This window comes from Pristis pectinata, chromosome 17, assembly GCF_009764475.1.
Source record: "Pristis pectinata isolate sPriPec2 chromosome 17, sPriPec2.1.pri, whole genome shotgun sequence".
Classification (NCBI taxonomy): domain Eukaryota; kingdom Metazoa; phylum Chordata; class Chondrichthyes; order Rhinopristiformes; family Pristidae; genus Pristis; species Pristis pectinata.
The window spans coordinates 571,674-643,762 of NC_067421.1; the positions used below are offsets into that span (position 1 = coordinate 571,674).

At 46.9% G+C, this 72,089-nt stretch overlaps 1 long non-coding RNA gene and 2 other non-coding genes across 3 annotated transcripts; all 3 read left to right on the forward strand.

Moving 5' to 3' along the window:
• The first annotated feature begins 9,448 nt into the window (after window positions 1-9,448).
• LOC127579507 (uncharacterized) lies at window positions 9,449-47,226 on the forward strand. Its single transcript, XR_007957677.1, has 5 exons — window positions 9,449-9,595; window positions 10,279-10,620; window positions 11,514-11,706; window positions 31,159-31,268; window positions 46,781-47,226. It is a non-coding gene; the product is annotated as an uncharacterized LOC127579507 (long non-coding RNA).
• Window positions 47,227-61,460: 14,234 nt separating this feature from the next.
• On the forward strand, window positions 61,461-61,534 carry trnan-guu (transfer RNA asparagine (anticodon GUU)). The gene has a single exon. It is a non-coding gene; the product is annotated as a tRNA-Asn (tRNA).
• A 456-nt stretch (window positions 61,535-61,990) lies between these two features.
• Window positions 61,991-62,062, forward strand: trnaa-ugc (transfer RNA alanine (anticodon UGC)). The gene has a single exon. It is a non-coding gene; the product is annotated as a tRNA-Ala (tRNA).
• Window positions 62,063-72,089: the final 10,027 nt, after the last annotated feature.

Below are 72,089 nucleotides of genomic sequence, written 5' to 3' on the forward strand. Positions count from 1 at the left end.
TGAGAACACAGCTCTGAACAGCTGCTGTAGCCCACAGTAAGGGCACTGCTCTTTACACACACTGAACTTCACTGTAAAGACACAGTTCTAGACATAAATAGTCTGCCTCTGTACACAGCATGACACATTTTAAGCAAACAGCAACACACCCCTGCAGTAATGCAGTGGAAGGATCCAGCTTTATACACCCACCATAACTCGCCATGAAGTGAAGAGTCGATATGTCCACATTAGCTCACTGTATGGACACAGACCTAAACACCCACAGTAGCTCACCATCTGGACACGCCTCCATACACACTGACTACCGCACTGTAAAGAGACAACTCTGTACGCAATGGTCCTCACTGTAAGGACACTGTTCATTACATACTGCACCTCAATGTTAAGAGAAGGCCTTGGACACACTGACCATCACCGTAAGGACACAGTTCTGTACACACTGATCCTCACTGTAAGGACAGTTCTGTACACACTGATCCTCACTGTAAGGACACAGCTGTGTATGCACTGATCCTCACTGGAAGGACACAGCTCTGTACACACTGATCCTCACTGTGTGGACACAGGTCTGCACACACTGCTCCTCACTGGAAGGACACAGCTCTGTACACACTGACCCTCACTGTGCGGACACAGCTTGATAAAATTGAATTAACTCACTACAAGAACATTCCTCTATGCACCCACAGTAAATCTCTACAATGGTACATCACCATATCACTTTATGGTGACAACTCTATACACCAGCAGTAACTCAATGGACACACGTCTGTATATCAGCAGAAAGTTACTTTTAGGATACAACTCTATAAACTCACAGTTCGGCACGGTAAAGATCCGGCTCTGTAAACCACACTACATCACGCCTGTCATCCTGCTGTAACTCAATGTAAGTTACAGATCTATGCACCCAGAGTAAGTCCGTCAGCACAAAGCTCAATACACCCACTGTTACACATGGTAAAATACAGCTCTGTACCCCACACTACATCACTGTATGGATAGAGCTTTATCCAACCACAGTAACTCACTGGCAGACACACTTCTATACACACATTAACACACTGGAAGGAAACAGCTCTGTACACCTGCAGTAACTCACTGCAAGGAAGCAGCTTTAAACACCTGCAGTAACTCACTGGAAGGAAACACTGTGGGTGCGTACAACTCTATACAGCTGCATTAACTCACTGCAAAGATGCAACTCTATGAATGCAGAATGATGCACTGGAATGATACTGCTCCAAACACCACATGACATCACTGGAAGGACACAGCTCGATGCACCCACAATAGCTCACTGTAAGGACAAAGCTGTAAACACACTGATCACCTCACTACAAGGACACATCCCTTGACACCCACAGCACCTCAGTGCAAGGACACTGCTGTGACTGTGACAAAGTCCCTGGAGAAACTGGTGGACTTTCTGCATCACAACAGCAGACATTCTCTTGGAGACCCTCATGGCATCGTCTCTCAAACTCAAAATCCATCAAGGTTTTTCCACCAATAAGAACTCTGCTAACAGCAGGTGATTAATACAATATCAATAACTACACTGACATTGTTCACTTCGATATTTACTGTCTGACAAATATTTCAATTGAAGTACATATTTACAGTGGGAACACACTGTAACTGATAAGACACCTCTGAATGTTCACACACCATTGTTGGGACAAACCACTTCACACATAAGGTGTAAAAGCATCATGGGACAGAGAACCAGACTCGCCAGGATGAATGCTGTGAGGGCTGGCACTCTGAGTGCACAAATATCCCAGGTAATGAAAGATCAAAGATGACCATGACACGTTTGATGTGCTCAGTGACAACACTTAGTCTGGTCTGGCAGCCTTCCTTGACCTCTGAAAGAAGGGCCCAAAATAACTGAGCTGTCCGTGCCTGGATTGATGCAGCCAATTAACATTGCTCATTGTCTTCTGTTTGGCCAATGCAGACGGGAACGTCTCATGACCACAGAAATGTACAAAGCACACATTGAACAGCCACCCCTGCTGTGGCCAGGCAGCCTCTGCTCTGCAGGTACCTTCCCATTTTAGAACTGATCACTGCTTTTACTTTACATTTAAACAGGTTGTTTGAACACTGGTTAGTTCTTGCTTGTTTTAATACCTGCCATCCCAATACTGTCACCCCTAAAAGATGGTCCATGACCGACAATTCCCTGAAGAGACAAATCCCACTACACCCACAGTACCTCACTGTAAGGACACATCCCCAGACACACACAGTACATCACTGTTAAGTACACATCCCCAGACACCCACAGTACCTCACTGTAAGGGCACATCCCAGACACCTACAATACCTCACTGTAAGGGCACATTCCAGACACCCACAGTACCTCACTGAAAGGACACATCCCCAGACACCCACAGTACCTCACTGTAAGGGCACATCCCCAGACACCCACAGTACCTCACTGTAAGGACACATCCCCAGAAACCCACAGTACCTCACTGTAAGGACACATCCCCAGACACCCACAGTACCTCACTGTAAGGACACATCCCCAGACACCCACGGTACCTCACTGTAAGGACACATCCACAGACACCCACGGTACCTCACTGTAAGGGCACATCCCCAGACACCCACAGTACCTCACTGTAAGGGCACATCCCCAGACACCAACAGTACCTCACTGTAAGGGCACATCCCTCAACACACAGAGTACCTCACTGTAAGGGCTGATCCCTCAACACACACAATACCTCACTGTAAGGACACATCCCCAGACACCCAAGTACGTCACTGTAAGGACACATCCCCAGACACCCACAGTGCCTCACTGTAAGGGCACATCCCCAGACACCCACAGTAACTCACTGTAAGGACACATCCCTCAACACACACAATACCTCACTGTAAGGACACATCCCCAGAAATCCACAGTACCTCACTGTAAGGACACATCCCCAGACACCCACAGTACCTCACTGTAAGGACACATCCCTCAACACACATAATACCTCACTGTAAGGACACATCCCCAGAAATCCACAGTACCTCACTGTAAGGACACATCCCCAGACACCCACAGTAACTCACTGTAAGGACACATCCCCAGACACCCACAGTACCTCACTGTAAGGGCTCATCCCTCAACACACACAATACCTCACTGTAAGGAAACATCCCCAGACACCCAAGTACCTCACTGTAAGGACACATCCCCAGACACCCACAGTGCCTCACTGTCAGAACACAACCCCAGACACCCACAGTGCCTCACTGTAAGGGCACATCCCCAGACACCCACAGTACCTCACTGTAAGGGCACAACCCCAGACACCCACAGTACCTCACTGTAAGGACACATCCCCAGACACCCACAGTACCTCACTGTAAGGACACATCCCCAGACACCCACAGTACCTCACTGTAAGGACACATCCCCAGACACCCACGGTACCTCACTGTAAGGAAACATCCACAGACACCCACATTACCTCACTGTAAGGGCACATCCCCAGACACCCACAGTACCTCACTGTAAGGGCACATCCCCAGACACCCACAGTACCTCACTGTAAGGGCACATCCCTCAACACACAGAGTACCTCACTGTAAGGGCTGATCCCTCAACACACACAATACCTCACTGTAAGGACACATCCCCAGACACCCAAGTACGTCACTGTAAGGACACATCCCCAGACACCCACAGTGCCTCACTGTAAGGGCACATCCCCAGACACCCACATTACCTCACTGTAAGGACACATCCCTCAACACACACAATACCTCACTGTAAGGACACATCCCCAGAAATCCACAGTGCCTCACTGTAAGGACACATCCCCAGACACCCACAGTACCTCACTGTAAGGACACATCCCTCAACACACACAATACCTCACTGTAAGGACACATCCCTCAACACACACAATACCTCACTGTAAGGACACATCCCCAGAAATCCACAGTACCTCACTGTAAGGACACATCCCCAGACACCCACAGTACCTCACTGTAAGGACACCTCCCCAGACACCCACGGTACCTCACTGTAAGGACACATCCCCAGATACACATGGTACCTCACTGTAAGGGCACATCCCCAGACACCCACAGTACCTCACTGTAAGGACACAGCCCCAGACACCCACAGTATCTCACTGTAAGGGCACATCCCCAGACACCCATGGTACCTCACTGTAAGGGCACATCCCCAGACACCCACAGTACCTCACTGTAAGGACACATCCCCAGACACCCACAGTACCTCACTGTACTTGCACATCCCTCAACACACAGAGTACCTCACTGTAAGGGCTCATCCCTCAACACACACAATACCTCACTGTAAGGACACATCCCCAGACACCCAAGTACCTCACTGTAAGGACACATCCCCAGACACCAACAGTATCTAACTCAAAGGACAGATCTCTTTTCACCACAATACCTCCTCAAAAGGAAAGAGCTCTAGTCACCCTCAGGTTTTCAGTGAACAAAATAATTCACTGTAAAAACAAATCTATATTCCTCCAGAATACCTCACTCTAACAACACAATCTCACAGACACGTAAAGCTTCACTGCAAATCAGTTAACATAGATCGTCACACTCATAGGACATAGCTGTATACAGATTATTCACCTCACTGCAAGGACACATTTCTGTGCACACTGATCCTCACTGTCAGGACACCCCTCTATACATACTGATCATGTCAGTGCCATGACAACCCTCTTGCACACTGCTCCTTGCTGTAAGGACACAGCTCGATACACCAGCAGTAACTCACTGAAAGGACACAGCTCTGTACACCAGCAGTAATTCAGGGTAAGAACACAGCTCTGTACACCAGCAGTAACTCAGTGTAAGGACACAGCTCTGTACACCAGCAGTAACTCAGTGTAAGGACACAGCTCTGTACACCAGCAGCAACTCAGTGTAAGGACACAGCTCTGTACACCAGCAGCATCTCACTGTAAGGACACAGCTCTGTACACCAGCAGTAGCTCACTGTGAGGACACAGCTCTGTACACCAGCAGTAGCTCATTGTGAGGACACAGCTCTGTACACCAGCAGTAGCTCACTGTGAGGACACAGCTCTGTACACCAGCAGTAGCTCACTGTGAGGACACACTCTATACACCCACACTACATCACTGTAAGGAAACACTCTATACACCCACACTACATCACTGTAAGGACACACTCTATACACCCACACTAAATCAGTCTAAGGACAAATTGTATACACCCACACTGCATCACTGTAAGGACACATTCTATACACCCACACTATATCAGTGTAAGGACATATTCTGTACACCCACACTGCATCACTGTAAGACCACATTCTGTACACCCACACTGCATTAATGTAAGGACACATTCTGTACACCCACACTACATCACTGTAAGGACACATTCTGTACATCCACACTACATCACTGTAAGGACACGTTCTGTACACCGACACTGCATCACTGTAAGGACACATTCTATACACCCACACTGCATCAGTATAAGGACACATTCTGTACACCCACACTGTATCAGTGTAAGGACACATTCTATACACCCACACTGCATCAGTGTACATTGTATAAACATTGGCGGGTAGTGGGGTAGGGAGTTTGGGAGGCAGATGGTGGGGGGAGCGGGAGTTAAATATGAGGGAGTGGCAATGGACAGGGAATGGAGTGGGAGTGAGGAAGGATGGAGGGGACAGAGGGAGGAAGGAGGGGGAGGAAGGCTGCAAGGTGTGGAGAGAGTGTGAGAGAGGATGGAGGGAGGGGAGGGAGGAAGAGAGGAGAGAGCGAGGGTGAGAGTGAGGGGAATGTGGAGGGAGTGTGACAGGGACTGGAGGGAGTGGGAGGGGAGAGTGGGAGGGGAGAGTGGGAGGAGCATGTGGGAAGGGCAAGTAGGGGAGGCAGGGAGTGTGGAGGTTGTAGGAGAAGAGGGGAGGGAAGGGAAGGGGAGTTGAAGGGTGGATGGAGTGGGAGGGGTTTGGGGGAAGGGGAGGGGAGCAGGTGTCGGGGAGTGGAGCAGTAGATGGGTGGAGGGGAGGGGGAGGGGAGAACAGGTGTTGGGAGGGTGGGAAAGAGGGGAGTGTGGGGAACAATGGCTGAAGGGGAGAGAATGTGGGATCTGGGAGGGGGTGTGGAGTGTGGTGTTCGGAAGTGGGAGGAGGCATTTGGGTGTGGGAGGTGTGAAGTGGGGTGTGGGAGGAGGTCGGGGTTTGGGAGGAGGGCAGAGGTTTGAAGTGGAGAGGAGGGGAGGGGGTGGAGGGTATGGTGTGAGGAGGGGAGGGTTGATGTGATGCTGGTGTCGGGGAGGGCATTTGGGGGAGGTGTGTGTTGGGGAGGATGATTTAAGGGGTTGGGGAGGGGTGTTGGGAAGGAGGGGATGTGTGGGGGAGTGGGAGGGTGTGAGTGAGTGGGCTTGGCAGTGGGCAGGAGGTGAGGGGGAGGGGAAGGAGTGATGGGGATTATGATGGGGATGGGCGGGGTAGGGAGTGAGGATGGGTTGGGGATGAAGATAGGGAGGGAGTGAGGATGGGTTGGGGATGAGGATAGGGAGGGAGTCGGGATGGGAGGTGTGATGGGGAATTAGGGTGGATTGGGGTGTGAGGGAGGGTGGAGGGAGGGTGGAGTTTGATGTTGTGGGTGAGGGGGAGTGGGTTGGGGAGGGAGGGAGGAGGAGTGGAATGGGGAGGAGGTGGATGGTGTTGGGGAGGGAGGGGAAGGGAGTGTGGGATGGGTGATGTGTGGGGGAGTCTGTCAAGAGGGGGTTTGGAGGAAGGGGAGGTAGGAGAAGGGATGGAGGTTAGAGGCAGGGGTGGGGAGGGGCTGGAGGGGAGGGGTGCAGGGAGGTGAGATGGTGGAGGGAGGGGAGAGGGTGGTGGGGTGGGAATGGGGAATGTGGGGGGAGTGGGGTGTGGGGGAGAGGGCGAGGTGGTATCAGGAAGTGGGGAATGAAGGGGTTTCAGGAGGGGAGGAGGGGGAAGTTGGGGAGGGGTGAAGGCAACGAGGAGGTAGGTGTTAGGGGAGGGGTGCAGGGGCGTGGGGGGTCGAGGGTGGGGGGGTGGACAGTGGAAAGGGGGAGCAGATGGAAAAGATGAGAGGGGAGGGGGAAATGAGAGCAGGGGTGGGTGAAGGCGTGAGGGGAAGAGGGGCAGAGTGGGCAGTGGGGAGGTGGAGGACGGGAGGGAGAGGAGGAGGTGGAAGAGAGGGAGTAGGAGAGGAAGGGGAGGGGGGAGTGGGAGGAGGTAGTGGAGGAGGAGCAGGCGGGTGGGGAGGCGAGAATGAATAGGACCGGTGTGGGACAGGGGAGGGAGGGGCTGAGCCCTCGCGGAGTTCGGAGAGGAACGGCGACACATTGCAAACCTGTTTATCCTGCAAACACTCGCCGGTTGGTAGGTTCAGGCCGCCGGGGTGGGAGTGCGGGGCGGCCTCGGTGAGGAACGGAGGTTCGGCGGCAGGTGAGCGCTGCACCGCAACCGGATCTGCAGACAAAGGAAACGGCAGCGAGGCTCTCAGGTTACACTTGGCTCTCTGACAACGACCTATCCCCAGGGGAGTGGGGGTGGGGCTGGGGGCAGGGGAGGGGGAGGGGTGCTGTGGGAGTGAGGATCAGAATGAACAGTCGATGCACAACCAGCAAATTTCGGCAGCAGAACCAGTTTAACAAAGAGGAAATGTGCAGAAACGATCCAAACAGCAACATCCCAACGAAGCGCGGGTCATCACCACAGAGAAACAACGTGTGTGATCGGGACACAGGGATCCGGTGCATCACATCCACCCCCCAGGCTGAGCGAAGTTCAGCTCTGATCGGTGTTAACCAGAGGAGAAGCACTGACCTGGAACATCCAGCTCCGGGCCATGAGAGTGAGACGGAGAACGGAGATTCGGGCAGTGGCGGGGAGAGAGACAACGAGAGGGGTGGACAGACCCCGAGGGACAACAGGTGAGAGCGGCAGTATCTGTGAGACAAGGGTTGACACGGGAGAAGTGGAGTCGGTCGAGCAGCGGGTGAGGTCAGTGTGACCAATGCCGCTGTTCCATTCGGCCAGGTGATCCTCACTGCCGGCCTGGCTCTGCCGGCTCAGTGTTTCTATTGAATTATATCCCACTGAGTAAATATAAAGATTCCTGCTCCCGCTCTGTCCCTTTTCTGTCTCCTCCTGATCACCCAGTTCCTCCTGCACCCACCCCAGCCCCATCACCCTGTTTCCCCTCCTCTACCCACTCCATCTCCCACACTCTGCCCACTGGGTCTCCTCTCCAAGCCCCCCCCCCCCAACACTGTTCCCATCTGTGCTCCCCGCCTCCCTTATTTGATTCCAAGCTCCACCTTCCTTTCCTTCCCACCATCTGCAGCCATTCGTTGTCTCCACCTGTCACCTCCCCGCCTCTGCCGCTATTTCCGCTCCTCCCTCCCCCACCTGCCCATCACCCCCTCACCTGGATCCACCTGACGCTTTCCAGCTCTTGCTCCAGCCCTTCCCCTCACCTCTTTGTGCTGGCTCTCTCCCCTCTATCTTTCAGTCGAGGTGAAGGGTCTCGACCCGAAACATCGAGTCCATTTCCCTCGACAGGTGCTGCCCGACCCGCTGAGTTCCTCCGGCACCTTGCTCTGTTCTCCAGATCCCAGCATCTGCAGTCTCTGTGTCTCCACAGTGATTCCTGCTGCTGTGCGCTCCGTCCGGTCCCTGTGTATCTTCTCACCCTGCGGGATGTTTTCAGCAAGGATGCCTGACACGCTGGCCATGCCCTTTTCTCTCTTCTACCGTCCGGGAGAAGATGCAGGAGATTGAACGCCCGGACGTTCGCACAAGCGCAGCTGCTTCCCCACCGCTGTCAGACTTCTGACCCAGTCACCTCTCTCACACCCCTTCCCGGTGGCACTGCCCCGTACTCTACACTCGATCTCTCTCCATTATTCCCTTGTGGTCACTTTAATATATTTTGATGCAGTACTTCAAACGGCAATCTCTGCCCCAGTCTGCGACTGTTGCGCTCGTCGTTGTATTTACTGTTGTGTTTATCATTATACCGTTTACTCTGCAAACTTCCTGCCACCGATGCATTTCATGCACCCTGGGACATAGGACAAGAATGTAATATAATCAACTTCACCACTTTCCGCCTGACTGACCCTAATTTATTTGAACCGTCTCCGGAATTGACGTTTGACGACTCCACGCCGAGATTCCCTGCAGAAACAATCCCTGTGTGCGAGCTGCTGCCGGGTGTGCGGTTTCCCTCCTCTGTTCACAATGTTCCTGCTGTCGGCATCAATGCAGATCCCTTGTTGTGCCACCGACTGTTTATTCTGAGCCCAGACATACGCCCCGCCCACCTCCAGCCCACCCAGTGACGCCCCACCTCCAACTCACCTGGTGACGTGCCGTTGCCGGGGGAGACAGAGAGCAGCGGGAGGCAACCTGCGAGCTTCAGTGCTGCCCTTTCGTGTGTGGCTGAGGGGCGGGTGAAGCTTCATCTGCCGCTGCAAATGCAGGTCGGTGCCGGTCTCCAGCGGATTCAGCAACGGGTGAGCTGTCAGTGCGGGTCTGGGGAGAGCCCCTCACTGGATGCACAGGTTTGCCTTGTGTCGCTGTTCTGTGTTTCTCTCTCCTTCTCCCTCGCACTTGCTCCTTTGCTGCCACACTCTGTTATTTGACCTGATTCTCTGCCTCACGCTCTCTAATGTACCCTCCCTCCCCCTTCCCTCCTCCCTCCACAACATCCGACTTTCTTTTCCCTGATCCGAACGAACATTTATTTCTCTTTCTCGGCTTCTCTGCGCGGTTCCATTCTCGCCCTCCCCTCTCTGCCGCTGGACCTTGTCCGACTGCACTGTGTTTTAATTCCCAAAGGTCCCACTTATTCCGTCTCAACCCTTGTCTCACAGTTACTGTCGCTTTCACCTGTCCACCCCTCTCGTCTCTCTCCCCGCCACTGCCCGAATCTCCGTTCTCCGTCTCACTCTCACGGCCCTGAGCTGGATGTTCCAGGTCAGTGCTTCTCCTCTGGTTAACACCGATCAGAGCTGAACTTCGCTCAGCCTGGGGGGTGGATGTGATGTACCTGATCCCTGTGTCCCGATCACACACGTTGTTTCTCTGTGGTGATGACCCGCGCTTCGTTGGGATGTTGCTGTTTGGATCGTTTCTGCACATTTCCTCTTTGTTAAACTGGTTCTGCTGCCGAAATTTGCTGGTTGTACATCGACCGTTCATTCTGTACCTCTCTCCCCCTCCCCCACCCCCACATCTTTGTCAGAGAGCCAAGTGTAACCTGAGAGCCTCGCTGCCGTTTCCTTTGTCTGCAGGATGCATGAAATGCATCGGTCGCAGGAAGTTTGCAGAGTAAACGGTATAATGATACACACAACAGTAAATACAACGACGAGCGCAACAACAGCAGACTGGGGGAGAGATTGCCGTTTGAAGTACTGCATCAAAATATATTAAAGTGACCACAAGGGAATAATCGAGAGAGATCGAGTGAAGAGTACGGGGCAGCGCTCACCTGCCGCCCGAACCTCCGTTTCTCACCGAGCCCGCCCCCGCCCGAATCAATCAACCGGGGAGTGTTTGCAGAGAGCCCTCGCTGGATAGACAGGTTTGCATTGTGTCGCCGTTCCTCTCCGAACTCCCCGAGGGCTCAGCCCCTCCCTCCCCTGTACTCCCGCAGAACATATTCCGGTCTCTGTTTGGGTCTGTGTTGGGTGGACCAGTTTGCGGATGTTTAACACTAATTCGGGTTCCGTTTCCTCGGATCTTGTTTCGGACGGGTCGGGAGATTCGCCTGGAAAATCTCAGCCGTTCTTCCTGCCAGGAAGCCCCTGTTTCTGTCGCGGCTTCTACCTTTATTCCTCAGTCACACCGTCTGTCCCAGTGCGGTCCACGGATTCCCCCCTCAATGTCCCCGTCTCATAATCTCGCTCTCGCCCTCCCCCTTCTCTCCTCTCGCTTTCTCTCTTTCACTCTCTCTCCCCATCTCTCTCTGTCTCCCTCTCCTCACGCCGCTTTCTTTCTCCCTCGCTCGACTCTTTCTCTCTCCACCCGGTGTCACGAACCAGCAACAAAAGAAACACACTGAGCATGATTCAGTGTTAAAAACTATTTTATTAATCACTACTTATGATAATATGTAAAATAAAAGTAAAAATGTTAGTATGTTAGAATTCAAAAATGTTAAACCTCGAACGTTAACCCCAAAACTAAACTCATCGTGTGTGTGACAACGTCCCAAACTCCAAGTTCCGGAATGGTTCTTAAAGTTCAGTTCCGCAAGTCATAAGGTGAAACATGAGCAAGGGCTTCTTCAACAACCACCGTTGTCTGAAGATAAGACGTAGACATAGAGAAACGTAGAGAGAGTAACTACGAAATCCAAATGTTCCACGATGGAACCCCAGCGACACTTCAGTGTTTACTTGGTAGTGACTTCCTCACCCCGAAAAGCATCTGAATCATGGTCGTCCACACACAAATACCTGTTTCCTTCTACAGGTCAGCAACAAAGTGAACTCCACCGGATTACTTCCAACTTCCATACATGGATTTCAGTGGCAGACGCAGTTATTGTTTCTCATCCATCGATAGAGAAAACTAGCAGGCTGGTGTCTCTCTCCCTTCTCTCTCTCTCTCTCTCCTTCTTCTAACTTCTTCAATAACATCATTACGTCCTTTATCTTCTATTGAGGTAAGCACGCCCCACACACACATACACACACACTCTCTATCTTAAAGGGACTTTCACTGAGTCCGTAACACCAGTCTCCCTCCCCTCCCCTCCACCTCTCCATTCCCCCTCCCCACTCTCCTCTTTCCCCATCGGCTCCCCAGACCAGTCCCATTCGCTCTCGCCTCCCCACTCCTCCTCCTCCCCTCCCCCACTCCTCCCCTCCCCCACCTCTGCCTCCCCTCCCCACTCCGCCTCCCCTCCCCACTCCGCCTCCTCTCCCACTCCTCCTCCTCCCCCCACCACCTCCTCACCCACCTCCCCCTCCCATCCACCACTGCCCCCTCCCCCTCCTGCCACTCCTCCAACTGCCCACCCCCTTGCACTCCACTCCCCCACCCACTCCCACTACCCTCCTCTACCACCTGCTCCTCCTACTCCCCCCACCCCACTCCCCTTTCCCCTCCCCCTCCCCTCCCATTCCCCTCCCATCCATCTCCCAACCCCAGCAGCCACTCCCGCCTCCCACTCACACTTACCTTCCCCCTGCCCTTCCCCTTCAGCCTCCAATCTCCCAATCCCTTTCCCCCTCTCCCAATCCCTTTCCCCCTCTCTCCCATCACCCTCCCCCTCCCCACTATCTCCCTCCCCATCCCCACTCCCCTCCCCATCCCCACATCCACCCTCCCCATCCCCCATCCCTGCTCCCCCTCCCCATCTTCACTCCCTCTCCATCCCCATCCCCACTCCATACCCAGTCCCTCCCCATCCTATTCCCCCTCCTACATCACCCCTTTCTCTCCCCCTCCATCCCCCTCCCCCTCTTCTCCCACTGCCTCCACACTCCCTCCCTCCCTCTCCCCTACTCATTCCCCTCCACACCCTCCCACTCCCTCCTCCTCTTACTCCCTCTACTCATTCTCCTTCCACTCCCTCGACCCACTCTCCACTACCGCTCCCTCTAATCCCTCCCCCTCCCACTGCCTCTATTCCCTCTACCCTTCCTCCACATTCCCCTCACTCTCACGCTCCCTCTCTCCTCTCTTCATCCCTCCCCCTCACACCCTCTCCAGATCCACCACCCCTCCCCCTCTCTTTCTTCCTCCCTCCTTCCCCTCCATCCTCCCTCACTCCCCATCCATTGCCCACCATCACAACCCTCCAAATTCACACACACCTACCTCGAACATCCCTCATCCATCCCCCTTAATCATCCTCCTCCACTCTCCCACTCCCTCATTACACTCCACACTCCCGCTCCTCCTTGATCCCTGCTCTCTCCCCTTCCTCCACCTCGCGCACACCTCCCTGCACCAAACACCTCCCGATCTCCCTCCCCCACTACCCCAGAACATGTATACAATGTATCCGTACAGCGATTTAGTGTGGGTTTTATAGAATGTGTCCTTACAATGATGTAGTGTGGGTGTATAGAGTGTGTCCTTACACTGATGCAGTGTGGGTGTACAGAATGTGTCCTTACACTGATGCAGTGTGGGTGTACAGAATGTGTCCTTACACTGATGCAATGTGGGTGTGTAGAGTGTGTCCTTACACTGATGCAGTGTGGGTGTGTAGAGTGTGTCCTTACACTGATGCAGTGTGGGTTTTATAGAATGTGTCCTTACACTGATGCAGTGTGGGTGTATAGAATGTGTCCTTACACTGATGCAGTGTGGGTGTATGGATGAGACAAATTGTTTCATTGTGTGTGTATAGAAAGAATCCATTTAATGCTAATTATTGTGCATGTAATGGTCTGTGTCCTCACTGTTAGATTGTGTGTGTCTGAGGAATATATCCTTGGAACAGTATTGTGTGTCTGCATAAATTTTAACTGCAGACTGATGCCATGTGGATTGTGGAATATCTTCTTGCATTATATTTTGTGTATGCCCAGAATGTATGGTTACAGAGCTGCCGTATGGGTGCAGAGAATGTATCTTCATGGATATATTCCGGGTGTCTTGAAAGGTGTCCTTCCAGTGATGTTGTGCATGAGTATGGAATGCGTCCTTGCAGGGATGTAGTTGTTTTCCAAAAAGAATGTTTCTTTGCTGTGATGTCGAGTGTGTTTATTGGGCTGTGTCCTTACTCTGGGGAAATGGAGTGAATTGTGATGTGTCCTGTTGGTGATGTACTCTTGGTGTATGTGTCTTTGAATGCATGTTGGCTTGGTGCTGCTGTATGGAGCTGTGTCTTTATTATGAGTTTCTGCTTGTATATAGAGTTTCTCACGTACAGTCAGTTAGTACTGGTCTATGCTGCTGCTTCTGTACATGAATTAGTACTGGTGTGTTCCCTGTGAGTTAGTGCTGCTGTGACTGTGTCTGTGTGTGTCTGGCCCCTTGTGGTGCATGACTACTGGTGTACAGAGCAGTGTGCTGACAGTCCGTTACCGATGGATTCATTGTGTCATCGAATCATCTGAACATTTGGCCCAACTGTTCCATGCTGACCAGCATGCCCGTCTTAGCTCATTGTATTTTCCCACACTTGGCCCATATCCCTCTGACCTTTTCCTATCCACGGGTCCAACATTGAGCTCATGTTAATTACAAATGCTAACATTGAAAATTAGCTTCAAAATGTTGCAAATGTACCTGCTTCAGCCACTTCCTCTCACAGCTCATTCCATATATCATTCACCGTCTGAAAGAAAATCTAGCCTGTTATATTCCCAATAAATCACTCCACTCTCAACTTGAACCTCTGCCTCCCAGTCCTTTATTTCCCATCCATAGGAAGAAGAAAGTGTGCACTCCCCACACTGTCACAAAGGGCTCTGTCACTTCACTGAGTTACTGCTGGTGTACAGAGACTCATCCTTACAGTGAGTTACTGCTGGTGTACAGGGCTGTGCCCTTACAGCGAGTTACTACTGGTGTACAGGGCTGTGTCCTTACAGTGAGTTACTGCTGGTGTACTGGGCTGTGGCCTTGCTGTGAATTGCTGCTGGTGTACAGAGATGTGTCCTCACAGTGAGTTACGGAAGGTGTACAGAGCTTTGTCCTTCCAGTAAGTTACTGCTGGAGTATAGAGCTCTGTCCTTACAGTGAGGAGCAGTGTGTACAGAGGGTTGTCATTACACTGACATGATTATTGTGTATAGAGGGGTGACCTGACAGTGAGGATCAGCGTCCATAGGGCTGTGTCCTTGCAGTGAGGTGATTAATCTGTATACAGCTGTGTCCTATGAGTGTGATGATATGTGTTAACAGATCTTTGCATTTGTAGTGAAGTTTTGTGTGTGTGTGTGTGTGTTATTAGAGTGAGGTATTCTGAAGGAATATAGATTTGTTTTTACAGTGAATTACTTAGTTCACTGAGGACCTGAGGGTATCTAGAGCTGTTTCCTTATAAGGAGGTATTGTGGGGACTAGTGAGGTACTGTGGGTGTCTGGGGATGTGTCCTTACAGTGAGGTACTGTGGGTGTCTGGGGATATGTCCTTACAGTGAGGTACTGAGGGTGTCTGGGGACGTGTCCTTACAGTGGGGTACTGTGTGTGTCTGGGGATATGTCCTTACAGTGGGGTACAGTAGGTGTCTGGGGATGTGTCCTTACAGTGGGGTACAGTTGGTGTCTGGGGATGTGTCCTTACAGTGGGGTACAGTGGGGGTCTGGGGATGTGTCCTTACAGTGAGGTACTGTGGATGCCTGGGGATGTGTCCTTACAGCGAGGTACTGTGGGTGTTCACTCCATGATTTATTGTGATTCCTAAAACCTGTGACCTTGCAGTGTGGTGATCTGCATGTATTGAACTTTGTCCTCACAGTGAGTTACTTCAGCTATATATTTATTCAGCCAGACCACAATGCTTTGTAAATGTGGCCCGATCTCTTATCTCAGGTCTGTGTCACAAACCAGCAACAAAAGAAACACACTGAGCATGATTTAGTGTTAAAAACTATTTTATTAATCACTACTTATGATAATACGTAAAATAAAAGTAAAAATGTTAGTATGTTAGAATTCAAGAATGTTAAACCTCGAACGTTAACCCCAAAATTAAACTCTTCGTGAGTGTGTGTGTGACAAAGTCCAAAACTCCCAGTTCCTGAATGGTACTTAAAGTTCAGTTCCGCAAGCCATAAGGTGAAACATGAGCAAGGGCTTCTTCAACAACCACCGTTGTCTGAAGATAAGATGTAGATGTAGAAAAACATAGAGAGAGTACATACGAAATCCAAATGTTCCACGATGGAACCCAAACGACACTTCAGTGTTTACTTGGTAGTGACTTCCTCACCCCGAAAAGCATCTGAACCGTGGTCGTTCACACACAAATACCTGTTTCCTTCTACAGGTCAGCAACAAAGTGAACTCCACCGGATTACTTCCAACTTCCATACATGGATTTCAGTGGCAAACACAGTTATTGTTTCTCATCCATCGATAGAGAAAACAAGCAGGCTGGTGTCTCTCTCCCTTCTCTCTCTCTCTCTTTCTTCTTCTGACCTCTTCAACAACGTCATTACGTCTTTTATCTTCTATTGATGTAAGCACGCCCCACACACACATACACACACACTCTCTATCTTAAAGGGACTTTCACTGAGTCCGTAACACCTCCCACCTAAAAAAAAAATTTTCCCAAGAAAATTTTAACCGCGCATAGTTAGTAATGTTAATAATTATCATGCTACACAACTACAGACTATCAGATTTGTACAGATACATGTTTCCCATTTAACATCGGGAAAGACAATCAGCAATCACATTATCTTTGCCTTTAATGTGAGTTATCATGAGATCAAACTCTTGCAAAATTAAACTCCAGTTTAACAGCCTTCTGTTCTTGTTTTTGACTCGGCTCAGAAACACCAATGGGTTATGATCTGTATACACAGTCAATGGTTTCTGAGTGGTGCAAACATATACACTGAAATGTTGCAAGGCTAAAACAAGCGACAGTAATTCTTTCTCTATGGTGGAATAATTCTTTTGATGCTCATTAAATTTCTTTGAAAAGTAAGCTACAGGATGGTCAATATCATCAACGTCACCCTTCTGCAACAACACAGCTCCTGCAGCTTCATCACTGGCATCTACTGCTAATGAAAATGGCTTTTCAAAGTCAGGTGTTTTGAGCACAGGATGGTAGCATAAAATGGCTTTCAGCTTATCAAATGCTTCTTGACAAGAATCTGTCCAGACAAACTTTACTCCCTTCTTCAGAAGATTAGTTAGGGGAAGAGCAATATCAGCAAAATTTTTACAAAATTTTCGGTAATATCCAACCATTCCCAAAAATCTTCTAACAGTCCTCGTACCTGTGGGAATAGGGAACTCAGATATTGTTTGAACTTTTGCCTGAACAGGAGCTTGCTTGCCTTGACCTACAACATAACCAAGATACGTCACAGTGGCATGGCCAAATTCACTTTTAGCCAAGTTAACTGTAAGGTTAGCCTTGGAAAGTCTTTCAAACAACCTTTCTAACGCAGAGATGTGATCCTCCCATGTATCATTCCCAGTCACTAAGTCGTCAATGTAGGCATCTGTATGTTTTAACCCATGAATCACTGAATTAATCATTCTTTGAAATGTTGCCGGAGCATTTTTCATTCCAAATGGCAAAACATTGTATTCATACAATCCAGAAGGGGTTACAAAGGCTGAAATTTCCCTTCCTCTATCTGTTAATGGAACACACCAGTACCCTTTTAATAGGTCAATCTTTGTAAGAAATTTTGCCTTTCCCACTCTGTCTATGCAATCATCCACCCTAGGAATAGGGTAAGCATCTGACTTTGTTACAGCATTCACTTTCCTGTAATCTGTGCAAAATCTAACAGTTCCATCAGGTTTAGGTACAATAACACAGGGCGAACTCCAATTTGAAGTAGAATGTCTAATAATATCATTTTCCAACATGTACTTTATTTCCTGATCAACAAGTTTACTTTTTTCTGCATTCATTCGATATGGGTGTTGTTTGATTGGTTTTGCATCCCCAACATCAACATCATGGGTAATTATCGATGTTCTGTTTGGAACATCTGGGAACAGATTTTTAAATTTTAAAATTAATTCTCTCATCTTTTGTTTTTGTGAAACTTGTAAATGGTCCAACTTCGTTTCAAGGTTCTCCAGGATATTTGGTTTTTTTAGTTTTGATGGAACAATACTTGGTCTAAATTGGCCTTCCTCAACATCAACATCAGGCATTCTAGAAACAACCTTTACACCATCCACCAAGGCCACAATTGAATCCCTCTCATAATAAGGTTTTAGCATGTTTACATGACAGAGTTGTGTTTTCTTGCATCTATCTGGTGTTTTGATTATATATGTTAGATCAGTCACTCGAGATTCAATAACATAGGGTCCAGAAAAACGAGCTTGCAAGGGATTATTTTGGCTAGGGAAAAATACCAACACCTTTTTCCCCACTGCGAATGTCCTAGGCTGAGCACGTCTATCAAAATATGTCTTCATTCTTATCTGGCTTGTTTTCAGATTCTCTCTCGCTAGCTGGCAGAATCTCTCCAACCGAGTTTTAAATTTTTGGACATAGTCCCCAACAGACTCAAGTGAACTTTCTCATTAACCCATTGCTCTCTTAACAACTCCAAAGGTCCTCTCACCCTATGTCCAAACACAAGCTCAAACGGACTAAATCCAATTGACTCCTGGATCGATTCTCTAACGGCAAACAAAAGTAAATGGATACCTTCGTCCCAATCCTTGGTGTTTTCAAAGCAATAAGTCTTCAGCATATTTTTGAGAGTAGAATGAAATCTCTCCAGAGCTCCTTGAGATTCTGGGTGATATGCAGATGATACAATCTGCTTTGCTCCCAGCTCATGGACTATTTGTTGAAAAGTTTTTGACATAAAATTACTACCTTGATCAGATTGGATTTCTTTTGGCAAACCAAACAAGGTAAAAAATTTTACAAGAGCCTTTGACACCGTCTTGGCCTTAATATTTCTAAGGGGTATTGCCTCTGGAAATCTAGAAGTGGCACACATGATGGTTAACAAATACTGATTTCCAGTCTTAGACTTTGGTAATGGACCAACACAGTCCACAATCACCTTCGAAAAGGGTTCACCAAAAGCAGGAATTGGTTTCAAAGGAGCCACAGGGGGTTTTTGATTTGGTTTACCTACCATCTGACATGTGTGGCAGGTTCGACAAAACATCACCACATCTTTTCTCAAACCAGGCCAATAGAATTGTTTCAAGATCTTCCCTACAGTTTTATTCACCCCAAAATGACCACCCAAAGGCATACTGTGGGCCAGGTTTAAAATCTCATCCCTATAAACTTTTGGAACAACAACCTGATGAATAACTTCCCATTCCTCAGTAACAGGAACATGAGGAGGTCTCCATTTCCTCATTAACACTCCATTTTTGACATAGTATCCAGTCGGCACTTGTTCAATCTCCTCACATGTGAGTGCTTTTTCTTTCAATTCTGTCAATTCAGGATCCTTTGTCTGTTCCACCATGAAATCCTTCCTCGACAAAGACAAATCTTTAAATTCAGGCTCACTATAAGGATGTTGATCCTCCAGTGAAGACAGAAAAGTCTCAGATAAGGCATCATAATTTTCTTCCTGTTTAGGACTGTCACAAGGAACCACATCAGACTGCACCGGACTGTCTGTCTTGGCTAATTCTCTAGCTCTAGCTCGAGTCACCGCACATGATGGGTAAACATCTGAATCATTCTCAGACTCATCAATCCTTGGTTTGGTTGTTAACCGTACCACAGGATCACTTTCTCCATCTGCAAGGTCATTTCCCAATAACAAAGAAACTCCTTCCACTGGCAACCTAGGTCTTATCCCTATCTCGACTGGTCCTTCTACGAACTTTGACTTTAAAATCACCCTGTGAAAAGGGACAGACATGGTCTCACCTGTAACGCCTCGTACTAGATTTACTTCACCAGTGTCACTTTCTTCACCAAAATTTAAAACACTGTCCAGCAAGAGAGATTGACTAGCCCCAGTATCTCTAAGAATTTTCACTGGCACCTGGGGTGACTCATCATTCAGTGAAACAAAACCCTCTGATACATACGAACGGAATTCTTTTCTCACCTCCTCCAACTTTTCCGCTTTTCCCTTTTGCAAGGACTGATCTTTAACAGCATCTCCTAAACCTTTTTGATTTTTAATTGCCTGAAAGCAAGCATTGGGCCCAGCTTCCTTCTTTTTCTTCAAAAGGGCACAATTAGATATCACGTGGCCAGGTTTCCTACAGTAATAACAAGTACGCTCAACAGGTTTCTCCAGCCCTGGCTTCTTTTCATCTTTTCCTTTTTGATTACCTCCCAATTTAATCTCTGGTTTACCTGGATTGTCTTTGTAACTCTTTTGAAAGGTTTTAGGTTGTCCCCATTTGGATTTATGGGTTAAAGCATAATCATCTGCCAACCTAGCAGTTTCTTGTAAAGTTTCCACTGCCTTTTCATTTAAATATGTTGTTAATTCAGCTGGAACGCATCTTTTAAAGTCTTCCACCAGTATCAATTCTGTCAATTTATCATAATCCCCATCTACATTTTTAGCCAGGCACCATCGTTCAAAACATATTCTCTTTCCATTGGCAAATTCCATATAAGTCTGATCTGCAGATTTCCTCAAGTCTCTGAATTTTTGTCTATAAGCCTCAGGGACCAATTCATAAGCCTTCAAAATAGCTTGTTTTACCTTGGTATAATCAGCTGCATCCTCAGCAGACAAAGCAGAATAAGCTTTTTGAGCTTTACCTTTAATCACACTCTGTACCATAAGAGCCCATCCTTTCCTTGGCCAGTTTGAACTCACAGCAACCTTTTCAAAATGTTGGAAATACTGATCAACCTGATCTTCTTCAAACGGAGGGACTAATCGAACCTCCCTGCTGGCTGAAAAACCATCATCAGAATCAGATTCCGAACTCCTACGCTTCATTTGTAACTCATGCTGCCTCTGTTTTTCCTTCTCCTCTGCCTCAAACTTTAACCGACTTAGTTCCTGTTCCCGTTCAGCCTCTAACTTCATCTGAGTTATCTTTTGTTCGGCCTCTAATTTCTCTCGTTCGGCCTCTATCTTTAACTGGGTTTGCTCTCGTTCGGCCTCTAATCTCTTTTGTTCTCGTTCAGCTTCTAATTTATTTTGCTCTCGTTCAGCCTCTATCTTCGCCAGCTGCACCTGTGCCTCAGAAATTGCTATTTCACTGCCAGGAAACTGTTTTAACACTTCCTTCTCAAACACCTTCTTTTCCACTTAATGGCCAGCTATCAGTCTCTGAATATCTGCCTTTCTCATAGACTGCTTTACTTCTGTAAGGTTTAGCCTTGTAGCAATCTTTATCAAATCATCCTTTTTCGCCACCTCCAATCCCTTTTGGGTTGGTGACTCCAAAAATGCCTTAATATCCATTGCTACTGGTTTCCACACACACAAGCCAATTAAAAAGAATTTATCAGACCTCCCTCAACAATCTTTGGATTGAATCCCGAACAAATCTCGTCAATCTGGGGTACAATCCCAGACGACACTCGTTAACCTTGGGAACTATCCCGGACAAGCCCCCAATTTTGTCACAAACCAGCAACAAAAGAAACACACTGAGCATGATTTAGTGTTAAAAACTATTTTATTAATCACTACTTATGATAATACGTAAAATAAAAGTAAAAATGTTAGTATGTTAGCATTCAAAAATGTTAAACCTCGAACGTTAACCCCAAAACTAAACTCTTCTTGAGTGTGTGTGTGACAAAGTCCAAAACTCCCAGTTCCTGAATGGTTCTTAAAGTTCAGTTCCGCAAGCCATAAGGTGAAACATGAGCAAGGGCTTCTTCAACAACCACCGTTGTCTGAAGATAAGATGTAGATGTAGAAAAACATAGAGAGAGTACATACGAAATCCAAATGTTCCACGATGGAACCCAAACGACACTTCAGTGTTTACTCGGTAGTGACTTCCTCACCCCGAAAAGCATCCGAACCGTGGTCGTTCACACACAAATACCTGTTTCCTTCTACAGGTCAGCAACAAAGTGAACTCCACCGGATTACTTCCAACTTCCATACATGGATTTCAGTGGCAAACACAGTTATTGTTTCTCATCCATCGATAGAGAAAACAAGCAGGCTGGTGTCTCTCTCCCTTCTCTCTCTCTCTCTTTTTTTTCTTCTGACCTCTTCAACAACGTCATTACGTCTTTTATCTTCTATTGACGTAAGCACGCCCCACACACACATACACACACACTCTCTATCTTAAAGGGACTTTCACTGAGTCCGTAACATCTGCTTCTCAATTCTGGCTGCAGTGCACAGCGGGTGGCTCCATAAACAGTTCTGTCTGTCTGCTTCCATGATTAAAATAGATCAACCTGGTTAACAGTGACTCCCATCCTTCTTCAGTGTTTTACATCCCTCTGGGAACAAAAGGCAACATGAACCATCCTGCCTTGTGGTCTGCACTGCAGTGAATGGAATGCATCAGCAACAATTCACTGATGACAGAACCGCAGGAAGCTGATTGGCATTCCTGGCTGATTGTTACAATTAAAATATAACTTTACACAATGTGTTTCTGATACAAAGTGTGGAACTCATGCCACCGTGACATAACTGTGACACCAGGGCAGGAGTGAGTTATGTATGTACAAGAGCCTCAGGGAACTGTGACCAAGTGCAATTCACCAATGGCAGGAATAAACTGATGGCTACCAACTGACCAGTGGTCAGTGCACTGGGGGATTTGTGGTGAGATTTGAAGAGCTGCACTGGACCCCAACATATGTTTAAAGTGTGTTTCTGCTGCTGTGTCAGGCTGTGTCTGTAAATGAGGTACTGCAGCTGTGTGGAGTTGTATCCTTACAGTGAGGTACTGTGGTGTATTCAGCTATGTCCTTGCTCTGAGGTACGATGTGTGCCCAGAGCTTCATCTTTGCATTATGTTACTGCAGGTATATATGGGAATGTGCTCTCATGGTGAGGTGCTCAGTGTGTATGGTGCTGTGTCCATATGGTGAACTAATTTGTTGTTTAGGTCTGTGTCCAGTGAGTTACTGTAGGGGTATGTTAAAATGCGGCACTCTGGGTGCAGAGATCTGCATCACTTCAGTGCAGTTATGTGGGTGTCTCAGGAAATGTCCTGAAAATGACGGACTGTTTGTGTCCAGAACTGTGTGGACACAGTGAGCCTAAATAGCAGTGCCCTTACTGTGGGGTACAGTAGCTGTTCAGCACTGTGTTCTTACAGAGAAATGCTGCTGGTGTATGGAGCTGTATCTTACTGTGAAGTACTGTGAATGTACAGACCTGTGTCTGTTCAATGATGTACTGTGGGTGTACAGGACTTTGTCCTTACTCAGAGTGAAGAGCTGTGTTGTTGCAGTGAGGTGCTCAGTGTGTTTACAGCTGTGATTCCACATAGAAAATACAGAGTACAGAAATCAGAAAATAGATAAAATGCGACAAAATACATTGTGTTAAATCAGACTTGAAATCACAACACCCCATATTGATAAACAAAATGATAGTTAATTAGTAACAATTAAATTGGAATAATTTTATTATATAAAAAAACCTAAACCCACAACCAAGACCAAAGTTGTTTGGTAAATAAAGAAGGACAAAGAAAATCCTTTAACACATATTAATATCAGCCAATATCTGTACTTTACACCAGATCAAAGGTTTTGAAAATAGTTCAAAAAAGGTCCCCACAAGGTTTGAAAGTCTAACTTAGATTCAGAAATTGAACAACAGATCTTCTCGAAATTTAGGTCTGACATAACATCCCGTAACCATTGAACATGAGTAGGCAGAGTCACTTCCTTCCATTTACGCAACACAGCCCTCCTGGCTACAAGAGAAATAAAGGCCAATACATAGAAATCAGAAGTCTCCAAAATTGTATCTTTTTCTCCAACAATCCCAAATAATGCAGTCAAGGGATTAGGCATAAAATTTATTTTAAAGAGCACAGAGAAAGTTTGAAATACCTCTATCCAGTATTTTTTAAAGCTTGAACATGTCCAAAACATGTGGATTAAAGAAGCCTCTCCATTATTGGATTTATCACAATAATGAGATCTCTGAATAAAAACGCAATGCTTGTCTTTGGACAAGTGAGCTCTATGGAGCACTTTAAACTGAAGGAGGGAGTGACGTGCACTTAATGATGAAGTATTGACCAAGTTAAAAATTTCAATCCAAGTTTCCTCAAATTGAAATGTGCACATCTTGTTCCCAAGCGCTTTTGATTTTGTCCAAGGGAACCTTACTTGTTCCTAATAACCTACCATAAATATTAGATGTTGAGTCATCATAACAAGGCTTCAAATTAAAAATTACATCTTCTAAGTTCTTATCAGGACTCATAGGGAATGTATGTAATTGAGATCGGAGGTCTCTGGTTTGTAAATATTTAGTTGGCAATTGTTCAAACAAAGGGAGATTTCCTCCAACAAACACATCCTGAAAACAAGTAAGACCCGATCTATCTCACTCTTTAAAAACTACATCAGTCTTTGAAGCTTTAAAAAAAACAATTAGTGAAAATGGGACTGGATAAAGAAATTCTCCATAAACCATCATATTTTCTAAATTGCAGCCAAGTCCTCAAAGCATGTTTAACTAGCAGAACATCAGTTAGTTTATTCACTGATAAAGGAAGTGAAGAGCCAAGCAAAGAAATAATAGAAATATTTTTCAAGGATTAAGCTTCCAAAGAACCCCATACTGGACAAGCCTCATGATGAATGTCGTGTAACCAAAATGTAAGATTTCGTATATTGACTGCCCAGTGATAAATCCTAAAGTTGGGTAAGGCAAAACCTCCATTTTGTTTAAGTAAAGTTCACTTTCAGAAAGTTTAATCTAGGATGTTTGTTTTTCCATGTGTAACCAGTGATGTACCTCAGGGATCTTGTGTAACCAGTGATGTACCTCAGGGACTGGGGCCCTTGCTCTTTGTGATTTTTATAGACAACCTGCATGAGGAAGTGGAGGGGTGAGTGAGTAAGTTTGCGGATGACACAAAGGTTGGGTGTGTTGTGGGTAGTTTGGAGGGCTGTCAGAGGTTACAGAGGGACATAGATAAGATACAAAGTTGGGCTGAGAAGTGGCAGATGCAGTTCAACCCAGATAAGTGTGAATTGGTTCATTTTGGTAGGTCAAATATGATGGCAGAATATAGTATTAATGGTAGGACTCTTGGCAGTGTGGAGAACAGAGGGATCTTGGGATCCGAGTCCATAGGACGCTCAAAGCGGCTGCGCAGGTTGACTTTGTGGTTAAGAAGGCATATGGTGTATTGTCCTTCATCAATCATGGAATTGAATTTAGGAGCCAAAAGGTATTGTTGCAGCCATATAGGTCCCTGTGTAGACCCCACTTGGAGCACTGTGCTCAGTTCTGTTCGCCTCGCTAGAGGAAGGATGTGGAAACCATGGAAAGGGTGCAGAGGAGATTTACTAGGATGCTGCCTGGAATGCGGAGCATGCCTTATGAAAGCAGGTTGAGGGAACTCGGACTTTTCTCCTTGGAGTGATGGAGAATGAGGGGGACCTGATAGAGGTGTATAAGATGATGAGAGGTATTGATAGAGTAGATAGTCAGAGGCTTTTCCCCAGGGCTGAAATGGTGGCCACAAGAGGACATAGGTTTAAGGTGCTGGGGAGTAGGTATAAAGGGGATGTCAGGTGTAAGTTTTTTACTCAGAGAGTGGTGAGTGCGTGGAATGGGCTGCAAACAACGGTGGTGGAGGCTGATATGATAGGGTCTTTTAAGAGACTGTTAAATAGGTATATGGAGCTGAGAAAAATGGGTAAGCCTCATAATTTCTAGTGTAGGGACATGTTCGGCACAGCATTGTGGGCCAAAGGGCCTGCATTGTGCTGTAGTTTTTCTATGTTCTATGTTCTAGAAGTTATATTTGAATTGAGAGAATCAAAAAGGATTTAGGATTAAAAAGATGTCAGGCCTGAAATAAGTATATCAATTTAGGTAAAATATTTATTTAAATAGAATTAATTCGGCCAATCAATGATATAGAGAGAGGTGACCAATTTGATAAAACCCTTTTCACATAGTTCAATAAGGTGAGAAAGTTTTCTTTAAATAAATGTTTATAATTTTTAGTAATTGTTACAGCCAAATATGTAAAATGATTTCTTCCAATTTTAAGAGGAAGGTTAGTATGAAATGGTAGCAGGTTATTCAAAGGGAGAAGTTCACTCTTGTATAAATTCAGTTTATATCCTGAAAACTGGCTAAAACAGGTAAATAGAGAAAGCATAGGTGGTCTCAACATTAGAGATAAAAAGCAGTAAATCACCAGCATAGTGCAAAACTTTGTGGGTAATACCTCTTCTAAAGATACCAGTGATATCTCTAGTTTCTCAGACAGCAATAGTGAAGGGTTCTAAAGCCAGATTGAACAGCAAAGGGCACAAAAGGCATCCCTGTCTTGTTCAACATTGAAGTTTAAAAGGTTTAGAATTTTGAAAGTTGGTAAGAACATGAGCAGAGGGGGAATACATAGAGTAATCTATTCATTGAATGAAATCGGCCCCAAAGTTAAATTTCTCTGAACTTTTAAATAAATAACTACATTCAAACAGATCAAAGGCCTTCACGGCATGTACAGATATCACACATTCTGACATTTCCATAGAGGCAGAGTAGATAATATTCAGTAAATGATGAATATTAAAATGGGAATAGTGATTTGTAATAAATCCAGTCTGATCATCAGATATAATTAATGGTAAAATATTTTCCAATCTATGAGCTAAAACTTTAGATAAAATTTTAACATCAACATTAAGTAAAGAAATTGGTCTGTACGAAGAAGATTCCGTTGGGTTCTTCTTTTTCTTAAGAATAAGTGAAATGGAAGCTTCATTGAAGGATTGTGGTAACCTACCTAATTTAAAAGAGTCCCAAAAAACAGAACATAAATCAGGTATAAGCAAAGAGGCAAAGGCCTTATAAAATTCTCTGTGAAATCCATCAGGACCCAGATTCTTACCAGAGTGCAATGAATGTTTCACCTTGGTGATTTCCTCATAAGCAATAGATTGAGCCAATTGTTTTTGGTTATCAGCAGAGAGTGTAGGAATGTTTAATTGGTCGAAAAAGTTGTACATTACAGTATCATCTTTAGGAGAATCAGAACTATAAAGTTTGGAATAGAATTCTCTAAAAGCATCATTTATTTCTAAATGATCAGTTGTCCTCTCACCATTAGCTTTGTAAATTTCTTTAATTTGCCATCTAGCAATAGTTTTTAATTAGTTAGCCAGTAATTTACCTGTTTTTATCTCCATGAATATAAAATAGACTTTTATCTTTTAAAAGTTGACTCTCAATTAGATATGTTAAAAGGAGATCATATTTAGTTTTAATTTTGACTCACCTTTTGTATAACGTAGGATCTGGATCTGTTGTGTGAAAAAGGTTCTTTGGGGATCTTAAAGATTGAGGACTCTGGACACAGGCTTTGGATCTTAAAAATAGTTTAATCACAAAGACAAACACAGGAACAGCATGAATGGGAACGAATGTACACACACACACACACACACACACACACACACACACACACACACACACACACACACAGGAGATCACAAAAGTAAGGGAAATCACAATGAGGGTGAGACACACACACACGCAATAAACAAGTTACAACCTATCAAGGGATAAACACTTCAATGCCTGACCTTGACCTAGACAAACATTGGCTCTAACACTCCCTGGAATCTGACTAAGACACTCCCAAACACTGTAGTGGTGCACACTCTTACCAATGGTCTCTGCAGCATTGTTTCAGTATTCCTGTGCAGTCGAGAGAGTGAGCCAGAAATGTGCAGCATTCTTTATAGTGTTGGATGTCTGGGTGGAGTGAGACCAGATAATTTAGAAAGGCCAATAGTTTACGGGTCAAGGACAAAGGTGTTTACCAAGGCCAATGGTCAGGCAGGCCCAGGAACAAATGTGCTCTCCAAGGCCAATCCCTATGTTTACACTTGATGGGTGGGGTGGAGCCAAACCTTGATTGACATTGGTGTCACTTCCAATCTGATAAGCAATGCTCTCGTCCGAACAGAGGGGTCAGTGTTTTAATGTCCCATGTGCTTTCCTACTACAGGCTCCAAGGCATATTTTTGGTCCAGTATTTTCAATTGATTAGCTAAATCAGTTCACTGTCTGTTAGGTTTTTTCTGAATGTTTACCGTACAAGAGATAATTTGTCCTCCAATAAAGGCTTTAAACACATCCCATATAATAAGACAGGAAGTCTCTCCTGGCGTATTCTCTTTAAACAAAAGAATAATTTGTTTCTCCAAAAATTTTAAGAAGTCTTCATCAGATAACAAAGCTAAGTTAAAATGGCAAAATAGATGTATTTGAGGGAGTCCGGGGAGGTTTAAACATAAAAACACAAGAGCACGATTTGAAAGTGGAATCTCTTTATATTCACTGGATCAAACTGATGGAATCATTTGACTATCAATAAAAAAAGTCAATCCTGGAATATGTATGGTGAACATGAGAAAAAAACGAATATTCCCTATCTTCTGGATGTAAAAAATGCCAAACATCAGTAATGACAAATTTCATTAAAAGCGATTGACGAAATAAAGCTGATGTATTAAGAGCTTCTGGTTTAGTACATGACCTATTTAATCTTGAATCTAACCAAAAATTCAAGTCTCCTTCTAAAATCAGAGAATAAAGATTCAAATCTGGCAAGAGTGCAAGAAATCATTCAAATAATCCTGGGTCATCCATATTTGGGGCATAAATATTGGCAAATACCATTAATCTAGTATCTAATTGACCTGATACCAAACAAAACGTCCATGAGTATCAGTTATTACCTTGTGTTGTACAAATGAAACTGTATTATCTACAACAATTGAGACCACCCCCCCCCCCCCCCATAGATTTAGCTCGGAAAGAGGAATGAAACTGCAGCCCTTTCCCTGAACTGAAAAAGCGTGAAATATCACAAGTATGTATATGAGTTTCTTGTAAAAAGATAATAGGGACCTTGAATTTTTTAATGTAGGGAAAAGTCTTATTTCATTTCACAGGGTGATTTAATCCTTTCATGCTAAAACTATGTAAATTAATAATTTGATCCATTTTAATATTGTTTAAATGCAATTAAAAAGTAAGGATAATAAAACTAACTCCACTGGAATGTAGATTCAAACCAAACAGTGAACTTCCAGATAAGGTAACCAAGCAACAGACCTGGCTGAGAGCCTAAAGCAGATTCCGAAGAGAGAACCTATCCCCCCTCCCTCCACCCAAAGACAGAAAGCTGACCAATAAACAGCTGGCAGCTAATCCTACAGACAGCGTATTAACCCAAGCAGTCCTGCTCCCTATGTTTCAAGGTTAGGTAATTCAAACCCAGTCAAAAGAGTAAACTGAAAAAAGCACAATTTCGAACTTATAAAATAACAAGTATCCTTATTAAGTCTTGTTAATAAAAAACCTCAAAAGAATATATGTAAAGTAACATATCAAAAAAGATCAAAAATCAAAAGACTGAGACATTCAAGGTATTAGTCAGGGGCTACCAAGAGTAAAAACGATAAATGTTCATGCAGAAAAGTACAGAGTCAATTAATCCTCAGCTTCCCGAAAATCATGAGCCTCTTCAGACAAATGAAACTACTTCTGTGAGCCATTTTTCAGAATAATTCTAAGCCTTGCAGGGGAATGAAGAGAAGGCTTGAAGCCCTTGTTATAAAGTTCTGACATGACCTTTTTAAATTTAAAATGTTCATTCATAACCTCGGGTGAGAAATCTTCAACAATTCTGATCTTGTAATCTTGGTAATTAATCATTCCTCTTCAGGAGTCGTGAATTAGAAGCTCTTTAATTTGAAAGTCATGCAGACAGATAATCACTGACCTGGGTCTGTCTTCCATAGGAGGTTTGTACAGCGGTGATCTGTGTGCTCGATCAACCTTAGGCAGAGATTTTAAAGTAGTAGGAAATAGTTGAGCCGAAAGGTTTGTAAAGAATTCCGTAGGCTGGTTACCTTCACCCAATTTAAGACCCAGAATACATAAATCGTTTCTTCTACTTCTGTTATCTAAATAGATAAGCTTCTGCATTAATTTCTCATTGAATTTGATTGCTTTTTACAAAGCTTTACTAAGTCATCCATTTTCCCATCCAAAATTGAAAGAGTCGCTTCATTCACTGCAATTCGTTCGTCATGATCATGTAAGGTTTTTGAATAGAGTCCAACTTGGAATTAAGCTGCTGAAATTGCTGTTGAAATTGTTTGGAATAATCATCTATATGCTTACCAAGCAATTGTAAAATAGATTCCAAAGATGCAGGACGGTCATCTTCCTTGGTAGTTTTAGTTCCTTTGGCACCCCTTGAAGTGATAGTGGAGTAATATCACAGTTGGAAAAAGGATTTCAAACCAGGTTGAAAAAGCTAGATAAAGTAGGAGCAATGGCAAATAGTTGTTACTCCATTAACGACCAGCAGGCTTCTCCCGAGGGATTGTGTGTGTGTGTGAAGAGATTTATATTTATCATTAGGCACAGTGAGTGGATGGAACTGTGTCAATGCAATAAATTATGGTTGGTGTATAAATCTATATACTGAGAGTGAGGTGATGTCAGGTACATTCTGTATGGTGTTTTTCAGCAGGGTGCTGTACATTGAAAAAGCAGCAAACAGTGAGGGACAGTGTGTGTGCACATCTCTGTCTGTTTAGTGAGGTGCTGTGAATGTGTAGATCTGTGTCTGTAGTGTGAGGTACTGTGGGTGCGTACATTCATGTCCGTACAGTGAGGTACTGTAGTTGTGTACATCTGTGTTTGCACAGTGAGGTAATCCCTGCGTGTTTGTACCTACCATGAGTACTGTGTGTATACTTCTCTGTCTGCTCAGCAAGGTCCTGTGTGCGTATCCATTTGTGTCTACACATTGAGGTGTTGTGGGTGAAAAGGCCTGTGTCCCTGCAATATTATTGTGCAGGTGTACACAGCTGTTTCATTGCAGTGAAGTACTGTGTGTGAAAAGAGATGTGTTGGTACAGTGACCTCCAGTAGATGTACAGAGCTGTGACCTAAGAGGGAGTTGCAGGGGGTGAATGGAAATACGTCCTTACAGTCATGTACCGTGGGCTTATAGAGCTGTGCCTGTACAGTGAGTGAGTGTGGGTGTATCGAGCTTGTTCTTGCCATGAGTTACTGTGCCTGTACACAACTGTGACCTTACAGTGAAGTGATATGTGTGTATTCAGCTTCACCCTAACAGTAAGTTACTTCAGGTGGATAGTATTCGACAAAACACTACAATTTTTATTGTGTGTGGTCAAATTTCTGATATTAAATCCAGTGTTCAGTTTAAGGCCCCAGTGCACAGTAACTGGCTCCATCAGAAATTGTGCCTGTCTCTGACAGTGCTGAAAAATATTAATCTGATGAAAATTAACTCCAATTTATTTTTCAGTGGTGTGCATCTCTCTGGGAACAAAAGACAACATCAAACACCCTTCCCTGAAGGTCTGCACAACAACACTGAAAAATGCATTCACTGATGCCACAACTGCAGAAACCCAGGTTGGCATTCCTTTTACTTCTGTTGAAGCAAATAGTGTTACAAACTCTGCTTTTGATACAAAGTGTAAACCACATGTGGCATTGACATCACTGTGACACTGGGGCAGGAGAGGGGTATGAATGTACAAGAGCCTCATGGAGCTGTGAACAAGCACAACTTCACCACCGGCAGGAATAAACTGATGACCCCCACCTGACCAGTGGTCTATAAACTGTACCATTGGTGGTGAAATTGGACACAATACACTAGGCCCCTTTGTGTCCTTTGTTACTGCGGGGGAAGAGGCAAGTGTCCTTGCAGTGAAGTGCTCAGTGAGGAGAGAATCATGTCCTTGCAGTGGGTTACTATGGGTGGATTGATCTGGGTCCTTGGAGCGAGGAGTATTGATTGCTATGTTATGTTACAGTATAGTACCACAAGCCTGTACTAGTCTTTCTGCAAATTGTGCAGTGTTGGGGAAGTACAGTATTAGGGGTTTATTGGTCTGTCCCCTTACAGTACAGTGTTGGGGGAGTACTGGTCCGAACCCTTACAGTACAGTTTTGGAGATGGACTGGTCTGTTCTCTTACAGTACAGTGTTGGGGTGAACTGGTTTGTCCCCTTACAGTACAGTGTTGGGGGTGTACTGTTCTGTCACATTACAGCACAGTGTTGGGGATGTAATAGTCTGTACCATCACACTCCAGTGTCGGGGAATACTGGTCTGTTCCCATACAGTAGAGATTTGCAAATGTGCTGGTCTGTCCCCTTAAAGTACAGTTCTGGGGATGAACTGGTCTGTCCCTTTATAATACAGTGTTGCACGTGTACTGGTCAGTCCCCTTTCAGTACAGCTTCAGATGTCCTTGTCTGTGCCCTTACATGCAGTGTTGAGGATGTACTGGTCTGTCCCTTTACAGTACAGTGTTGGGGGTGTAGTGGACTGTCCCCTTGCAGTACACTGTTGGAAGTTTACTGGTCTGTCCCTTTACAGTACAGTGTTGGGGTGTACTGGTCTGTCCCCTTACAGTACACTTTTGTGGATATAGTGGTCTGTCCCCTTATAGTACAGTATTGGGGTGTACTGGTCTGTCCCCTTACAGTACACTGTTGGGTGTGTACTGGTCTGTCCCCTTACAGTACAGAGTTGGGGGTGTACTGGTCTGTCCCATTACAGTACAGAGTTGGGGGTGTACTGGTCTGTCCCCTTACAGTACAGGGTTGGGGGTGTACTGATCTGTCCCCTTACAGTACAGTTTTGGGGGTGTTCTGTTCTGGCCCCTTACATACAGTGTTGGGGGTGTACTGTTCTGGCCCCTTACATAGAATGTTGGGGGTGTACTGGTCTGTCCCCTTACAGTATACTTTTTTGTTTGTACAGGTCTGTCCTCTCACAGTGCAGTGCTGGGGTTTACAGGTCTGTCCCCTTACAGTAGTGTTGAATTTTTTGCTCTGTCCCCTTGCTGTACAGTGTTGGGGGTGTACTGGTCTGTCCCCTTGCAGTATACTTTTCTGTTTGTACAGGTGTCTCCCCTTGCAGTGCAGTGGTGATGTGTACTGGTCTGTCGCCTTACAATACAGTGTTGGAGTGTCCTGGTCTGTCCCCATTCAGTACCTTTTTTGTGCTGTACTCGTCTGTCCCTCCATACTACAGTGTTGGGGTGTACTGGTATGTCCCCTTACAGTACAATGCTGGGGGTATAGTGCTCTGTAACCTTGCTGTCCAATGCTGAACCCTCAATCTCCTTTTTTGTCTGTGCTTCCCAGACAGCATTGTCTGTTCCATTTTCCTGTTTTCTGACAGGACCGTGTGGCAGTTGTACTACCCTGACTCGGTACTGTGTGCTGTACCAGATTGATGCTTTCCGTGCACTGCTGGGGATGTCCTGTTGTGTCTGCTCAAAGTGCACTGCTGGGGATGGACTGATCATTGTCCATTTGGTCCTATGCTTGGTCGCCACTGCTCTGTCTTCTGATGATGCAATGTTGGACTTTACCTGGTCGATGTACCTGCTGTACAGTGTGGAGTATTAGACTGACCTGTCTCCCGCACTATATTCCCCAGGTGTACTGGTCTCTGCTTCCAGTACAATGAGTGCCCATTGTGGGGGGATCAGATGCTGTTGCTTCCACACACAGAGCATCACAGAGTTCCAGTTCTGAGCTGCTGATCTGTCACTGATCCATCTGATGTATCGGTTCTCAGTGACAGGACCCACCATAGTCCCAGTGTTGGGCGGTACCGAGGTCTCGGCTGTTGACACCCCACCACTGTCACCATGGACACCTGCAGCTGTGACCAGTGGTGCAAGGAGCAGGACAAGTCAGTGACCTCCCACACCCCCACGTTAGTTGTTCCATCAGCTCTAGAGCCGGGTCTGACAGATACACCCTTCAGTAGTGGACCGGCTCGGTCACTGGTGAGACTGCCAGCTCTCTGCATAGAGGGTGAAATCCTCCCCCCACAGTGCACCTGGTGTCCGTGCTCCACCCAGTGCTTCCCCCAAGTGTTGTTCAACATGGAAATGTAACCCGTGTCCCATCACTGTGGAGGGCAGCCATGGGCTGAGGCAGAACGGGGGCACTTTGGGCCACAATCTCGGATACTTCCTGATGCCTGGACAACACTGAGGGCTTCCAGGAATGTGACTCCTTACCCATTCCCCCATTCAGTGGGCACTGGAAGGACAACCTGCTGGGGGGAACTGCCTTTCAGAGGAGAGCAACAGCAGCCAGGCCTGTGGCACAATGACTGTTTCTGGTGTACAGCAGGGGAGGGTGGAGGCAAGGGGAGCTGTAGTGATAGGAGACCCCACAGTGAGGGGGACAGACAGGAGACTCTGTGGCCGGGAATGAGGCTCCAGGATGGTGAGTTGTCCCCTGGGTGCCAAGGTCAAGGACGTCCCCCAGTGGTTCCAGAACATTCTCAAGGGGGAGGGTGAGCAGCCAGAGGTCGTTGTGCACATTGGGGCCAACAACACGGGGAGGAAAAGGGATGGGGTCCTGCAGAGTGAATATGGGGAGCTCGGCATAAGGTTCAGAAGCAGGAGCTGAAGAGCTGTAATCTCTGGATCACTGCCGGTGCCACCTGCTGGTGAGGGGAGGAACAGGAGCACAGGGGCAGGTGAGTGTGTGGCTGACGAGCTGTTGCAGGAGGGAAGGGGTCAGCTTCTTGGACCATTGGGATCTCTCCTGGGGCAGAGGTGACCTGTACAAGAGGGATGGGCTGCACCAGAACTGGAGGGGGATCAATCATCTGGCAGAGGGATTTGCTGGTGCTGCTCATCAGGGTTTCAACTGGTCTTGTCCGGGGATGGGATCCAAAGTGTGAATGTAGCAGATGGGAAGGATGAAGTAAATCTGGAGGTTGCAGTGAGCGAGACAAAGGGACAGGACAGGCAGGGGCAAGGCAGGGAGTGAGGAGGGTCTGATGGCCTAAACTGTGTTGATGTTAATGACGGGTCGGGCAAGTGAACCCAGGGCATGTGTAGGCACATGGGATTATTGTGTTATCGCTGTTACAGGGCGGGGCAGGCAGCTCAATGTGCCGGGATGCTTGGGGTATGAGAGAGGTGGAGGGAAGTTGCAGTTTTGATCAGGAGAACATCACAGCGGTCCTTGGAAAGGATAATCCAGAAAGTCCAGCGAAGCAAAATGCGTCGAACATAGAAATCAGAATAGTGTGCTCACTTTGATGGGATGATGAGATATCCACTCCCTGCCCACCTCCACCCCCTCCTCCTGCCAATAGCCAGCAGGATCTTGAGTAGGGATGTGCAGGGTTATCGCAGATAGCTGTCGGAATAATAGGCAGTGACAGTAATACACAAAACGTGCTGGAGGAACTCAGCAGGTCAGGCAGCATCTGTGGAGGGAAATGAACAGGTTTACGTCGGTGATTATAAACTTCCCTAATACTGAGTGGGACGGCTGCAGTGTGAAGGGATGAGATGGGGCAACATATGTTGAATTGGTCCAGGGAAGGATTTTTAAGCAATGTGAAGTTGTTCCTCCCATAGAGGGGCAACACACAACCTCCTCCTGGGACATAAAGCTGGGCAGTGACTGACGTGTCAGTGGGGGTGCACTGTGGGGCCAGTTACCATAATCCCATTATATTTTAAATAGCAATGGGAAAAGATAGGGCTAGTCCATGAATTAAAATTTGGGAGAGGCAAAAATTGATGTCATGAGACAGAAACTTGCAAGGTTGATTGGGAGAGTCTGTTAACAGGTCAAAGGATTTCCAGCAAGTGGGAGTCTTTAAAGGTGGGAGAGGAAACTCAGTGCCAAAGTCTTCCTGTTAGAGTGAACGGCATGGCTGGCAGGGTGAGGGAAGGGAATTAGATTCATGATGGATGTTGAGGATCTGGTCAGCAAACACAAGTAGGCACACGTCAGGTTTAGACGCCCAGATGAAGTACATCCCTGGAGGAGGATAAGAAATGTAGGAGTATCCTTAAAAGGGAAGTTATAAAAGCAAAGAGAGGACATGAGACATCCCTGGCCAATAATGTAACGGGGAGTCCTGAAGGATTCTGTGAGTATATTCATAGCAAATGGGCAACATGGGAGGGAATAGGTCCCTGTAGGCACTGGTGTTGTTGTCTATATGTGGAGCCACAGGACATGAGTGAGTTTTTACATGGACACTGGACATCTTTATTTACTGCAGAGAAAGACATGGGAGTTGGTGAGGAGATTGAAGGGGACAGTGATAGCCTGAAACACACTGACAAAATGAAAGTGAAGGTTCAGATGACCTGGAGAAACCCTGGTGTCTCTATATGAGGATGTTGTGGCAAGTAGGTGAGGACATTGCTGGTGCTCTGGCAGAGAATGTTGTATCATCTTTAACCATCAGTGAAGTACTGGAAGACAGGAGGGTGGATAATGCTGTGCTTTATTGAAGAAGGCTGCAAGGACAAGCCAGAGAACTACAGGGTGGTGAGCCTCACATCAGTGGTGGGAATGTTACTGGAGGGGATTCTGAGGGACAGGATCTTCCAGCATTTGGAAAGGCAGGGACTGGTCAGGGACAGTTAAGCATTGCTTTGTCCGTGGGAAATGATGTCTCACAAATTCGACTGAGTTTTGTTTGCAGTGGTGACGAAGAAGTTTGATGAGGACAGGCTGGTAAAAGTTGTCCACATGGCTTTTGGCAAGGCCCTGAACACGTCCTTCCTGGTAGGCTGGTCTGGAAGGTGAGATCACATGGGACAGAGGGTGAGCTACTGAATGGATACAGCACTGACTTGGTGGAAGGAGGCAGTGGTGGGAGGGGATGGTTGTGTTTCAGATTGGAGGCCTGTGGCCAGTGATGTGCGGCAGGGATGGGTGCGGCTCCCCTGTTGTTTGTCATCTATATTCATGTTTGGAGCAGAATGTTGGGGGTGTGATCAGTAAGTTCACAGATGACTCCACAATTGGTGGTGTCGTGGACAGTGAGGAATATCGTCTGAAGTTACAACAGGACACTGATCAACTGGTAAAGTGGGCAAAGGAATGGCAGGTGGAATTTAACTCAGACACGTGGGAAGTGATGCATTCTTTGGGGATTTAAAGCATGCCGGGACATCCATGGTGAATGGCAGTGCCCCGGCTGCTGTTGTTGAACAGAGAGACCGAGATGTACAGGTACATAGTTCCCTGCAGGTGGCAACATAGATAGGCAGGGGTTTGAAGAAGGCACATGACATGCTTGCCTTCATCGACAGAGGCCGTCAGTGCTGGAGGTGGGACCTCATGTTCCAGTTCTGCAAGGTGTTGGTGTGAGGTGTTGTGTGAAGTTCCAGTCCGATGCTGTAGGAAGCATGTGATTAAAATGGGGAGGGTGCAGGAAAGCTTCACAAGGACATTGTCTGGATTGGAGGGTTTGGGGGATTGGATCGGCTGGGACTGTTTCCCTGGAGTGAAAGTGGCTGAGGTTGACCTTACAGAGGTTTGTAAAATTATGAGGGGCAGAGTCACTGTCTTCTCGCCAGAGTGGGGGAGTCTAAACGTAGAGGGCACAGAGTGAAGGGAAGAGGGGAAATATTCACAGGGAGTCTGAGGGGTGAGGGTTCCACACAGAGATTGGTGGGTCAATGGGTAAATGAAACGAGCTGCCAGAGGAGGTGGCAGAGGCAGATACAATGACACAGTTAAAGCAAACACATGGACAGGGACAGGGAGATGAACGTTTTCAGGGAATATGGACCAAACGCAGGGAAATGGAATTGGTGCACATGGCCACCTTGGTCAGCATGGACAAGTTGTGCCGAAGGGCTTGTTTCCATCCTGTACACTTTTATGAATGGATGAATTTATAAATCTGATGGGACCTCTAGGGGTTCATTCAGGGCTCAGAGCAGCACTGGTCAACGGCACACACAGTCCTGTCACTCTCTGGTCCACCTCACTGATTCCCAGGGCTCAGTGCACCAGGTTAAACACCTTTCACACTGGCGAGACCAGGAGCCGTCCACACAGACCTCCCCCGAGACCCTCACCCACACGCATTGTCCTCAGACAGCCCTGTGTCTGACATTCCCGACAGCCTTGTGAACGTGGCCACCTTCCCCCCTCGGGTCTCGGTACAACCAGTGGCCTGGCACGGGTACTGCAGGGACAACCACATTGGTGGGACTGGAGTCACACAGGGACCAGGCAAGGGAAGGGCGGCAGCCGTCCTTCCCTCACTGTGGGAAGTTAATCAAGTGATATGGGATTTATCAACACTGTCCTCATTTGACCTTCAACTTTGTTCCTACCTCCGTCCCCTGGTTACACATTCCCACAGTTGCAGCACTGGAATGGGTTCATTCAGTCTCAGTCACTGCAGGTCTCAGAGCCCGGTGTAGCCAGAGCAGGACACAGTCAGAAACAGTATTGGCCCCAAATAGTGAAGCCCCGGGATCCTCAGTGATCCCTTCCCTATGTGGCACAGCCCCTGTACACTTTACCCGGTGCTCTCTGCCAAAGATTACATTCTGATCTTTGGCATGTCACTTTAAGTCTGGAATTCCCACAGCAGCGCTATTCTGGGAGCAGCTGATGTAACCTGGTTGTTCAGTGAGTGTAACTAACGTGAATGATCAGGAGACTGGTCCCGCTGGAGAGTTCCCTCCTGTATAACAAGAGCTGCCGTGAACGTCTCAGCACTGGTTTGGCAGAGGGCCTGGCATATTGCATCAACAGGGGAATCACCACTTCTCTGCGAACATGGGAGCCCGGATACTTGAACAAGTCCTGGCCATTTACTATCCAGTTATGGCAGCTGTCGGTGTTCCTGGTGCGTAGTTCCACACAGGTCCTCACCCTGTTCATTTCTGTTAACTCTGTAGGTGCTGGTGATGGACCTGGGCCACATTAATGGCCTGTTACACTGCTGTATAATTCTGTGGGTGAGATCTGCTCAATCCTGCTGTTGCTTTTAATTTAACCCGGTGCCTTCATTCAAGCTGTGTTCTCAGGTAGAGTTGCCATGTTGTACTTTGACTGCTGAAGGTGTTGCAGTGTGATGTGTGAACCAGCCGCCAGTGTCTGGTCAGCAGTGACGGTGTGAGTTTACAGTGTACATTCTGGCTGTGTGGGCAGAGAGGGGGAACACACTGATGGTCCCAGTCTGTGAAATACCCCCTGAAATAACCCAGGATGGGTGTCCCTGGGTCTCCCAGCTGTTCCAGCACTGAGGGACACTAACCTGCTCTCACTGACTTCCTTTCTCTTTCAGGGACTGGAGATCAGCCGTTACTGCTCCCGCCCTGGTGTGAGACTGGCGCTGTCGCTCGGCAGCCCTGGACATGCTCGAGTTTCACTTTCATCCACTTTCTTTATTCACAGGCAGTGTGGAATATTTCCACATCCCGGGATAAATCCCCACTGGTCTGTAATAAAACCCTGAACTGCTGGCAAAGCTCAGCAGGTCAGGAGGCACCTGTGGAATGAGCAACAGTGAAGGATTCAGGTCAAAGTTGCTTAATCAGGGCTGAGAAAGGGGAGAAAGCAGGTTAGTGTGGGTGTCAGAGGAAGTGGGGGCAATGGGTGGGACACAGGGGATGTGTGGAACTGGGTGAGATGACGTTGCCGTTGAACGGAGAGTTGAGCTCCTTTGTCTGTGTGATGTGTTGCTCATGTTGTGAAGTCCACGCTGATGTTGTGAAGTTCGAATGATGTGATGAAGTTGATTGTTCGAAGTCCTCCCACTTGATGCAAATGTGATGAAAATGAATCTGTTGTGATTTACTCTGCCTCTAAACGTGTGTTCTGGATGGTGACTTGCAGTGTGCAACAGGGTGTGGGTTTCAGTTGTTTTCAAAAATTGTTTGATGGTAAATTTGTGGCCCTCATTTTCTGATGCCAATTTAACAATGGTGGTGTCCAGAAAGTCAGCTTTCTCTTTGGTTGCTATGGCTTTGACCTTGGGTGCTGGTTGTCAAAGATTTGAATGCCTACCTCTGAATCCATTTTTGAATGTGTCCGCACTCCCCAAATGTCATCTAGGTAACTGTAATGACACATTGGTCACCTGGGTCACTTCTGGAAGACCATCTCTTCCCAGACTGCCAGAGATCTGTTGACATAAACTGGAGCATAGGTCTTCCCCATTGTTGTCTCTTTGACTTGTAAGTGGCATTCGTCATTGAATTCAAAGTCATTCCTTGTCAGGACCCAGTAAGTTAGTTTGACCAAAGCTTCATCTGGTCTGTCGGTGTCAGTGTTTATTCCTTAGATATTTTTGACAGCCTTCAAGTCCCTGTCTGTTTCTATGTTTGTGTACAAGCTTCCAATGTCCATGGTAAAGAGGGTGGCATCAGGGTTCATGGACAGGGAGTTAACAATCTGTGTAAATTGGGATGTGTCTTTGATGCAGCTGGGAAGTTGCTGTATCAAAGTCTGAGATAACATTGTACAGTCTGACCTGCATTTCTATGTGTGCAGCATTTCCACAAACCACTCAAAGGAATGTAAGTTGGTGGCTACTTCACTGCTGGAAGTTACATAATGTGTGTGGATGAATTGCAGAATCCAGGATGAACTGACGTGTACATGAGGCAAAAGTCTGAGTCCATCACTATGTCCTACTTAAACGTAAATCAACTGGATAGGTATTGGTTTATTATTGTCACTTGTATCGAGTTACAGTGAAAAACTTGTATTGCATCCTGTTTGTACAGATCAATTCATTACACGGTGCAGATATATTGAGTTAGGACAGTGTGTAGTTAGTTAGTACAGGTAACAGCAATAGCAGAGCACAGAGTAAAGTGCCACAGCTACAGGGAAGTGCATTGCAGGTAAACAATATGGTGCAAGCTCACAACAAGGTAGATTGTGAGGACAAGAGTCCATCTCATCATATAAGGGAACCATGCAACAGTCTTATCACTGTGGGATAGAAGCTGTCCTTGAGCCTGCTGTATCTTCTATGGGATGGGAGAGGAGAGAAGAGAGCATGACCCAGGTGTGTGGGGTCTTTGATTATGCCGGCTGCTTCACCAAGACAAAGATAGAGGTAGACAGAATCCATGGAGGGGAGGCCAGTTTCTGTGACACACTGGGTTGTGTCCACAACTCTCTGCAGTTTCTTGCAGTCCTGGGCAGAGCAGTTGCCATACCAAGCCAGATAGGATTCTTTCTTTGGTGCATCGATAAAAGTTGGTGAGTGCCAAAGGGGACATGCAAAATTTCTTTAGCCTCCTGAGGAAGTAGAGGTGCTGGTGAACTTTCTTGGCCATGGCGTCCACGTGGTTGGACCAGGACAGGCTATTGGTGATGTTCGCTGCTGGGACCTTGAAGCTTTCAACCCTCTCGACCTCAGCACTATTGATAAAGACAGGTGCATGTATAATGCACACTTTCCTGAAGTCACTGACCAGCTCCTTTGTTTGGCTGAATCTTGAGGGAAAGTTTGTTGCCATGGCACCATGACACTGAGCTCTCTATCTCCTTCCTGTACTCGGACATCGTTATTTGAGATACGGCCCACGATGTTGGTATCATCGGCAAACTTGTAGATGGAGTTAGAGCAGAATCTGGCCACGCAGTCATGAGTGTATAGGGTGTAGAGTAGAGGGCTGAGGACGCAGCCTTGTGGGGCACCAGTGTTGAGAGTAATCGTGCTGGAGGTCCTGCTGCCTATCCTCACTGGTTGCGGTCTGTTGATCAGAACTATTGTGGATTCTGTGTCCACAGGTTTACAAAGGAGGGGGAAGGTCAGTCAAGTGTGTAAAATGCATACGGGCACTTTTCTTTCTCACAGCAGAGCGGAGATACAATGTTTGAAGTGGTTACCACACCAGTTTGGTCACAGTTTGAGCATCACGGAGAGTTGTGGTCTCCACATGACAGCAATGATACGATTTCACTGGAGGGAGGGCAGAGGAGGTGCACCCGCCTGTTATTCTGCATGGAAGTGGGAGTGATGAGGAATGACTAGAGAGAACAGACGTTTTCGTTGGAACAGGATGTGTGGAAACACTCCATTGAGTTGCTGGTAACAATTGTTGGCTGAGCTACAGGAGTAATATGACATTTACCTTGACAGACAGTGCACAGTCAGGAGGAATTTGCAGAGAGATAAGAGAGAAGGGAGGGAAATGTCATTCACACTCACCTTCAGTCCCACCTGCATCACCACTTTGCCCAGAACTACTGCTGCTTCACACTGTAGGCTTGCACTGGATGTTCAACCTGCCCGCATCCAAATGCACCGTCAACATGTGCAGACCACACAGCGCTGTCTCCCTGCTCCGTCCACTGTTCAGCTTCACTCTGCTAATACTTAACTGAATATTCTCACTGCCTTGTTCCATGGTCGTTCACCCTGCCCGGTCCCCACTGCACCTTCACCCTGCCCGTCCCCACTGCACCTTCACCCTGCCCGGTCCCCACTGCACCTGCCGCCTTTCTGGTCCCACTGCTCCTTCCCACTGCCCAGTCCCTACGGCACCTTCACCCTGCACTGTCCCCACTGCACCGTCACTCTGCCCGGTCCCCACTGCTCCTTCACCCAGCCCCGTCCAGACGGCACATTCACCCAGCCCGGTCCCCACTGCCTGTTCACCCTGCACTGTCACCACTGCACCTTAACCCTGCCCGGTCCCCACTGAACCACCCTGTCCAGTCTCCACTGTACCTTCATTGTACTCGTTTCCCACTGCAGATTCACCCTGCCCAGTTCCCACTGCACCTTCACCCTTCTTGATCCCCACTGCACCTGCCCCCTTCCTGGTCCTGACGGCACCTTCACCCAGCCCGGTCCCCACTGCCTGTTCACCCTGCACTGTCACCACTGGACGTTCACCCTGCCCGGTCCCCAGTGTACCTTCATCCTGCAGGGTCTCAACTGTAATATCACGATGCCCACTGCCCACTGAAACTTCACCATCCAGGTCCCCACTGCAACATCACCATACCCACTCCCCACTGCACCTTCACGCTGCCCAGTCCCCACTGCACATTTACACTGCCCGGACCACACTGCACCTTCACCCTGCACAGCCCCACTGCAACTTCACCCTGCCATGTCCCAACTGCACATTCGCCAAGCGCGGACCCCACTTTCCCTTCTCCCTGCCCAGTCCCCACAACACCTTCACGCTGCCCTGTCCCCACTGCACATTCACCCTTCCCGGTCTCCACTGCACCTTCACGCTGCCCTGTCCCCACTGCACATTCACCCTGTGCAGACCCCACTTCACCATCTCCCTGTCCGGTCCCCATTGCGCATTCACCCTGCCCGGTCCCCACTGCACCTTCACCCTGCCCGATCCACACTGCACCTTCACTCTGCCCGGTCCCCAATGCAAAATCACCCTGCTCAGTCGTACTGGTCCTTAACCCTGCCCAGCCCCACTGCCCATTCACCCTGCCCGGTCACCACTGCACCTTCACCCTGCTGAGTTCCCACTGAACATTCACCCTGCCCGGTCCCCACAGCACCTTCACCCTGCCCAGTTCCCACTGTATCTTCACCCGGCCCAGCCGCCACAGAACCTACATGCTTCCCAGTCCACACTACCCCTTCACCCTTCCTGAAACCCACTGCACATTTACCCTGCCCAGTCCACACTTCAACATCACCCCACCTGGTCCCCACGGCACCTTCACCCCGCCCGGTCCCCATGGCAACTTCACTGTGCACCGTCCCAAATGCACCTCCACCCTGCCCAGTCCCCACTGCACATTCTCCCAGCCTGGTCATCAATGCACCTTCACACTGCCCCGTCCCCACTGCACCTTCACACTGCCCCGTCCCCACTGAACCTTGACCCTGCTGAGTCCCTCTGCACATTCTCCCTGCCCGGTCCCTAACGTAATATCACCCTGCCCTGTCCCCACTGCACATTCACCCTGCCCAGACACCAAAGCACATTCACACTGCCCCGTTCCCACTGCAGCTTCACGCTGCCTGATTCCCACTGCCCATTCACCCTGCCCTGTCACCACCGCACTTTCACGCAGCCCAGTCCCCACTGAACCTTCAGCAGCCCGTTCCCCAATGCACTTTCAACATGAGTTTTTTACTCAGAGAGTGGTGAGTGCATGGAATAGGCTGCCGGAAATGGTGGGGTAGGCTGATACGGAAGGGTCTTTCAAGAGACTGTTAGATCAGTATATGGAGCTGAGTAAAATAGAGGGCTATGGGTAAGCCTACTAATTTCTAGGGTAGGGACATTTTTGGCACAGCTGTGTGGGCCAAAGGGCCTGAATTGTGATGTAATTGTTCTATGTTCTATGCCCTGGCCCCACTGCGCTGTCAACCTTCTCGGTCCCCACTGCAACTTCACACTCCTCTGTCCCTTTTTATTTTACAAAACATTTATTCGGTAAAAACACTACAAAAAAACAGCCAACAGCAAATACACTACACCTAGTACAGGAAGAAACATCCCGACCAAAACCAATACCCGCGCAACACTACGCCCGCAACCGCAACACACAACACTTCATACCAAAATCGCATCGGTCTCATCCACAACACACGCGATCTGCTGAGGGGCCCACCAAGGGCGGAACTCGGCCAGAGTGCCCGAGGAGACCGCGTGCTCCCGTTCCAACGACACCCGCATGTGCACATAAGCGCGGAAGACGGGCAGGCAGGCCAACCGGCCGGAACCCTTGGCCGCCCGCCGTCGCGTCCCGTGGATGGCCAGCTTGGCCAGGCCCAGCAGGAGACCCACCAGGAGATCCTCCGCATGCCCCTCTCCGCTCCGCACCGGGTGCCCATAAACCAATAGCGCCGGGCTGAAGTGTAACCAGAACTTAAGCAGCAGCCCCCGCAGGTACTCAAAGAGGGGCTGCAACCTCTCGCACTCTGCGTACGTGTGGTACACTGTCTCCTCAAGGCAGCAGAAGTGACAGGCAGCCGGGGTGTCAGTGAACTGGCTCAGGGTTGCACGGTACAGCCCGGTGCAACACCCTCCACCACAGGTCCCCAATGTACAGTGGGAGGACTCCCGCGTAGCGAGCTCTCCACCAGGGACCCGCCACCCCCCCGCCGCCTGCCAGCAAGACGGACCGCCACGGCATGTCTGGCCGGCAGAACACTCCCCTGTCCCTAATGCACCTTAACACTGACCATCCCCACTGATCCTTCATCCTGCCAAGTTCCCACTGCAACTTCACCAAGCCCTGTCCCCACTGCACCTTCACCCTGCCCAGTCCGCACTGCACCTTTACCGTGCCTGGTCCCCAATTCACCATCAGCCTGCCCAGTCCCCATGACACTATCACACTGCCCAGTCCCCACGGCAACTTCACCCTGCCCAGTCCCCATGCCACCTTCACCTTGCCCATTTCCCATGGCACCTTAACCCAGCCTGGTCCCCACTGCACCTTCTTCCAGCCAGGTCGTCAATGCACCTTCATCTTGCCCGCTCCCCACTGCACCTTCAAACTGCCCACTCCCCACATCACCTTCACACTGCCCAGTCCCCACGTCACCTTCACACTGCCCCATCCCCACTGTACTTTCACACTGCCCCCTCCCCACTGTACCTTCACCCAGCTCGGTCCCCACTTCACCTTTACACTGCCCGGTCCCTACTACACATTCACACTGCCCGGTCCCCACTGCACCCACACCCAGCCCGGTCCCCACTGCACCCACACCCAGCCCGGTCCCCACTGCACCTTCTCCCAGCCAGGTCATCAAAGCACCTTCATCCTGCCCGCTCCCCACTGCACCTTCATCCTGCCCGCTCCCCACTGCACCTTCACCCGGCCCCGTCCCCACTGCACCGTCACTCTGCTCAGAACCAACTACAAAGTCACCCTCCCCTGTCCCCATTACACCTTCACCCTGCCCGGTCACTACTGCACATTTTGCCTGCCCTGGCCCCCCTGCAGTTGATCTTCCGCACTGCCCTGGGTGGGTTTCCTTATTGCAGCTTTCCCTGTGATTGTGCTCTGCCCTGTCTGTCATGTCTCTTTACAGCTCCAGTACCCTCAACAATTGTAGCTTCATCATGGTTGCTTCTGACCTGTGAGTCCGTAGCCGACTCTCATTCTCTCTTTTCAGAACAGAGTCAAACACCCGAAATGTGGGGCAGTAGGAAATGTATCTTTTTTCTCTTCACTATATCTGTCAGTTTGTATTGTCATGAAGCACAGCAGTGGGATATGTTGTGCTCTTTCCTCCATCTGACCCTCAGCCCTTAATGCAATCGGTGACATATGATGACGCTCATCTCCTGAGCAAAGGGCACCAGCACTGGGTTTGGTGTCCTGATTCACTGCTGGTCCCAAGAGCAGCTGATCAGTGCGGTGAAGAGTTTGAAGAGTCCCTGAAAGTGCAGTTGGACTGGCCATGAGAAAGTCCATTTGAAACTGTGTAGTTTGATGTCGCAGTTGGGTTGGGGAAGTGTGAATGTCCTGTGAACAGTCTTGTGAAATTCTTCAAACCATTGAAGGGATTTCAAATGGAACCGCACAGGGAACCGGTTGTCGGCACAGTTATTGCCTCAGTTACGGTTCCTGCCCTCCACAAACTTGGTTTGCTGATTCGAGCATTTCGTTCTTTGCCCCCAGCTGTCTGTTCTCTAATAACGACATTTTATTTGTGGCATTTATTACAGTGTAGAAGCAGACCATTCAATCCATTGACTCCAAAAAGCAGAATCCCATCAGCCACTTACCCTTCTCATTTATCTCAGTGTTGCAGCTTATTCCCCCTCACATTCCCACCCCTCCGTGGTGGTCCTCTTGCCATCACCCTGCACTGTGGGGGAATTTACAGCAGCCTGTTAACACACTGAACCGTCTTTGGGATGCTGCAGGAAACCGCAGCCCTGCGAGAAAGTGAATCAGTCTTGTGGAGCAGGTGGAAACTCCACCCAGTCAGCACCCGAGGAGGGGATCGAACCTGGGTGAAGATGAGGACAAACAAACCGGAATGACGGTTTGTTTGTCCTCATCTTCCCAGGATGAATGATTGTATTCCCACTTCTCTTCCAAAAACTCCATTCTCAGTGTCAGTGGGAATTATTTCAGCAGTTATTGATGCTGGTCTCAGGGAAACATTATTTCTGATTTTCTCTCTTCCAGTGAACTTGGTGGCGATTGTGATCCTGTCCCGAGGGAAGTGCAGTCTCTCCAAATGTGTCACTCACTACCTGGTGGGAATGGCAGCGGCCGACCTCCTGGTCGTCATCACTGACTTCATAGTAAGGATCATGGGTGAAATGACCATCACCCCCGTGTGCTCCCTTAACTATGTCCTGGCATATGCAGCCACTGTGATCTCTGTCTGGTTCACCATGGGGTTCACCTTTGATCGGTTTGTGGCCATCTGTTGCCAGACACTGAGAGCAAAATATTGCACTGAGAGAACGGCATCTGTTGTGATCGGGATGGTGAGTGTGCTGAGCTGTTTAATAAACATCCCATGGTATTTTACATTGGACCCAGCACATATCATCGACAACGTAACCCGGGGGTGTATCTGGACATGGACATTCTTACATTTACCCTCATGGGCGTCATTTGAATTGTTGATGTTCACCCTTACACCTTGTCTCCCGTTCTTTTTGTTATTGCTGGTGAATTCACTGACCGCCAGGTACATTTTAATATCTGGTAGAATCCGCAGGGAGCTCCGGGGCCACAGCATTGGAGATAATGACAAGGCCCCGGAGATGGAGAACCAAAGGAAATCCATCGTTTTACTCTTCAGCATATCGGGCAGTTTCATACTGTTGTGGAGTACATTAGTTGTCTATATTGTGTTTCAGCGTCTTACAGGTGCTCAGTACAGTGCAAACAGTGATTTCTTTTTGGTAGCAAACATGCTGCAGCTTCTCAGCACCTGCACCAACACGGGGCTTTATGTCGTGACACAGAGGAATTTCCGAGAGCAGCTGAAGAACTCGGTGAAATACCCAATGAATCTCATTGTAAAATTAATTAAATCATAGAAACAGCTGCAGGCTCGGCCTTGGTATAAATATCCCCGATCCCCGAGCAGACGTCCACCAGTTGCAGCTGCGTTTGCTGCGGGTTATCCAGGGGTGCCAGTTATACATCCCAGCCCTCGCCAAATGTTACCAACTCTTCACATGAATACACTCTAAATGACAACATCATGATGTTGTAAAATGTGGCAAATCTGGACATGTAGTTTACCGGAGAACAGCGCGCTGTGACATCATCCCGACTGTGAATCAAATATCAAGCATGTTGTTTACAGAGACTGGAAATAAATGAATAAAATCTCTTCCTCCCTGTGTCTGTTTCCTTGTCTCTCGGTGCCTGGTGGGTTGGCTGATGGTGGGGAAGGGGATGGGTGGTGACAGGATCAGACAATGTCCTGCCCGCTGGAGCTTCTTCCTGAGTGAGAACAATGACAGACTCACCCCAGGACCAATAATCAGCGCTGAATTTACATTTCAGTGCGTGTGTGTTGGGGGAAGGGTGTTTGGCGTCAGAGGTCAACCCATTCCTGAGATGTGGAGAGTAACGTTTCCTCATGGTCGGACGTTTATCGGGGCAGGAGGCTGATCTTTGAGGTGAAACTCTGGTGAAAAGAGCGTTTCTACAGTTCTGTCCCCTTGACCACTGGAGCAGCTGATCCCGCCGAGACTGCCGATCATACCGTGAGGAAACAAGGCCGAGCTCATCACTATCCCCAACACCCCAAACCTTCCCGACTCTGTGCCATTTGTTCCACCGTGTGACGTCCATTAACAGCTATAATTTCAGCCAATAACTCGTCAGACGTGTTAAAGGGGACATTTCTCGTGGTTTCAATCGTGTACCATATGTCCCGGAATGTTCTGTCCCGTTCACTGTGCTGTATAAACACAAGGTCATGTTGTGTCCCCTCTGTGGTGGCTGCCTTCCCAGGGTTTGTCTAAAGAGGGACACTGGAGTTGGTCTGACGGGTGAAGCCCAGTCACAGGAGGGGTGGGTGACAGGTAACGCAGATTTTCAAATTGCTTTTTAACTCAACTTACTAAAAGGTTGCTACACAATATCAGGGCTAACGGAATGTGGGATTCGGAAACAAAATATTGCAGAAGTTGGAAATGTGAGAATACCTGAGATTCTCAGCAGATCAGGCAGCTTCTTCTTCAATCTGTTTCTTTAATTTCAAATTAATACACACAGCAATAGTAATTGTACACATGGTGTGAAGAGATCGAGATTACAATGGGAACAGTTGACATATACAAACTCAGGGAGGAAAATATATAATCGGAACCTCCCAATCTCTTACTAAGTGAACATGATACAAAATAATTTGAAAAAAATAATTATATAGAAAGACAACCCCAAATTTCCAAAAAAAAATAAACAAAAGCAAACCAAAAACATATAAAAAGCTGGACTCATTTCTTCGGTTAAAAACATCATCATGTCGTTAGCTCCGCTCCTCTATATTCAAATAGAAGTTTATCGAAATCGATTTGAAAAAGGTCTGCTTACATCATATGGAAATGCTGAATAAATGGGCTCCACATTTCCTCAAATTTAAGCGAAGGATCAACAATGCCACTCATAATTTTTTCTAAGTTTAAACGTGTTATAGTTTGAGGAGACCATTGAAATGTGGTAGGAGGAATAGGATCCTTCCATTTAAATAGGATGGATCTCTGGGCCATTACTGTAACAAATTCAATCATACGACAAGCAGAAGCAGATAGGTGGCCGGAATCCATCACTGGTAGCCAAAAATTGCAATAATAGGATGAGGTTGTAAATCAATATTCAATACAATTGATATAATATTAAAGATGTCTTTCCAATATGTTTTCCAAATGAGGGCAGGACCAAAACATATGTGTCAGGGAAGCGAACTCCGAATTGCATCTGTCACATGTAGGATTTCTATGGGCTAATTTATCCTTAGACATAAGGGTCCTGTGAATCACCTTAAACTGTATCAAGGAATGTCTAGCACACATTGAAGATGTATTAACTAATTGGGGAATTTTCTTCCATGTCTCTATAGGTAAAAGTATCTGAAGTTCTCTTTCCTATTCATTCTTAATTTTATCAAATGTCTCTAGACGTATTTTTATAATCAGATCATAAATTGTTGCTCTCGAGCCCTTCTGATATGGATTAAAACCTATTTTTTTCTATAATTTAAATTTTATGTGGTATCGGAAATGTGGGTAAAATAACTTTTAAAAGATATCTAATATGTAAATATCGAAAAAAACGTGATCTAGGCAAGTTGTATATTATTAGACAACTGTTCAAAAGACAAAAAAGAATTATCAATGAATAGATCACGAAAGCATATTATTCAATTTTCCATAAAGAAAAGGCGAAATCAATTCTTAATGGTTGAAAGAAAAAAATTGGATTGGCTCAGACTTGATAAAATGAATTTAATCAATCCAAAAAAATTAAGAAATTGAAACCAGATTCGTATTGTATGTTTAACTATTGGGTTAATCATTTGTTTACTCAATTTAGTAAGTTGCAAAAGGGAGAGAGGCTCCTAAAATAGAAACTAATGAAAACCTGTGCATGGAATCATGCTCAAGATACACCCATCGGGGACATTGAACTACATCTTTTGTCCAGAAAATTAACTATCTAATATTAATTGCCCAATAGAAATATCTAAAGTTAGGCAAAGCCATACTGCCAACCTTTTTCTATTTTCTGTAAATATTTCTTACATAACCTTGGGTTCATATTCTGCCATATCTATGAAAGAATTTTAGAGTCAATAGTATCAAAAAAAATGATTTCGAGATGAAGGTTGGAACAGCATGGACTTAATACAAAACATTTCGTTAAATATTCATCTTAACCACATTGATTAGACCAATCCAGGATAGAGACAATGGGGACCATTTAGTAAACAATTGTTTAACATGATCGATTTAAGGTAAACAGTTAACTTTGAATGTCCTTATGCTACTTGGTAATTTTAACGCCCAAATAAGTAAAATAATCAGTCACTAATCCAAATTGTAATTGCTTATAGATTGGGACTTGCATATTTAATGAGAAAAGTTCACTCTTATTAAGATTTAATCCATAACCAGAAAAGCACTAAACTGAGCAAGCAGTGATAATGCGGAAGGAATGGATTTCTCAGGGTGAGAGATATAAAGTAACAGGTCATCTGCATATAATGATATCTTATGCGTCCCATTTCCACGAGTAATACCAAATATGTTAGAAGGGCCCCGAAAGGCAATTGCCAAGGGTTCCAAGGCAATATCAAACGATAAAGGACTTTAAGGGCAGCCCTGTCTAGTGCCTCGAAAATGCGTGAAAAAGGGGGATCTCTGATTATTAGTGAGTACTGAAGCCAAAGGTGTATGAGATATCCATTTAATCGCAGACATAAAATGTGGGCTAAAATTAAATTTCTCAAGCATGTTAAATAAATAATCCCATTCGACTCTATCAAACACTTTCTCAGCATCAAGCGAAATAACACATTCTGGACTTGTAGGTGAAGGGATATCTACAATATTCATTGGCGTCCTAATATTAAAATGCAAATACTGATTTTTAATAAATTCTGTCTGGTCGTCAGAAATAATTTGTGGAAGTACCTTTTCCAGTCCAGAAGCCAGTATTTTGGAAAAAAAAATTGGAGTCCACATTCAATAAAGAGATAGGTTTGTAAGATACACATTCAGTAGGATCTTTATCCTTTTGAAGAATTAAAGAGATAGATGCCACATAAAATGATTGTGGTAATTTACCTACTAATAGGGCATCTTTAAAAATTTTACCTAACCAAGGAGAAAGAAGATCGAAAAAAGATTTTTAAAAAATTTACTCTTTGGGACCAGGTGTTTTATCCGAATTCATTGAAGAAATTGTTTTCTTTATTTCTTCCTCCGAAATGGGTGCATCTAATATTAAACGTTCATTAAGTGATAACTTCGGAATCTTCAATATCCTTAAAAATTCATGAATTAATGTAGAATCCTCGGGAAATTCTGATTGATATAAAGAAGTATAAAATTCCTGAAAAGATTTATTAATTTGATCATGGTCAACCGTCCAATTACCATCTCGTTTACGAAATTTAATCATCTGACGTTTAGTTTCAGCAGCTTTCAATTAGTTGGCCAATAATTTACCAGATTTATCACCGTGTATATAAAACTGACTCCTAGTTTTGAGTAGTTGATTTTCAACTGGAGATGTTAATAATAAACTATGTTGCAATTGAAGTTCAATTCTCTTTTTCTAAAGCTCCAAATTGAGAGTAACACGATATTTTTTTTATCGATTTCTTTAATATTATCAGCCAATATACGGAATTCATTATTAGTTTGTTTTTTTTTCAATCCAGCACAGTATGAAATAATTTGTTCACGGACATAAGCTTTAAAAGTATCCCATAACATCCCACTGGAAAATTCTGCCGTGGAATTAGTTGAGAAGAAAAAGGAAATCTGTTCTTTAATATAATGAACAAAGTTTTCATCCTGAAGTAAAGAAGAATTGAATCATCATCACCTGGCACCGGAGGCTCCGTCCAGCAATTTGATTGACAGTTTCAATGGCGCGTGATCAGAAACGGCATTTGCATCACACTAACAGCGGCCTGCAAAAGTCTGGGCACCCGTGGTCAAAATTTCTGTTACTGTGAATAGCTAAGCGAGTAAAAGATGACCTGATTTCCAAAAGGCATAAAGTTAAAGATGACACATTCCTTTAATATTTGAAGGAAGATTGCTTTTATATTTCCATTTTTTACAGTTTCAAAATAACAAAACTGAAAAGGGTCCGAAGCAAACGTTTGGGCACTCTGCATGGCCAGTACTTTGCAACACCCCCGTTGGCAACTATCACAGCTTGTAAACGCTTTCTGTAGCCCGCTAAGAGTCTTTCAATTCTTGTTTGGGGGATTTTTTCCCATTCTTCCTGCAAAAGGCTTCTAGTTCTGTGAGAATCTTGGGCCGTCTTGCATGCACTGCTCTTTTGAGGTCTATCCACAGATTTTTGATGATGTTTAGGTCGAGGGACTATGAGGGCCATGACAAAATCTTCAGCTTGTGCCTCTTGAGGTAGTCCATTGTGGATTTTCAGGTGTGTTTAGGATCGTCATCCTGTTGTAGAAGCCATCCTCTTTTCATCTTCAGCTTTTTTACGGACGGTGCAATCTTTGCTTCCAGAATTTTCTGGTATTTAATTGAATTCATTCTTCTCTCTACCAGTGAAATGTTCCCCGTGCCTCTGGCTGTAACACAAGCCCAAAGCATGATCGATCCACCCCTGTGTTTAACAGTTGGGGAGGTGTTCTTTTCATGAAATTCCGCACCCTTTTTTCTCCAAACTTTCCACTTGTCAGAGCGCATAAAATTTCGACAGTAGAATTGAATCCATAAAAATAAGTTTATGTTTCAGTTCTGTCGATGACGGTGGAGGCCGTGTCGGGAGCAAACGAAACATTACTTTATTTCAGGATATTATCCTGTTGAAGTCAATTCAGACAAAGGTTGACTCGACTAATAACAGGAATACAAAGGTTATTTTATGAAATAGAGTCAGAGCGTTTGGGTTTTTATCCTTCAGTGTTCAGAAGACGAAGTGGTTAATTTTTGAAATACATGGGATCCATAAGTCTTGAAATGAGATACATTGGAAGGATGTTTCCACCGGGGATAGAATCTATAACTCGTGGCTCTTGTCCAAAACAAGTGGGCATTTATTAGTTAATTGTGAAATATTTTCCCTCAGTCGTTCGTTAGACCACGGAATTCTCTTCCGATAAGGGACATGGATGCCGACATTTGAATATCCTCCAGGCTGCTCTCGACAGATACTTGATAATCGGGGAGTGAATGATAACCGCGGGTACATGGGAACGTGGAATTAGGGTCCAAATGAGATGATGGCTCATCTGCCTGAATGGAGGAGTGCGCTTGTGTGGCTAAGTGGGGACTCCTGCTCCGAATTCGGATGTCGGTGTGCCTGGAAGTTCTTCTGGTGTGGTGACCAGGACTGCACACAGAGCTCCAGCTGTGGTGAAGCTGTGTTTCTACAGTTCCAGCAGAGCTCCCTGCTCTGGCATTCTGCGCCTTCAGCCAACAAAGGCGAGTCTCCCATCCGCCTCCTCAACAGATGACCACCCGACCTGTCCCACTACCTTCAGGAACTTGTCCACATGTTCTCCGAGTTCCCTCGGCTCCTTTGTTCTTCATGCTCTACTGTTGACTGTGTGTCCCTTGGTCTTATTTAGACTCTCCGCCAGTATCACCTCACTTCCGCGGATTGAACATGTGCCCTCTCGTTTTATATATCTCGCTGTGTGAAACACGTCCTATTATCTACCTATTATCGTCATAATTCGTGCACATCAAACTGGCCCCACACCCCTCAGCCTCCTCCGCTCCAAGAAAAACAAGACAGCCGAGCCAATATCACCTTATAAAACAAACGGCACATGGTCGGCGACATCTCGGTGAATCTTCTCTAAACATATCCCGATATAACCACGTCCTCCTTTATTTTCCTCCTAACATACCTTTGCTCATTGCGGCCAAAAAGTTCTATTTTAACTTCATCAGTCCCCAGGACTTGTTTCCAAACGGCATCAGGCTTGTTTTAGATGTCCCTTTGCAAACTTCTGACGCTGAATTTTGTGGTGAGGACACAGGAAAGGTTTGCTTCCGAAGACTCTTCCACGAAGGTCATATTTGTACAGGAGTCGCTGCACAGGAGAACAGTGCAGCACCACTTCAGAGTCTGCTAAATCTTCCTGGTCTTTTGCACTCAAACGGGGGTTTGATTTGCCTCTCTAGCGAGCCCACGAGCAGTTCTCTCGGAAGGTTTTCTTGGTCTTCCCGACCTCAACTTGACCTCCACCGTTCCCGTTAACTGTCATTTCTTAATGACATTACGAATTTAGGAAACGGCCACCTGAAAATGATTTGCCGTCTACTTATTGCCTTCTCCTGCTTTGTGGGCATCATTTATTTTAATGTTCAGAGTTCTAGGCAGCTGCTTAGAGGAACCCATGGCTGGTGATTGTTGGGACAAGGTTTGAGGAGTCAGGGTATTTATAAAGCTTTGAAATTTACATCACCTGGCCTTTCCTAACGATGACTGTGAAAAAGCCAAAGCCCTAACAAGCTAATGAAGGTCTGAGACCTTGGTAAAGGTTATCTGAGAGCTCAAATCTCTTGGGGTGCCCAAACTTCTGCATGGTGCTCCTTTCCGTTTTCACTCTAAAATTGTACAAAACAAAAATAATATACGTATCTTGCTTAAAATGTTGAAAATAATGTTTCATGTTTAACTTTATGACTTCTGGAGATCAATTCGTCTTCTACTCAATTATTCACAGTAACAGAAATTTTGACCAGGGGTGCCAAAACTTTTGCACGCCGCTGTATGTTGTTTAAGCACCGATAGGTTGAGGTGTTCCGGATATGGAAAGAGGGATGTTAAACCAGTTACATTTATGGATGGAGGTATAGCACAGCTGTAGAGAAATTGTAAAGAGAGCCGCTCATTGTTGCACGTTTCCGCTTCTCAGTGCCTGTCGGTGCTTTCTGTCTCTTTGCTTGTATCAGGCTCTGTGACTCAGTGTTTCTATCCTGTTGGTCATATGTGTGTGCGTGTATGTGCCTCTGTCTGTGTGCGGTGATCATGGGTTTCCAGTTTGGTGCTGTGGCGGTGTGCACGCCCCACTGCAGCTGGTGAGGATGGATGTGGAGCTGAGAGTGGAAACACACGCGTTATCGGAGGAGGAGTCTGGGCATTGGATTACAGAAAAGTACACCGAAACACAGGCCGTGAATCCCACCAATGTACGGCAGCTGTGGCGAAGCTGAAATCACTGGTTTACCGGGTTGCTGCTGAGGGGTTAATTGAGAGAGGAGAGTGGACTGTTGCTGGGCTCATAATTCCCAGGTCGATGAAGCCAACCCGTGTCTTTCCCACACCCTGCCTCACCAACACCAGTGGACATCCGGTTCATCCACTGCCACTGACCCTTCATGTGTTTTCTTATCCAAGGCCCTGCTGCATGTATTTTGTCCACAGCCCGGGCAGTCTCACCAGTCATCCCCCTATCTGCCCCACAATGGATGAAGGATCCTGAAACACTATCGATTCCTTCCTGCCTTCAATCCCCATTTCCCCATCTCTCCATAACTATGTAAACTCATGTGGAGCCACAATACATCTGCTCCGCCACCTCCACCCGACCGGCTGCTCACCCAACTGAAGCTTCTTATTTTTGCAACCTGTTGCTGATCCGCCTTCCCTCTGCCAGGAACGGACGGTCATGCGTTCAACCATCAGAAAAAAAGGAATAAAAACAATCACCGTGGTGATGGGAAGAGGGCATTCGTCGAATTAATGTTGATGGAACCATTCATTACACCATTGCCGGTCTGCTCTGAGCGAACAGTCAGAGTGTTGTCGGAATTTCTCCATTTGGAAAAGATTGTCTCACTTTTTCAGACGCTATGTGCATCCGACTTGCTTTCAATTGTCATGACATGGAGTTTTGGAATAAGGGGTTGATGTTACAGCTAAATAAACCATGACTTCATGCACAGCTGGAATCCTGTGTGCAGTTCTGGACGCCCCAATATGCGATGGATGTGATGGTGCTAGAGGAGCTTCAGAGGAGATTCTGCAAGGGTGTTAAGTGGGCAGCTAACAGGTTGCTGCAGAGAGGGTATTTCAGAAAGCGCAGTTTTGCGTTGCTTAGCACATGTCCCAGAGGTCCAGGAATTAAACTTTTCTGCAATTTGCGTTGTTATTACCGATTTTCCAACCTGACTCTTTCGCATAATACTGTCGCATCACGTGTACGCAAATTCCTCCTTCATATGTCCGAAGAAAATTCCAACCCGGATCACACCCGGAATGTGATCTTCATTCGCTCAGCAGCAAAGGCTCCGAACACTGCAAACGCCACAGTGCAGCCTTGCGCACTTTCTGGGAACCATTCGTGCAGCGGCGCTTCGGCACCACAGGACCAGCACTTCAGCACAGCGATACCGGGCAAATGGTCACAGCGAGCAGACAAGCAGCACAATAAGACGTCTGTATACAACGCGGAATCTGTACTTGGCGGAAAATATCTTTCACGCTCAACCTGGTCATCCCATATGTGTTACAGTTACACATTAGCCAGGGCCGTTACACAGTTATCAACTACTTAGAACATCACACACTCAGGAAATACAAAATGAGCTACCTTGTGAGGAAAATCTTGAAACATTGCTGCATGTCAGACAGCAATGAATATCTGTGCAAAGAAAATATCTTCAGATAACAGAGGGAGTGAAAGAGGTGGTGATGGGGAACGGGACCTGTGGTCTGCTGGGCAGGGAGAGTGGTGTTTTGGATCTGTTACCCTTTCTGAGGGTGGCGGCTGGGTGTGCGGCCAGGAAGGAGCTGAAGGAAGGAGTTCTCATGGGAAACTGCAGGGACAGAGGACAGGGTTCACTGCTGGACCTGTACACCTGGGTCGCGGGATTCACTGCACACGTGGGAGAAATCAGTTACAAATATGGACGAATCAGTTTCCAAAACAACAGTGTGAAAGCTTCAAATACAGCGGCCTCCGGAAAACGATCAGTCATGTGTGATCAAATCTACTGATATTATTTGGAAAAAAGAAAGCGCTGAGGTAATGCCGGGGACGTTGACGTATTTGTGTTAAATCACCACAATATTTGCACTAGATGTAATAGTGTTGATATAATGTGTTTGTTCAAGTGACTGTAACTAAGAACAATGGTCAGGGGTATAACTGTGTCACTGGAGACTGACCCTCTGTATAAATGAGAGCCTGTTGGAATACATCAGCCCAAAGTGTCTGTCGGAGCTGTGGATTCCGGAGCAACAGGTCACAGCTTCTCCCTGAAATGCGATTTCCAGTATTTGGGCGGATACAAGACATTTACTACTCTGGTTCCAGAGAATGTGAGTGGCAATGAAATCACCTCTCGTTTACTGAACTTCAGAAAGTGTCGACCCACTGTGGCTCCATGACAGGCTCTGAAGTGCAGCAAGGACGGGTGAAAACAGAACCACAATAGTGATAGTAGACCAGAGAGTTAGAAGGTAGACAGGAAATCCTGTGTCCGCAAAACGTACTCGAGGATGGTATGATGCCACCCTGGTGCCAGGGTTGAGGATGCTCTGAGCGGTTGCAGAACATTCCAAGGAGGGAGGGTGAGCAGCCAGAAGTTGTTGCACACAATGGGATTAATGACACAGGCAGAAAAAGGATGAGGTCCTGCAGAGTGAATATCGGGAGTTAGGAAACAGGATAAAAAGGAGGACGTTAAGGGTAGTGATATCTGTATTACTCGCCGTGCCACGGCGATTGAGGGTAAGAGCAGGGCGATATGGCAGACAAATTCGCGGCTGAAGAGTTAATTCAGGGGGAGGGTATCACATGTGTGGACCACTGGGATCTCTGTGGGACAGAAGTGACTTTTGCATGAGGGAACTGTTCCAGAGTCCAAAGATTTTTGGAAGGTGACCAACAATTATTGACTGTTATTAACATGACTTCCTCCAGTATAACTCAGAGGGTGTCCACAGTTGAAAAGAATGCAGCCTTTGACAGAGCGCGGCATCAACAAGTGTTCAGAAAAGTGGAGTTAACAGGAACCAACAGGAAGACACTGCAAGGGTCAGAGTTATCTCCCGCGCAGTGCAAAGCTGTTGTAGTTGTCAGCTGCCCATCATCCCAGCCCCAGGACATCACTGCAGTATTTCTCCCCAAGGCTCAGCCACATTCAGCTGTTTCATCAACGTCTTTCCTTCCATCACAAGTGGCGATGATCACTGACCATTTCGTTATCTTCCCACTCCCCGCAAACGAAACATCCCATTCCTGCGTGCACCAAGACATCCGGGGATGGGTTGACCATTCACAAGTCATGTTCTCGATACAGAAGTTCCAAGCACTGACCATCACCAACAGGAGAGGGTCCAACCATCCAACATCGGCATTCCTTTGTTTCACAATCACTGAGTCCTCGAACATCAAAATCCCTGGTATTAAACATTGACCAGAAACTAAACTAGGCCAGCGACAGAAACATCATGACTATTGTGAGATCGGAGTGCTCCAGGGTATTATTAGAAATCTCTCCTCTGAGAGACTTGCCGGGAGTGTGACTTCATTTGAGGGTAAACTGTGTATCAGTGAAAAAGTAGAGTTTTGATTGATTCACAGCTGATGTGAGTTACATAAACCTCTATTCGCAGCTCATCGGCTGTTGCAGATGTCGACTCTCTGCTGAATAATTCCTCAGCGTTGTGAAAATGCAGTCTGTTGGAATATGGGGACATCAGGTGGACGGAACAGGAACTGCAACGGAGGAGATTTAAATTGAGCGCATCTGAAACTGCAAAAGATGAGACCCGCCACGTCAACAAAGTCAGGGTTTAATTTCCGAGTAAAAAATTCATACATTTTTTTCAAAAATTGAGGTTGGTAATGAGGATAAGAGAGATTACCGTCACTTCTTGAAAGCAGATCAGGGATATAATTCTCATCCCTCGTCTTTTCACGGTCAATCAATGAACGGATCAACGCATTTTCCAGCTTTCACTCTCTCTCTATTCCAGAAACCTACAGGAAACTGTATGCCTACAGATTCCCGTCATGTCCCAGATGATGTGCTCACGCTGAGTGACGTCCGACTATTCACCGCTCGCTCGAGTCTATGTTTACCCTGTTGGATCTCTCTCCTCACACCCCCTCCATTCCCGACAGAGACTAAGTCCCCTTCTTCTGCACAGACCGATGTCATGTCTTCATTCCGAGTCTCAGTCACTCTCCCTGTTCCACAAGAATATTCCCGTTTGTTCCCTGAGCGCGCGCACTGGACGTTGGAATTCCCTCTTCGGTCTCAGGCCACATTCCCTGTTCCCTCGGTGTTCAGCCCTCCCATCGTTTCCCGATAATTCACCTCCAGTCCATGTACTCCTGTTCCAGTCCCATCGACAACGAGAACGACTTCTCCCTGTCTACTCTTCCTATGTCCTTTGTCGCACCCCAATTACATCACGTCGCAATCTCCGCAGTTCCAAAGGGAACAACTTTTATAACGGAAGAGAGATCCTGGTGAATCTCCTCTGCACCCTCTCTGGCAAAATCTGGCCCTCCCTGCAGTGTGGCGAACGGAACTACACACAGCCCTGCAGTGTGGACCGACTCAAACTCTATCTTGGTTGGAGGAAAGTCGCCCTGCTGTTAAATTCCCTGCACCGCCTCATGAAGGATCTCCCCCGTTTCGATGCGTCACCCCCTTATCTGCATTAGCTGTCACGTTAAGGGTCTCTGCACTTGAACATCAAGTCTCCTCCACCCCCTTAATATTCATTAAAATACACTTGTGCAAGTCAGCGGAGAATTTAACGCACCGATGTCAGTCTCGCCCTTGTCTATGTCCGCCCTTGTATATCCAGTGTCGGGTCCAAACAGCCCATTAATACTGAGGTTTCTGGAAATTAGACATGACAGCAAACCATGTCCGATAACTCAGCAGGTCACGCAGCGCCCATGGAGAGAGAAGACAGAAGTGTCAGGTCAATGCCCTTTTACAAGAAAAGGGACATAAGCTCAGCCCCGCCAACCGAACTCAATCTCTCCCACCTGATGAATCCCGGGTGCTGGGGGAAGAAAACCCGCCGTCCTCACCCGCTGTGGACTGTATGTGACTCCAGCCCACACCAATGGGGTTCCCTGGTGAATGACGTCTGAAGCGGCACAGCAAGCCCGTCGGCTGATCAGAAAGGAGGAGGAGAGTGAAACCGGCCCGGCCGTCCCGCCCAGATCACCCTGCAGATTCCCCCATTACCATCACTGCCTGGGCGCCGGGTCAGGATCCTGGAGCCCCGTCACTGAGAGCCCAGTGGGAGCTCCCTCACCACAGGGAGCGCAGCGGCCCAGGGAGGAGGCCCGGCACCACCTTCTCCAGGGCAACTGGGGAAAGGCAATAACCGCTGCCCTGCTGCTGATGCCCACAGTCAGAGACTGAGAGCACACTGTGAGGTCTGAGGGTGTGGTGACGGGGTGAGAAGACCCTGTCCCGCTCTGACTGAGACTCCCTCCGTCCAGCTGCCCACACGGAGTTCAGGGTGAAAGCTCATCGACCTGAAAGGTTAACTCTGTTTCTCCACAGACTCTGCCTGGCCTGTTTCCAGCAGTTTCTGTTTATAGTTCAGGATCAGTCCTGTTTCTCTGACTTCGGGATCAGTGCTGTCCCCGTCCGTTCGGGACACACTGATCCCAGCCCATAGCCAATGTCCTTCTGGCTGCCGGGCTGTGGGGAGCGCGGTAGTCGTGGCCGAGTAGTTAAGGCGATGGACTAGAAATCCGTTGTGGTTTCGCCGCGGACGTTCGAATCCTGCTGACTCCGAGAGCAGCGAGTCCGGCCGGAGCAACCGGTGTAATTATGAGGGGCTGTTGATTGTTTGGTCCCGGAGTGAAAATCCAAGTAATAAATGGCACTGTTTTCACTGCGTTTCAAAGCTTCCGTTATGAATTTTGGACGTTGACCTGGAAATTCTCTCCGTTGCAGTGGGCCTGGTCACTCCTGACCCGGTTTCCGACCAGAAACGTTACCTCTGTTTCTCTCTCCACAGATGTTGCTCGACGTACTGAGTGTTTCTACCGTTTTCTGTTTTATATTTTCCGTGACTCACTGAACAAAACCATTGAAGCAGATTGTGAAAAGCCGGGTCCCAGCTCCGATCCCTGGTCACCGCCTCCAAACTCGGGAATGGACCATTCACCTGCTTTCTTTAGGGTGTCTCTGTGGCGCAATCGGTCAGCGCGTTCGACTGTTAACCGAAAGATTGGTGGTTCGAGCCCACCCAGGGACGCTGTCGATCCGGCAGCTTTTGCTGTTCGTGTCATTGTCAGCTGGGTAACATTACGCTGTCCGGAGGCGGGCGCTCCCTGCTGCTGCCTGACTGGGCTCAGTGGGAGCCTTCCCTGCGGGGTCTCACGTCCGGAGTCCTGATGTTGTGCTTCCCTTTCAAGGGGATGTGCATGTTTCCTCCGGTGACATCCTTGGACCTAACGGACTTGCCAGGTCTAATGTCTTGTTTTGATTTAATTCTAAATGGCATTTTCGCCAGAAGGTTTTTACGGCGTGTGGGGAGAGAGCAGAACAGGGGGTTGAACTTGGATGATGAGCCATGGTCGCACTGAATGGTGGAGCGGGAAACGCCGAATGGCCAGTTCCAGCCTTGTTTTCTGTGTTCCAGTACCTCTGTTTTCTACTCAACGGGTGAGACCCAGAAACGAGCGGACTTCTGAAATTGTGGAGTGGCAGTGGGAATGTAGCTCAGTGGGAGACCGCATGCTTTGCATGCATGAGGTCCCGGGTTCAATCCCCGGCATCTTCATGCTGGAGATCTTGAACTTTGAACAAGTCCCTGTAAAGAATTCTGACTGACCTCAGAACGGACTCGGACTGTGAAATCCAAACCTGATGTTGTGTCGAGCCACAGAGAGCTGGAAAAGTGACATCTGACATGGATAAATCACCTGTGATATTGCATCGCCAACTCCAAGAGATGCGCCTCTTAACTTTACCTTGTCGAATACCAGCATGCATTCATTTAAGGTGAGAGCGGGTAAGCTCATAGGAGATGTGTGTCATTTTTTTTACACAGAGAGAGGTGGAATGCGCTGCCCGGGCTGATGGTGGCAAAAGCGATCGAGGCGTCCAGGGGGCTCTTCGATAGGCGCATGGATGTGCAGGGAATGGAAGGATATGGATATTGTGTAGGCTGAAGGGATGAGTTTAGTTGGGTATTTGATTAGTAATTTAAATAGTTCGGCACATCATTGTGGGCCGAAGGTCATGTTCCTGTGCTGCACGGTCCTATGTTCTCTGCTAGAGGAACTCAGTGGGTCAGGCATCATCTGTGGGCGGAAAGGAATTGCCAACGTTTCGGGTCGACAACCTGCATCGGGTGTGGGGGGGGGGGGGAGGTCACAAAGAGACAAAGTGCACTACTGGCCCTTCAACGCTGAAGGAATTCTGCTTTTATGCTGTTACAGTGACAGGTTTGCGACATTAATGAGACCTCTGGCTTGCACAAAATGATCCACCAAGAGGTGTGGGTGAAGCCATTGCGTGCTGTCCCGTAGGGTGACTAAAATATCCCCGGGTCATCCTCCACTGCATCACTTGCCGCATACAACTGATTTAAACGTACGCTCACACCTTAAACGCAAGCCTTCAAGTATTCGACATTTCTACCCTACGAAATATATCTGTATGCCTGCGCTATCTATGCCTCGCATAGTTTTATAAACTCCTATCAGGTCTCCTCTCAGCCCCGGACTCTCCAGGGAAAACAACACAAGTTTGTCCAATCTCTCCTAATAACTCATAGCCTCTAATCCAGGCAGCGTCCTGGTAAATCTCTTATGCAGCCTTTCCAAAACCTCCATATCCTTCCAGGTATGGGGCGACCACATGTGACCTAGTTTGCAATGGCAATATCGACAGCGTGAGAACCGGAAGCTGCAATATCCGTTCATCAATTTACTGGGAAAGGTGAGGGACGGAAATTGCTTCCCTGACCCATAGACCTGCTCACAGTAAGTGATAATTAATGAAACGGCGATGGGATCGCTCTAACCCTCACTCATCGAACGAAATGAATTCAGCAAGTTACCCACGGATTAGCATAAGTAGAGAACTCGAGACCTCTGCAGATCGTTGTTCTGTGAGAGATTTACTTGTGACAGTCCCGATGTCGGGAGATTAAAACTCTGGAACCTGCAATGGCCGGGAATGGAACCAGGGTCAACTGCTTGGGAAGCAGCTATTCTCACCACTATACCACCATCTCCTCATTAATGCGCAGGCCATTCGGGAACTGAACCGTCTCTAGTGCTGTTTGACTCTGTGACTCGATCAACAGACCCGGCTCTGCTTTCTGACGCGTCATTCCTCATTCGACTGCAGTCCCTGTTCCGTCCAGTTGATGTCGCCACCCTCCAACAGGCCGGAGTCACACAGCGCGCGGTGATGATTCAACCCGGACCGGATGATGTGAGAGTCGATCCTGAAATGGTCGAAGAGCGACAAATCCTTTCCTGCCTCTCTCATCAGTAAATGGGAAAATAAATCCTGATTAGAAATATCCTTTTCAACCACATGCAGTTAGGCCCTAATGGGAGCCCCACCGGCCGGTCCTTGAACAAAATAAGTGACTGTTTCACTGGCGAGTCCTGAGACCTCTCCAGTCAGACAGTGAGGTGGGTGTCTGAAAGGAGCCGGTTTTGCTGTCAACGAACACATTCGAGATGAATCTGTGACTTTTCCTGTACCCTGACAACCGAATAACAGGCTACATCCTTCCATTGGTTCCTCTTGAGTATAGTGGTCAGTATCCCCGCCTGTCACGCGGGAGATCGGGGTTCAATTCCCCGACGAGGAGATGTTTATTTCTGTTTCCAAAGTGTCCTAATCCTTACGTTGACAGCTTGCTTTTCTCCACGGCTGCTGCCTGGCCTGCGGATTTCCTCCCACTTTCAAAATTTTTATTAATTCCAAATAAAAAGTACAGAGTACATGAAACAAAAGAAATAAAACAAAATATTACAAAAAGGATTGTACTGAATCACTGTTTCATATTAATAAACAAAAATGATAACCAATTAGTATTGATAAGTTGGAATAATTTTATTTAAAAAATCTAACCCCACTACCAAAACCAAAGCTATTTAGTAACATCCTAAACACATAGTAATATTGGCCAATATCTCTACTTTAAGCGCCAAATCAGTGGTTTTGAAAGTAGTTCAAAAAAGGTCGTAATAATATTTGAAAGTTCAGAATAGATCCAGAAATAGAGCAACGGATCTTCTCTAAGTTTAGATATGACATAACATCCCGTAACCATTGAGCATGAGTGGGGGCAGTAGTTTCCTTTCGTTTAAGCAATACAGCCCTCCTGGCTATAAGAGAAATGAAAGCCAATATGTGTAAGTCAGAAGTCTCCAGAATTATATATTTTTCTTCAACAATCCCGAATAATGCAGTTAAAGGATTTGACTTAAAATTTATATTAAACAGTATGGAAAAGGTTTGAAATACCTCTATCAAGTATTTTTCCAGACTCGGACAAGACTAAAACATATGAATTAAAGAAGCCTCTCCATTATTGCATTTGTCACAATAAGGAAATATATCCGAATAGAAACGCGATAACTTGTCTTTGGACAGGTGAACTCCATGGACCACTTTAAAGAGAAGGAGAGAGTGACGCGCACAAAATGATGAAGTGTTAACCAGTTAAAAAATTTGATTACAAGTTTCTTCATAAATTGAAATCTGCAGACAATGTTCCCAAGCATTTTTTAATTTTGTCTAAAGGGACCTTATTCGTTCCTGATAACTTACCATAAATCATAGATATTGAAGCATCATAAAAATGCTTCAAATTAAAAATTACACCTAGGAATTTCTTAAGAGGACTTACAGGGAAAGTATGTACTTGAGATCGGAGAAAGTCTCTAATTTGCAAATATCAAAAAATGTGAGTTTTTGGCAAATTATATTCAGTTGACAATTGTTCAAACGTTAAGAAATTTCCTCCAACAAACAGATCCTGAAAACAATAAATGCCCAATCTATCCCATTCTTTAAAAGCTATATCAGTTATAGAAGGTTTTTAAAAATTCAAAAATGGGACTAGTCAAAGAAAATCTCAATAAGCCATAATATTTTCTAAATTGCAACCAAATCCTTAAAGCATGCTTAACCACCAAATGATCAGTTAATTTATTTATTGATAAAGGAAGTGAAGAGCCAAGCAAAGAAATAATAGCATTTTTTTAAGCAGAATTAGCTTCCAAAGAAATCCATATTGGACAGACCACATGATTAATATAGTGGAACCAAAAAGTAAGATTTCGTATATTGACTGCCCAGCAATAAAACCTAAAGTTGGGTGAAGCAAAGCCTCTATTTTTTTAGCTTTCTGAAAATGAACTTTCTTTAATCTAGGATGTTTATTTTGCCATATGTAAGAAGATATATATTGAGTCAAGAAAATGAAAAAAAAGGACTTAGGAATAAAAACAGGCAAAGCCTGAAATAGATACATAAATTTGGTAAAATATTCATTTTAATAGAATTAATACGGTCAATCAACGATATAGAGAGGGGTAACCAATTTGGTAAGATCCTTTTCACATAATTCAGTAAAACAAGAAAGTTCTCTTTAAATAAATATTCATAATTTTTAGTAATAGTTACACCCAAATAGATACAATGATTTCTTACAATTTTAAAAGGAAGATTAATATAGAATGACATCAGATTGTTCAAAGGGAAAAGTTCTCTCGTGTGTAAATTCAGTTGATATCCTGAAAATTGGCTAAAACAGGAAAGTAAAGAAAGCAGAGAAGGTCAGGAAGTCTCAACATCAGAAATGAAGAACAGTAAATCACCAGCACAGAGCGAAACCTTGTGGGTGGTACCTCTCCTAAAGATACCGGCAATCTCTGTAGATTCTCGAAAAGCGATAGCGAAAGGTTCAAGGACCAGGTTAAATAGCAACGGACTCAAAGGACACCCCTGTCTAGTTCCGCGTGGGAGTTTAAAAGGTTCAGAAAGTTGAAAGTTAGTAAGAACACGGGCAGAAGGAGATAAATAAAGTAATTTAATCCATTAAATAAAATCGGGCCCAAAGTTAAATTTCTCTAAGCTTTTAAATAAGTAACTCCATAAGACCCGGTCAAAGGCCTTCTCGGCATCTAGAGAAATCACACATTACGATATTCCCGTAGAAGGAGAATAATTAATATTCAGTAAAGGACGAATATTAAAATGGGAATGACGGTTTTTGATAAACCCCTTCTGATCATCGGACAGAATTAATGGTAAAATATTTTCTACTCTATGAGCCAAAACTTCAGATAACATTTCAACATCAACATTCAGTGAAGAAATTGGTCTGTATGAAGAACAATCCGTTGGGGTTTTATCCTTCTTAAGAATAAGTGAAATGAAAGCTTCATAAAAGGTTTGTGGTAATCTTCCTAATTTAAAAGAATCCGATAAAACAGAACTTAAATAAGGTATAAGCAGTGAAGAGAAAGCCTTATAGAAATCTCCTTGAAATCCATCAGGTCCCGGTGTCTTTCCAGAGTGCATTGACCGTATAACCTCGGCGATTTCCTCATGAGTAATGCATTTATCTAGTTGTTTTCGGTTATCAGCAGAGAATGTAGCAATGTTTAATTGGTCGAAAAAGTTGTACATTACAGTATCATCTTTAGGAGAATCAGAACTATAAAGTTTGGAATAGAATTCTCTAAAAGCATCATTTATTTCTAAATGATATGTTGTCTTTTCTTCATTGGCTTTGCGAACTTTTTTTAATTTGCCATCTAGCTATAAAGGTTTTTAATTGATGAGCCAATAATTTACCTGTTTTATCTCCAAGGACATAAATATTGAGTTTTATATTTTAAGAGTTGATTTTCAATTGGATATGTTAAAAGGAGGTGGTATTTAGTTTTGATTTCAAATCGCCTTTTATATGAAGTGCGATCTGGATCCAAGGTATATCTTTGCTCTAGAAGTTTCAATTGATTGTCTAAATCAATCCTCTCTGTATTAGCTTTTTTCTTAACGCTTGCCGCATAAGAAATAATTTGTCCTCTAATAAAGGTTTTAAAATATCCCATATCATAAGACCAGAAGTCTCCCTTGTGGTATTCTCCTTAAAAAAGAAAGTGATATGTTTCTCTAAAAAAATTTAAACATCTTTATCAGATAACAAATTTAGATGAAAACGCCAGGATCTGTTTATTTGATGGAGTCTGGGGAGATTTAAAGATAAAAACACAGGAACATGGTCTGAAAGAGCTGTCTCTTTATATTCAAAGGACCGGATTGTTGAAATTATTTGACTATCAATAAAAAAAAACAATCCTGGAATATGTGTGATGAACATGAGAAAAAAATGAATATTGCCTGTCTTCTGGATGTAAAAAACGCCAGACCTCAGTAACACCAGTTTCCATTAAAAATGATTGAAGACATAAAGCTGATTTATTGAGAGCTGTTGGTTCAGTAGATGACCGATCTAACCTTGAATCTAACCAGCAATTAAAATCTCCTCCTAGATCCAGAGATTAAAGATCCAAATCTGTAAAAAGTGCAAAGAATGGTCCAAAAAATCCTGGATCACCCGTATTGGGTGCAGAAATCTTGGCAAATACGACTAGTGCAAAATCTAGCTTTTCTGATACTGCAGAAAATGACCGTCAGTGTCCTCTATAAACTTATGTTCAACAAATGAAAGAGTGTTGTCGGGAAAGATTGAATCCCCCCCCCCCCCCACAGATTTAGCTGGGAAAGAGGAATGATATTGCATCCCCCTCCATCGGCCGTAAAAGCGTAAAGTATCACAATTGCGTGTATTAGTTTCTTGTAAAAAATCATTGAGGATTTGAGATTTTTTTAATGTCAGCAACAATCTTGTTTCGCTCTGCGGGATGGTTTAGTGTTTCAGTATTAAAACTCATTGAATTAATCACCCGATGCATTTTAATATTGTTCAACTGTGAGTAATACAATCCAGTGTGGCGACCCATCTTGGAAGCAGGCGAACCGGCGCGGAGATCGGCGCGCACGTCGGCGGGGAGACCGACCCAAAATGACGCTGCACCTTCTTCTTCAACGGCGAGGAGAGAAAGCCCGCGCGCGGGAAGACGTTCGTGACGCACCTCTGACGTCATGTCCGCCCTGCGAGGGCGGGAACTTGAAAGCCAGCGCCGCAAAGTTTTGAATCAACCATTCTGGAGTTCGACCCGCAGACTGCGTGTGATGACTTCTAGCTTGGTGCGTAGCCCGTCGCCTCATTGGTGACCCCGACTGTGCAAACGGAATTTGGACCGAAGATGATCTTTTCTTCATCTGTTCACGCAGTTTCGCTGAAACTGCCACCCTTCTGGACGCTGCGACCACGCGTGTGTTTGACCAAGCAGAGGCCCAGTTCCAGATTCGGCAGATATCTTCTGATTCCACGCGTTACTGTTACGTGGTCAGTTCCCTCGACCAGGAGACAGCCGCCCAGGTTGAGGATTTCATACAGTCGCCCCCGGAGGAAAGCAAGTATGCAGCATTCAAAGCGCTGCTCATAAGGACCTTCGGCTTCTCACGGTGCGAGCGGGCTGCCCGCTTGCTGCAGCTGGACGGTTTGGGGGACAGGCCGCCGTCAGCATTAATGAACGATATGCTGTGCCTGGCTGAAGGACACCAGCCCTGCCCCATATATCAGCAGGCGTTCCTTGAATAACTGCCCGAGGACAGACTTCTGTTACTGGCTGACGCGGATTTCAGTGACCTCCGGAAAGTGGCGGCCCGGGCAGAGGTGCTGTGGAAAGCCAAGAGGGAAAGCGGGCGCCCGTCCGTCAGATTACCAAGCCACACGCCCAACGGCAGTCCAGATCAAGCCCGGCAACGGAGCGCACACAACCCAGCGGCAGGAGTGAGAAGGCCAAGGAACAATCGTGTTTCTACCACCAGCGGTGGGGCACAGAAGCCCGCCGGTGTCGACCGCCCTGCGAGTTCCTGGGAACTCCAAGGCCAGCCGCCACTAATGGCTACTGCGGCTGGTCACAAGGACAACCTCGTGTACGTCTGGGACAAAAAGTCCGGACGCAGCTTCTTGGTCGACACCGGAATGAAAATCAACTTCTTACCCCCAACGGGGTACCACACCCGCAATAGGGAGCCGGAACCCACCCTGAGGGCCTCAAACAGCAGCACGATACGGACCTACGGCACCCGCACAGTCCAGCTGCAGGTCGGCGCCAGCCGGTTCACATGGGACTTCACATTGGCCGCCGTGGCCCAACAGCTCCGGGGGGCGGACTTCTTGCGAGCTCACAGCCTTCTGATTGACTTGCAAAGGAAAAGACTTGTACATGCCAAGACCCCCAAGACATTCTCCCTGGGTGAAGTCAAGTTGCCGGCCCCACACCTGGACTCCATCACGCTGTCGGACATTGAATTCACCTGCATCCTGGCGGACATTTTACCGATTCTGGCACCGTAGTTCACGGATGCCACGCCCAGACATGGTGTACAGCACCACATTGAGACCATGGGACAACCCCACCAAGCCCGCGCACGAAGGCTTCTCTCGGACAAGTTCCGCCTGGGGAAGGAGGCCTCCCCCCTGCACATTGTTCCCAAAGCAGCTGGGGGCTGGAGACCAAGCGGCTACTACCGCAGGATGAACGAGGCTACAACCCCAGACCGCTACTCCGTGCAGCACATACGGGAATTTGCAGCAAACTTGCACGGGGCGAGCGTCTTTTCCAAAGTGGACCTCGTCCGGGGATACCATAAAATCCCGGTACACCCTGAAGACATCCCCAAGACAACACTCATCACCCTGCTCGGCCTGTTCGAGTTCCTCCGAATGCCGTTCGGCCTGAAGAATGCCGCACAGACGTTCCAGAAGGCAAATGGATGCGGTGGGACGCGACCTGGACTTCGTGTTCATATGTTTGGACGACATCCTCATATCCAGCATTAATCGTCAGGAGCATCTGTCCCACCTCCACCAGCTCTACTCCCGCCTGAGTGATTTTGGCCTCACGATCAACCAGGCCAAATACCAGTTCGGACTCGACTCCATCGAATTCCTGGGCCACAGGATTACCAAAGACGGGGCAACACTCCTGCCCTCCAAAGTAGACGCGATCCGCAACTTCGTCCGGCCCAACACCGTCAAAGGCCTGCAGGAGTTTGTTGGTATGGTCAACTTCTACCACCGTTTCCTCCCCTCAACAGCCCGTATCATGCGCCCTTTATTCACCCTGATGTCGGGTAAAGGCAAGGACATTACTTGGGACGAGGAGTCCGTGGCCGCTTTCATTCAAGCCAAAGAAGCCTTGGCAGACGCCGCGATGCTGGTGCACCCCAGAACGGACGTTCCAACCACCCTCACAGTGGCCGCATCCAACACGGCAGTCGGTCGGGTGCTGCAGCAGCTCATGGAGGGGCGCTGGCAACCCCTGGCGTTTTTCAGCAGGCACTTTCGGCAACCCGATCAAGTACAGTGTTTTTGACAGGGAGCTGTTGGCACACTACCTGGCAATCCGACATTTCAGGTACTTCTTAGAGGACAGGCTGTTTTCAGACAACAAACCGTTGACCTTGGTGTTCACGAAGGTGTCCGATCCCTGGTTGGCCCGCTAGCAGCGACATCTCTCCTATATCTCGGAGTACACGATGGACATCCAGCATGTCTCGGTGAAGGACAACGTCGTGGCGGACGCAATCTCCAGACCATCTATCCAGGCTCTGTTCCAGGGGGTGAACTATTGCAGCACTGGCGGAGGCGCAGCAGGCAGACAACGAGTTGCCCAGCTACAGGACTGCAGTCTCGGGTTTGCAGCTGCAGGACTTCCTAGTAGGCCCAGGTGGGAGGACCCTCCTGTGTGACGTGGCTACCGGCCAACCTTGCCCCCATCGTCCCAGCAGCCAGGCGGCGGCGAGGTTTCGACTCCATACACGGTTTGGCTCACCCATCCAGCAGGACAACTGTCCGGATGGTCTCCAGTAGGTTCGTGTGTCACGGCCTTTGCAGACAGGTCAGTGAATGGGCCAAAACTTGCGGGCAGTGTCAAGCAGCCAAGGTGCAGCGGCACACTAAAGCTCCGCCGCAGTAGTTCGAACCAACCCACCGGAGGTTCGACCAAATTAATGAGGATATCGTGGGGCCCCTGCCAGTGTCGAGAGGAGGGCGGTACCTCCTGCTATTATAGACCGGTTCACGAGATGGCCAGAGGCGGCCCCGCTCACTGACACTTCCGCCGATTCCTGCGCCCGAGCGCTGATCGCAACCTGGGTATCACGGTTCGGGGTACCGACCCACATTACCTTCGTCAGAGGCGTCCAGTTCACCTCCAGCCTGTGGTCGGCCGCGGCCAGCCTGTTGGGAACACGGTTACACAACACAACTGCCTACCACCCACAGTCGAATGGACTGATGGAACGTTTCCACGGTCACTTGGTCGGCTCTCATGGCCCGCCTGAAAGGGCCTAACTGGGTGGATGAGCTCCCCTGGGTCCTGCTCGGAATCCGCACAGCAGCCAAAGAGAACCTGCACACCTCGTCGGCCGAGCTGGTGTACGGTGCACCCCTGGTCGTCCCAGGAGAGTTCATACCAGCCCCAACGGGGCAAGAGGAAGCATCCGCGGCTGTTATGGACAGACTACGCGAGATTCTCGGCAACCTGGCCCCCGTACCGACTTCACAGCACGGACAGGTCCCGACCTGCGTACACAAAGACCTGCACAACTGTAAGTTTGTATTTGTACGGAGGGGCGCACACCGGGCACCGCTACAGCTGCCGTACGAGGGGCCGTTCAAGGTGCTCAGG